General features: G+C 31.7%; 7 protein-coding genes and 1 long non-coding RNA gene across 13 annotated transcripts; 4 read left to right on the top strand and 4 right to left on the bottom strand.

The window, feature by feature from the left end:
- The first annotated feature begins 10,982 nt into the window (after positions 1-10,982).
- LOC111278973 (ABC transporter C family member 8-like) lies at positions 10,983-17,045 on the top strand. The gene is made up of 12 exons (XM_022865775.2): positions 10,983-11,151; positions 11,487-13,432; positions 13,528-13,848; positions 13,955-14,041; positions 14,133-14,753; positions 14,859-15,023; positions 15,107-15,401; positions 15,487-15,701; positions 15,842-16,147; positions 16,232-16,295; positions 16,427-16,666; positions 16,793-17,045. The coding sequence occupies exons 1-12, from the start codon at positions 11,127-11,129 to the stop codon at positions 16,918-16,920; spliced, it is 4,413 nt and encodes a 1,470-aa protein (XP_022721510.2). The 5' UTR covers positions 10,983-11,126; the 3' UTR covers positions 16,921-17,045.
- A 1,437-nt stretch (positions 17,046-18,482) lies between these two features.
- LOC111278974 (inorganic pyrophosphatase 1-like) lies at positions 18,483-20,236 on the bottom strand. Of its 2 annotated transcripts, none has more exons than XM_022865779.2 (4): positions 19,925-20,236; positions 19,700-19,821; positions 19,411-19,615; positions 18,483-19,016 (listed from the first exon to the last, which is right to left on the bottom strand). In XM_022865779.2, the coding sequence occupies exons 1-4, from the start codon at positions 20,063-20,065 to the stop codon at positions 18,654-18,656; spliced, it is 831 nt and encodes a 276-aa protein (XP_022721514.2). In that variant the 5' UTR covers positions 20,066-20,236; the 3' UTR covers positions 18,483-18,653. The 2 variants fall into 2 exon arrangements, with proteins under 2 accessions (XP_022721514.2, XP_022721515.2); XM_022865780.2 differs by having other exon boundaries at positions 19,700-19,826; positions 19,925-20,062.
- A 2,245-nt stretch (positions 20,237-22,481) lies between these two features.
- On the bottom strand, positions 22,482-24,223 carry LOC111278572 (inorganic pyrophosphatase 2-like). The gene is made up of 4 exons (XM_089764706.1): positions 23,853-24,223; positions 23,616-23,737; positions 23,313-23,511; positions 22,482-22,991 (listed from the first exon to the last, which is right to left on the bottom strand). The coding sequence occupies exons 1-4, from the start codon at positions 23,991-23,993 to the stop codon at positions 22,632-22,634; spliced, it is 822 nt and encodes a 273-aa protein (XP_089620832.1). The 5' UTR covers positions 23,994-24,223; the 3' UTR covers positions 22,482-22,631.
- Positions 24,224-32,291: 8,068 nt separating this feature from the next.
- On the top strand, positions 32,292-42,157 carry LOC111278972 (serine/threonine protein phosphatase 2A 55 kDa regulatory subunit B beta isoform). 3 transcript variants are annotated; one of them, XM_022865772.2, is made up of 14 exons: positions 32,292-32,895; positions 35,696-35,799; positions 35,891-35,989; positions 36,110-36,229; positions 36,598-36,804; positions 37,967-38,058; positions 39,129-39,247; positions 39,471-39,594; positions 39,741-39,864; positions 40,681-40,749; positions 40,839-40,930; positions 41,023-41,100; positions 41,198-41,265; positions 41,431-42,157. In XM_022865772.2, the coding sequence occupies exons 1-14, from the start codon at positions 32,784-32,786 to the stop codon at positions 41,565-41,567; spliced, it is 1,545 nt and encodes a 514-aa protein (XP_022721507.2). In that variant the 5' UTR covers positions 32,292-32,783; the 3' UTR covers positions 41,568-42,157. The 3 variants fall into 3 exon arrangements, with proteins under 3 accessions (XP_022721507.2, XP_022721506.2, XP_022721508.1); XM_022865771.2 differs by having other exon boundaries at positions 36,598-36,807; XM_022865773.2 differs by lacking the exon at positions 36,598-36,804 and having other exon boundaries at positions 32,294-32,895.
- A 2,184-nt stretch (positions 42,158-44,341) lies between these two features.
- Positions 44,342-46,522, bottom strand: LOC149517623 (uncharacterized). The gene is made up of 2 exons (XR_016344044.1): positions 45,534-46,522; positions 44,342-45,032 (listed from the first exon to the last, which is right to left on the bottom strand). It is a non-coding gene; the product is annotated as an uncharacterized LOC149517623 (long non-coding RNA).
- A 458-nt stretch (positions 46,523-46,980) lies between these two features.
- On the top strand, positions 46,981-48,688 carry LOC111278570 (uncharacterized). The gene is made up of 2 exons (XM_022865170.2): positions 46,981-47,088; positions 47,190-48,688. Exon 2 carries the CDS (start codon positions 47,826-47,828, stop codon positions 48,573-48,575), a length of 750 nt encoding a protein of 249 aa, XP_022720905.2. The 5' UTR covers positions 46,981-47,088; positions 47,190-47,825; the 3' UTR covers positions 48,576-48,688.
- Positions 48,689-51,540: 2,852 nt separating this feature from the next.
- Positions 51,541-58,263, bottom strand: LOC111278971 (ubiquitin carboxyl-terminal hydrolase 6-like). Its single transcript, XM_022865770.2, has 18 exons — positions 58,129-58,263; positions 57,165-57,310; positions 56,955-56,990; positions 56,745-56,852; positions 55,881-55,981; positions 55,649-55,775; positions 55,137-55,196; positions 54,976-55,043; positions 54,651-54,701; positions 54,017-54,125; positions 53,550-53,638; positions 53,221-53,290; positions 53,013-53,093; positions 52,832-52,927; positions 52,694-52,742; positions 52,186-52,305; positions 52,014-52,088; positions 51,541-51,791 (listed from the first exon to the last, which is right to left on the bottom strand). The coding sequence occupies exons 1-18, from the start codon at positions 58,136-58,138 to the stop codon at positions 51,736-51,738; spliced, it is 1,452 nt and encodes a 483-aa protein (XP_022721505.2). The 5' UTR covers positions 58,139-58,263; the 3' UTR covers positions 51,541-51,735.
- A 1,724-nt stretch (positions 58,264-59,987) lies between these two features.
- On the top strand, positions 59,988-69,889 carry LOC111278970 (uncharacterized). Of its 3 annotated transcripts, none has more exons than XM_022865765.2 (12): positions 59,988-60,554; positions 62,091-62,317; positions 63,707-63,774; positions 64,298-64,369; positions 64,545-64,897; positions 65,040-65,108; positions 65,189-65,277; positions 66,079-68,253; positions 68,365-68,442; positions 68,547-68,658; positions 69,296-69,346; positions 69,433-69,889. In XM_022865765.2, the coding sequence occupies exons 1-12, from the start codon at positions 60,198-60,200 to the stop codon at positions 69,481-69,483; spliced, it is 3,702 nt and encodes a 1,233-aa protein (XP_022721500.2). In that variant the 5' UTR covers positions 59,988-60,197; the 3' UTR covers positions 69,484-69,889. The 3 variants fall into 3 exon arrangements, with proteins under 3 accessions (XP_022721500.2, XP_022721499.2, XP_022721504.2); XM_022865764.2 differs by having other exon boundaries at positions 64,539-64,897; XM_022865769.2 differs by having other exon boundaries at positions 60,115-60,554; positions 64,496-64,897.
- The last annotated feature ends 322 nt before the right edge of the window (positions 69,890-70,211 follow it).

Genomic DNA, 70,211 nt, shown 5'->3' with positions numbered 1-70,211 from the left:
ACTGTACAATGCCCTAACAACAAGTATAAACTTACTTTGCTATTTGATAATACTTATCAAAACCAAAAATCATTAATTGAAAGGTGCGGGTTTTGAGGCCAAGCATAGAATGTTCTTGGATTCTTAAGGGCGCCAAATAATTTCGAGCACCTTCTAGAATAGATCTAGTAAGTATTGGAGTTTGAATCTACCTCCATATAATCTTTTTTTTTTGCGCCAATAAAAAACTATTCATCTATTTCTTTTTTTTAATAACTATTTATCTCTTTTTAAATCTTTTATCTTTTGGGCAAGGGTTAGGATCTCATTCACAAAATTTTTTGAATGATTCTGAAAATATAAAACCATCACACCATGATTATTCACTTTCCACCAAATAAGTGCTCTTCAAATTTTATTTTAAAGTTTTTTTAATTTTTTTAATTTCTTCCTTGCTTTACATTTTCTGGTTTTCATCTTAGATTTTTTCCTTCTCTCTTTCTCTCTCTACCTAATTTGCAATAGTATTGGTCTATATTCCATGGAGTCTCTCCATTTTATTTTTCCTTCTACTTTTTGCACCAGCCTTGCTACAAAATTTAATTCCAATTTCAGAGAGCTAAGGTTTCGAAGTATTGTCAATACAATGATATACTTTCACTAGGTTCCTTGCTAACAAAATTCGTAAACAAAAAAGTTTCTTTTAGACATTTCATTGAACACCCTTTAAATATCAATAGTATGTTTTTAGTGAATAACAATGCATGAATATTTTAATTCAAATGGAAAAAACATAAAGAGATGATGATCTAATAAAGGAAAAAAGAAGAGAAGAGGAGGATTTTTCAAGATATGTGTATTTTAGAATTTTTTAACTAAGTTAAAACTAATTAAATAATTTATCATTTATTTTATTTTTATATAATTTGTCATATATATCTGACGTGGATTCCAAGTGTACAAAGTATCTTATTTTAAGAATTAAGTTAAAAACTATTCTAATTTGATAAATAAGATTATAGGTTGTCTTATCATAAGAAAAAACTCAATCTTTAGGATTTTTTTAATTTCATGTTATAGATCTCAAATCTTGAGTTACTTTTTTTTTTTTTTTTTGACTAAAGGGTTACTTTAATTTAATTGACTTTGCATTAAGAATTAATTAGAAGATGTGTCGTGCATGTCCAAATTGTAAGATCACGACTTGTTCCACGTTTCCCAATATGTCTATTAAGGATTAATTTAGCATGTTGAAAAAAATTTGAGTTAAAAAATGTGTTTAAAAAGTATAATAAAATATATGATTAAAAATTTTAAATGTTTAATTTTATTATAAAAATACTATAAATAATTAAAATATTTTTAAAAAATATACATAAAATAATAAAATGTTAAATATATAAGGTAATATAATAAATTTTTTTTACTCAAAAAACTTTTTTACCATAAAATATAGTTTTTTATTTGAGTTACAAAATCATGCTTTTAAACTGAAAAGTCTTATTTTTTTATTATTTAGTTTTGAAGTTGGATCAAAAACAATTTTTTAACAAAAGAACTACTTTCACAACAATTGTTATATCCTAATCCTGTATCGGAATGTTCTAAAGAACTAATATGATATACAAGTAGAACTTAAATCCCTTACTTATAAGGTTGAGACAAAATTATAAGATTTTTAGATAAAATTAGGTATATGCCTACGCTTCACTATTGGAGACATAATAAAAATATAATTTACATGTACAAATACTTTGAAATAATAATAATGTTATGAATTTATAATGTTAAGAGTTTAGAAATTCAAACAAAAAATTTTTTGCTATTGATTAGTCATAAAGAGACCAACAATTAAGACCATATCATGGAAATAATCAATATATTTTTGCAAAACAATGACAAAAGTTATAGTCCTATCAAGCTAAAAAATGTGGAGAAAATTTAGAGATCAATACCCATAAAGGGTTCAATTGTATCCCTTATCACCAATAAAATGATATAAAGGCACAAATATAAAGATTACATATTAGTATAAGTTTTAATAATAAAAGCAAAAATCTCAAAGAGTAAAAAAAACTAAAGTTACCTTTACTCATTGACCTTTCCATTTTCATCTTCAGTAGCATGGGGTGCCACATTTGTCCTGGATTAGTTTCCTTGAGAATTTGACAGCATTTAACTAACTTTATTTTATTTCAAAATTACTTCAAACTAAATAAACAAATTCTCCTCAAGTATTCATAGCAAATTTCATTAATCATAAATTTATTAAACTCAAAACTAATACAATGTTAAATGATTAACAATTCAACATATATAAGTACAATTAAATGTAGCAAAGAAATAGTGGGTATTAGCTTTACAACATATACATGTACCTATTTATGGTTGAAACATGAATACCATTATCCATCATCATATAATTAAAAGTATCAAAATGGAAAAAAATTTTGCAATAGTTACCAAATAACCAACAATTCCATTCCTAAATCCCAACAATAACCTTCTTACATTAAGCACCCATGGAACCTTTTCAACAAATGAAAATTCAACATTAAGTAAGAAAAATCAATTGAGTCAATTATAGAAAATCGCAGGCCCTAATCAATTAAGATATGCAAGATGTAATCTTTTTGGCAAAGGAAAGGAGCACATGACATAAAAAAAAGTAGGCAAAGAATGAAATATAGAAGAGACCTTTGCAAATGCTATTGCAAGCCATCCCACAATGTAGAATAAGTTCAAAACCCATATAGTTTGATTCAAGACATTGAGAAATTAAACATGATTTTCTAACCCAAATTCAATAAATGGCTTAGAGGTTTTTAGTTTAGTAGTCATGTAGAAACTTACACATTTATAACCAAAAAGATCTATTGTTTTCCCATTTGCTAATGCACCTAGAATCGATCTAATATTTAACATTGAATCAAAAAGTGAATACTGCATAAAAAAAAAGAGTTGTTAGAAATTCAAAGTAGGTAAGAAAAACGAACCCATATAAGTAAGAAAAATGAACGATCTAGAACCTATGTACTTAGTATACGATTTTACCTTTCAAGAGAAAAACCTAAGTCCTTCATGGATTATAGACTGAGTGAAAAATAAATATCCCATTTGTGAAATAGTCATGAAAAGGACAAGAAAAAATGATTCAAGCAATCACTTCCATTTACAATATACACTCATTTCTATTTACATTTACTTTAAGCATGTTCTTTTAATAAGTATAAACATAATAGAATGAACTATTAAAAGAGAAAATTACCTTATCGACATATTACTCTCTTGTAACCAAACAAATAGTTTTCTTCTTAAATTCAGTTTCAAGAATCTTAAGAAACAAACAAAATGGAAAAGAAAAATGAATAAAATGAAACTAATGGATTTCGAAAGGGAAAAAAAAGAAATATAAAAACCTTACCCAAATAATCCTTTTTTCACCATTCTCCACCATTTTAAATAACCTTAAAATTTAGCAAGTTATTTTTTTCTTTATGCTCTTCCTTTCCATTAGTTTGAATTTTCACAAGCTCATTAGTTGCCATGAATGGCTACTGGTGCCACTGTCCAAACTGTTCAACCCACTGTTTATCCAATCTCATCTGTTGCAAAACTTCATCTTTTCTTCTCTCTAAAAAACTTAAAAGAATCATACTTGAAAAGCCTATTTTTCTTTCATTTTTGTCACTATTTCTTTGTATTATATTGTTATGATTGTGGTTTCCTTACTAACAGTAAGGAATGTGGTTGTTATTTTGTTATTTGTATTTTTTTATTTCAATTGTTATAAAAAAAAAAGTAAGAGATTTTTTTTATAATTTTTGGTTAGGGTTCTAATTCGAAGTTAGGGCTTCGATGGTGAATGATAAACGAGAAAGAGGTCGGGAAGGGATGCTGGGGTTGGTAGGAACAACAAATTGAAGGAGAAGTGGTGTTGATGGTTTTAGCTGTTTGAGCTAGTGACTAATAGTTCAAAATGGGTTTTCAATTGGGGGAGTAAGCTATGGTAGAGACGATCTGAGATGTTGGTGAGTGAAATGGAAGGACTGTTAGAGGTAGTGAGTATGGCAGTTAAAGGTGAAAAGATTAGGTATTGTGCAAAAGAAGAAAAAAAAGAAGTTATAGGTGAAAGTAATAAATTGTGTGAAGAAAAAAAAGAAAGATTAGTATCTAGGTGAAAGTAAGTTATGAATCTCACAAAATCTTCTTTTTTTTTTCTCAAGAACTTTTATTTATTTATTTATTTTTCTATTAACAACTTTTATTTCTACAAAAACTACTTTTTTTATGAAAGGAACATGATCTTTGTGCATTAAATCTTTTTTTGTTACTTTTTCAAAAATCTTTTTTTTACAACCATCATTTTTACAAAGACCCCATTTTTTATATAAGAAATGTGGTCTTTGTGGTTCAAACACAATGTTTCTAATATAAAAAATTTGGTCAAACAATTTTTATTTCTAACTTTTTTATTTATTATTAATCACATTTTAAAACCAAAAAATGTATATGCATGGATGGGTGGACTAAAATTAGAACTATGTTTTGTTGCGAGTATTTTTTATTTATTTTTAAATTATATTTTAAATATAAAAATAAAATTTTTATATCAAGTTTTAATAAATGATAATATATAAATAATAAATGTAATTATTTTTTAATAAAAATTATAAATAAATATAAGTTTTAAAAAATTGAGACAAAAATTTATATAAATATTTGTAAAATTTATATAACCTAAATGACACAAAAAATTTTAAAAAATGGACAGGTATATAGTTCACATACTCCTATCAACCTTATCCAAATAGTTTCATTTGTTGTTTTTCAATGTGCTTCCCTTATTTTCATAAGTATATGGACCTACTAACCTTAGCCCCTCCCTTCTATAAACTCATCATGTACAGTTAAAACTATTTTTATAATTTAAAAAACATATTATTTAGTGTTTGTCAACTAAACACTACATTTTTAATTTGAAAAATGTAATTTTTGATATATTTTTTAATTAATGACTACATTTATTCTTTTAGAACCGTAGCTTTTGTAAATATTTTTTTTTTTATAAAAATCAACTATAAAAAAAAATAATTACTGGGAGCTAGCAAAAAATCCCAAAAAGCACAAAAAAAAAGAAGAAAGAGCCATGTGGCATTCCCAATGAAAAATCTTGTTCTACATATATTTAAAAAATTTATCTTATAGATAAATTAAAAATGAGATAGAGTTAAAAAAAAAAAGTAAAGTGGGAAAAAGAGAAAAAGTGCTGGATTAAGTATTAGGTGAGATTAAAACAAAAAGTGATTGGACAATATCAAATTTCTCTCAATCTAAAATGTTTAAAGTATACATAACAAAAAAAAAAAAAAAAAAAAGGTGCCACGTAGACACCTATTGCTCTGAAAATCTTTTAAAATTAATAATACTAGAATCCAATTTACACTACACTGCAAGAAGAGAGTTTTTTGTTTTTCTTTTTACTAAAAATATTATGATCTAGAGTATTGATAATAGATTTATCAAATTCGATATATATATTAACTTGTTAAACTTTGAAAATGATTATTATAAACTATAAATAAATTTAAAAATTACAGAAAAAAACTTTATACTCAATTTATTTGATTTCAAGTAAAAGAGTTTCTTAATCAATGAATACATATACTTTAAAAATCCATGTTTTGATAAACTTGAAACTTAGTTAAAAGCATTTGCCATATATATACATAAGGCAACTGAATCTATAATAATTAATAATAAGTTTTTCTGTAATTTTAAATCATATAACATATTAATGATGTTTTCATTTCTCACCTATAGTTACGTAGCAAAAAGTTATTAAACCAATAACATTCATCATTCCTAGTGAAGTTTGTTAATATCATACCATATAACATTTTGATTTTTTTAAAAAATATGGTATATATTGGTACTAGTTGTTTTGACATATTATTTTGGATTTTGGTTTAATATAAATATATTTATAAACATATATTAACTTGTACTTTATAATATTATTAATAATCTACAAAATAAATATGCAATATATTCAAAAATCAAATAAATAAGTTTAAAAGTATAAGAAATAATATCATAAAATTTTCATAATATATTAAAATACTTAATTTGATAATATGATATTTAAATAAGTATTTTTCATATAACTATTAAGATAAAAATTAAGGGATGAAAAGAATTAATCAAGGCTTTGTGATTGTTAAACTTTATAAAATGAGTTTAATTGTTTTCTTGAAAAAAAATTGAAATACTTATAAACTTTGGTTTGAAAAATAAAGTACATAAAAAATTAAAATAAAAAAGAAAAAAACTCAACTTTTAAAGGTTATTTTGTCGATTAATTTTATTTTTATTAGGTTAAAAATAATTAAATAATAAAAAACAAGTTAAAAATTACAAAATATATTTCACATTTATGTATAAGTCGAAACATACTATTTTACCGAAATTCATCGAAACAGGCCAAAATTAATGAAAATAATTAGTATTACCTAATACTAAATTTGGTATGAAAAATTATTTTTGGGTATATTATATTTTGATACAACTGAAACGTACTGACCAGTATCGAAATGAAATTAACAACTATGCTCCTAATTCCACCATTTTTTTTTTGTTCTGATCTAATTGATAGTCTTTCGTTGAAGCAAAAGTTCTCACATTGACTATGACTTCCTATTAAATTGACCTACCAAAAAAGAAAAAAGTGAAAACGTGAAAGGTATAGGTAGATGCAATGTCATAATTAAATTTCTTGGTCAATTAAGATGGATAGAAAATAAACAAAATAGCTTATTAGCAATCCCATCATAATAGCCATGACACCAATCTTCAAACCTTGAAGAAGATATTCTAACTAAAATAAATTTGATTCTCATAATAAAGCATGATTCCTTTCTCAATGTTTTTCAACTACATAAATAAAAGCATACAATAATATCACTATTATTACTCATTACCAAAACTACTACAATTTTGCCACTATTATGAGCTATTAAATTATAAAATTGCACCAAAAATTATTTAAAGTAAAAAAAAAATGTTTACAATCTAAACACATTTCTTTTTTAAATGTGTTATATAAATAACAAAGGTGAAAAAAATAATATATATCAATGGAGCTATCGTAAGAACCTAAAAATATATTGTTGTCCTTTTTTTCTTATTTCTTAAAACTTGTAAAAGTTAGCAAATACTCATATGCTTTTTATAATCTATAAACAAAAATCAAATCTGAAGACCTTTACAATACACTTAACAAACATAAAAAAAGGATAAAAAGCTAACTCCAATTATGATAGTCAACCAATTTCACTGTAAAGTAATATTATATAAATTTAGTAACTAAAATGTAGTTACTAAATATTATGATAACATTGAAAATGATAGGAAATTCTTTGGAATGTAGTTTAGGACTCTTTTTTAAAAAAAGAGAATCAAAATATTTTTTTTTTTTGAAAATGCTGAGATGGAAGGTTGATTACTTTAAGGGTATTGCCCTATACATAATACATTACAAAAATAATATCTGGTTTCTTTTGTAAATATTTTTATGCCAAAGAAGCCTTAAGTTGTTGGATGACAAGTGTAACAGCAGCTCTAGCTATAAAACTAATAATTGAAGTAAGAATAAGAAGTTAATCAAGAAGTCTAGCCTTTTCTTTGTTTTTAAAAGTTAGTTTAGTGAATTATAGAAGAAATAAAGGAACCATACAAATATGAGTAAAACAAAGTTAATAGAACAAATATTATGGCAAGATATTATCAGACTTCCATGAGTAAAATACACAATGACCTAAGAAAATCAAGAATTACTTAAGTGATTTCAGTAAAAAAAAAAAAAAAGCTAAATCAATAGTTAGGAATTTTAAAAATAATTAGATAACAATCACATTTTTAAAAATAAACAGATAACAATCATAGAGTTAAAAATAGCTTAATAATTGTACAATTATTTTAGGGTTGAATGCAAAAACAAAAAATCAAAAGTTAGTAAGTAGTAAAAGAAAGATTCAAATTTACATAAAGCCTAAATAAAAAAAAAAAATCCTATCAAGAAAGTAAAAAGTACCAGAGAATAATTTTTAATGAAAAAAAAAAAGGTACCTTTAGTTGGCATTACTTAAGAAATATTTTGTGAACATCCAAGGAAATCTCTACTAAGTACCTCTAAACTTCTCCGAATATCAACCAACTTACCAAAAAAAGAACAATTTAAACAAAATTATCAAGTAAATCATGTTTAAAACTAAATAAGAAATTCTGATAGTATATTCAATATTTACATTCTTTCAAACATTTCGAACAAAACCTTAAAATGTCCATCTAAAACATTATAAATCCATAAAATTTGATTTTGTAATGGGAGTTTCATAAACTTACGAATTTGAAATTAAAAACCTAGTTATGGAGTCTAATAAAAAAAATACCAAAGAAAAAGAGAGAGCGAGTTGGTACTCGACTTATTCGTTGAACTGCAAATTGGAAGGCGTATGACAGTGATAATTCGTGACTCAATATTTTTTGTTATCTCACTTTCAGCAACTCAATGTAGTCACCAATTATTCGATAAATCACCTTTATTCATGGCTTAACCTTTTCTTTTTTTAGTCTTCATTTATCTCTTTTTTTCTTTGTGACCTACCATCAATGAAGGCTGAATTGATGATAAAGGTTAGATCATACTCTTCTTCTTTTTTTTTTCCTACTTTTTTCTTTTTCATTCTTTTTTTTCTCTTCTTTTCATGATTTTTGGACCATTTTTTTTTATTCTTTTTCATTTGCCTTTCTCAAGAATCTTCTACAACCTTTTATAAGATTTTTTTTTTGTTTTACAATGAAAATCCAATAATATCCTTAATAAAATGAAAATTTCTTTCTATGTCCTAAAATGAACAATTATTGCACAAAGATGAGCCTTGAGACAACAACTTTATAAGGTAATTAGATGTATATCTTTAAAATTGAGTGCAAGGCTCCACAACAATGCTTAACTAGACTTACGTGTAGTATCATCTTCTTTTAATGTCATAAACTAGTGTTCTTTCATCAACATAGGGTGGTTCTTTAGGCAATAAAAGATTATTTGGTTTTTTTAGGCAATAAAGGTCGGATTATCTAGTTTCTGACCATTAAATGTTGCTACTCCATTTTTTTCTCTTAAAAGCTATAAAGCTAAATCTAAGTGGATACTTAAGACAAATAGTATAAGGTTTTTCCCTACAGGGAATATAACTTAGGTGGCGTTTGGTTTGAAAAAATTCATAAATTTTTTTTTGAAATCTTGATGGTGAGTATTTGATTTTCATGTTTGGTTTAAGGCAATCCGATTATGAGAAAAAGTGACAAATTTTTAATAGTACCTAAAGTCTTGAAATAAGAAATCCACCTCTTCTTATAGTATTCTAAGATTTTGAGGGAGAGAAAAGTTGCCTTATTTTTAAATTTAACCTAAATAAAAAATTAAGAAATAATTGTTCTTTTTTTGAAAAGTATGTCTAAAAGTGACTGAAACTCAGTTATATGTTTTGTACAGTAAAAAAAATATATTTTTTATATTTAAGGAGTTTGACATGAAGAAACACCTTAAATAATCATTTTCTATAAATAAATTATTTAAGAGTTTTCGTATGAAAAATACTTTAATAATTTTTTTATTCTTTAAAACGATAAAAGGATTATTTAAAGTTTTTTTCGTACAAAAATGCCGTAAATAATCCTTTTATATTTTATGGTTTAGGGTTTATGGTTAATATTTTTATAAAAAGATTATTTAAAGCATTTTTGTATAGAAAATGTCTTAAATAATTTTTTTATATTTTTATAAAAAAACTATTTAAGGCGTTTTGTATAAAAAATACTCTAAATGATCCTTTTATATTTTATGGTTTATGGTTAATATTTTTATAAAAAGATTATTTAAGAGATTTTTATACAAAAAATACCTTAAATAATCTTTTTATATTTTTATAAATAGATTATTTAAGGTGTTTTTGTATAGAAAAAACTTTAAATAATCCTTTTATATTTTTATAAAATTATTATTTAAGGTATTTTTTTTATACAGAAACGTTTTAAATAATCATTTAATATTTTTATAAATAAATTATTTAATGCGTTTTTGTATAAAAAATATTTTAAATAATCTTTTTATATTTCAAGGTTTAAGATTAATATTTTTATAAAAAGATAAAATGATTATTTAAGGTATTTTTTATACAGAAATACCTTAAATAATCTTTTTATATTTTAAAAGATAATCATTAAATGATCCATAATATAAAAAAATAAAAGAATTATTTAAATAATTATTTTATATACACATAAAAAAATTATTTAAAGTGTTTTTTGTACAGAAATGACTTAAACGATTTTTTTATAAATAAATTAAAAGAACATTTTAAAATTTTTTATGATATAAAAAAATGAAAAATGCATTAATTAATTTTTTAAATAATTTTTTTAATCAAATTTTGTTACTAAAAAAAATACCAAATACTTTAATTGATGATATTTTATGAATAAAAATAACAATCAAATAAAAATATTTGTTTTCTTTTAGTTGCTAAAAGTGTAATTTATTATTTGGGTATTTATTATAAATAAAACAAAATAAAAAAATTATCATCATATATATAAAAAAATTTAATAATTATAAAAAAATTAATATATATAAATTTCTTTCAAATAAATTTAAATATAAAATATAAAAAATATAAAAAAAATACCGGACATTGTATTTTTTTTTTAAAAAACATCACATTTTTCTCTTAAATTTAACATTTCGCATACCAAATGTATTTTGAAATTTTGAGCAGGCAAAGTTTTTTTTTTTTTTGTCTTTCTTCTGTCATTGAATGAGGACGATGGCTGTCTAATCGCCAATAGTCCATGCCTGGATAAGTGTTATAGGATAAGGACTGATAAATTGATACAGTGTCACTAGCATTTGATATTTACATGTAAATAAAATATTTAAGCCCACTGCCTGGTAGTCTACTAAGAAAAAGCAGACAAAAACCAAAATAAATGTGATAAATCTGTTCACTGCAAGGGGTTCTTTGATGGTACTTTCAATGGAAAAGCTGAAGTGAGTGAAAGCACAGAAACTGGAATAATCTCCAACCATGGCTTCCTTGAGGAACTTACTTGGTACACCCCATTTGTTCTTTTTCAGTCATCTGTTTAGTACATTCTTTGACATTATAACTGCATGTGAACGACCTCTATATGTACATTCATCTGCTCTCTTTTCTGTACGTGAAGACAATATTTTTAGACTTTTGACATTGAAAGAGAAAAGACTAAGACCATTCTTATCTGTTGTAATGGAGAAAATATGTTAGTAATCTATAGCGAAATCTTCATGTAGCAAGTTCTCTTCCAAATGTCCATGTCCTGACCTTCTTAAGTTCTTTGTCCTTTTCTTTTTATTTCTTTTCCCATACAAAAATATGCTAATTCTAAATCTTCTGATGGTTATGCAGGGGGATTCTCTCTAATTTGTGAAGGGAAACTTGATTTTGGCTCTTTTTGCATTCAAAGAAGCATCATAGATGTCATAAATCTGCTATTCCTCTTTGTTTTCTATCTACTTTTGCTTGTAAGTTGTGTCAAAAAGCATCAACGCAGGGTTGTTGACAGAAGAAGCTGGATCTCCCTTCTTGTTTCTATCTGTTGTGCTCTTATTAGTATTCTGTATATTGGTGTTGGTTTGTGGAATCTAATAGCAAAAAATGATGGATTTAATAACTTGAGCTGGTTGGTTGAGCTTGTCAGAGGATTAATTTGGATATCATTAGCAGTTTCCGTGCTTGTTAAAAAATCACAATGGATGAAAATTCTCATCTCTGCTTGGTGGGTGTCGTTCTCTTTATTGGATTCAGCTCTGCATATTGAGATTCTGTTTAGAGCACACAGCATTGAAATTTTTGACATCTTTCCATGGCCTGTGAACATCTTGCTGCTCTTTTGTGCTTTTAGAAACTTCAATCATTTGGCTAGGAAACGTGCTGAAGATGAGAGTTTATCAGAGCCTCTATTAGAGGAAAAGGAAGAAAAAAACCAAAGAGAACTTTGTCAGGCCAGTTGTCTTAGCCAATTGTCATTTTCTTGGATTAATCCTTTGCTTTCATTGGGTTATTTGAGACCTTTAGCTCTTGAAGACATCCCTTCTATTAGTACAGAAGATGAATCCAATTTGGCCTACCAAAAGTTTGCTAATGCATGGGAATCCCTTGTGAGAGAGGAAAGCTCAAGTGATAGGAGAAACTTGGTTCTTTGGGCCATAACAAAGGTCTACTTCAAGGAAAATATTTTTATAGCAGTTTGTGCAGTTCTTAGGACGATTTCTGTAGTATCCCTTCCTTTATTGCTTTATGCTTTTGTAAATTATTCAAACCAGGAAGAGGAAAATCTACATGAAGGTTTTGTTTTACTAGGATGCCTCATTCTTTCCAAGGTTGTTGAGTCATTTTCGCAGAGGCATTGGTATTTTGCTTCAAGGAGGTCAGGGATGAGGATGAGATCAGCATTAATGGTGGCAGTATATCAGAAGCAGCTAAAGCTTTCAAGTTTAGGAAGGATAAGACATTCAACTGGAGAGATTGTAAATTACATAGCAGTAGATGCCTATAGAATGGGAGAATTTCCATGGTGGTTTCATTCGACTTGGAGTCTTGTATTGCAGCTTTTCATGTCTATTGCAGTACTATTCTCAGTTGTTGGTTTTGGTGCTATACCTGGTTTAGTTCCTCTCCTCATATGCGGATTCCTTAATGTGCCATTTGCGAAGATACTGCAAAAATTTCAATCCGAGTTTATGATAGCCCAAGATGAGAGACTAAGAACCACTTCTGAGATCTTAAATAGCATGAAGATCATCAAGTTGCAATCATGGGAGGAGAAATTCAAGAGCTTTATTGAATCCCAGCGTGGTAATGAGTTCAAATGGCTTGCTAAACAACAAAGTTTGAGGCCTTTTGGCACTGTCTTGTATTGGATGTCTCCAACCATAGTTTCTTCTGCTGTCTTTTTGGGATGTGCTCTTTTTGGGAGTGCCCCATTGAATGCTGGAACCATCTTTACAGTTCTTGCAACGTTAAGAAGTATGGCGGAACCTGTTAGAATGTTACCTGAGGCACTTTCAATTCTCATACAAGCCAAAGTTTCTTTTGATAGAATCAATAACTTTCTGCTTGACAATGAACTCAAGAATGATGAAGTGAGGAAAATTCCCCTGCAGAATTCTGACACAAGTGTCAAGGTGCAAACTGGCAATTTCAGTTGGGATCCAGAAATAAGTCTAACCCTTAGGGATGTGGACATGGAAATAAAAAGGGGGCAGAAAATAGCTGTTTGTGGACCAGTTGGTGCCGGAAAATCCTCAATCTTGTGTGCAATGCTGGGAGAGATACCAAAACTTTCAGGAACTGTGAGTTACAAAACAAATATACAACTAGTACGTTAGTAAGCAATATGTTTTGTTGTCACTGATTTTAGTTCTTTTCCCTTGATGCTTGCAAATAGGTTCATATGTTTGGATCTATTGCTTATGTCTCTCAAACTTCTTGGATCCAAAGTGGGACAATTCGTGACAACATAATCTATGGAAAGCCAATGGATGCTCACAAATATGAGAAAGCCATTAAAGTTTGTGCTTTGGATAAAGATATCAATAGTTTTGACCATGGTGATCTTACGGAAATAGGTCAGAGAGGGATTAACATGAGTGGAGGACAGAAGCAGAGGATTCAACTTGCTCGAGCTGTCTACAATGATGCTGATATCTATCTTCTTGATGACCCTTTCAGTGCTGTAGATGCGCATACAGCTGCTGTTTTGTTCAATGTGAGAAAAACAACTTCAAGCTTCTTCCTTGCGTATGAATCTGTGGTGTATAACTCAATTATATATGTTCTTTGTAGCATAATCAAGTTGACTTTTATGATTGCAGGATTGTGTCATGACTGCTCTAGAGAAGAAAACTGTCATCCTGGTGACTCATCAAGTAGAGTTTCTCTCAGAAGTTGATAGAATTCTGGTAAATGTGAAATTTGAATTAATGTTTTTATATTCTTTATGTATCTATGAGTTTTTCTAGTTTTAGAAAGGATGATCTGATTTTTGCTTAGGTTATAGAGGATGGAAAAATTGCTCAATCAGGAAGCTATGAAGAGCTATTAATGGCTGGGACAGCATTTGAGCAACTTGTGAATGCTCATAGAGATGCCATAACAGTATTTGGTTCTTCAAATAGTGAAAGTCGAGGAGAATCTCGAGGGCTAGCTTTAGTTGGACCAGAGATTTCTAATGTATCTTATTCAACTAAACAGAACAGTGAGGGGGAGATCTCGTTGAAGGGTCCGCCTGGAGTACAATTAACACAAGATGAAGAAAAGGAGATTGGCCATGTTGGATGGAAGCCATTCCTAGATTATGTTTCTGTCTCAAATGGATCTACTGATCTATCTTTAGGTGTATTAACTCAGTTTGCCTTTGTCATTCTTCAGGCTGCTTCTACCTATTGGCTGGCATTTGCCATTCAATTTCCTAACTTGACCAGCAGCATATTGATAGGAGTTTACACTGGAATTGCAACACTTAGTGCTGTTTTTGTATTTTTTAGAGATCATTTTGTTGCTCATCTAGGATTAAAAGCTTCTAAAGCCTTCTTCTCTGGTCTCACCGATGCGATTTTCAAAGCTCCAATGCTTTTCTTTGATTGTACTCCTGTTGGGAGGATTCTGACCCGAGTAAGATTACACTTATCAATGAGTATACAGAAAAACATAATGTTTCATGTACCCTCTAAGTCTTTTTCCAAGATACTAAATTTTGTTTTTTATAAACTCTTGCAGGCTTCATCAGATATGAGTATTCTCGATTTTAACATACCATTCGCCACTATCTTCTTGGTAGCCGGTGCTACTGAAGTCATAGCAACAATTGGAATCATGGCCTTTATTACATGGCAAGTTCTGATTGTGGCCATTCTTGCTATGATAGCAGTAAACTACATTCAGGTGGATGCATATTTTCACTTGATTTGCTCAATCTCTTTTGCTTATGAGGTGAAAGACCTAATATCGTTCTTCATGAACTGCAGGGGTATTATATGTCCTCAGCAAGGGAACTAATAAGAATTAATGGAACGACAAAAGCTCCTGTTATGAATTATGCAGCCGAGACATCACTTGGAGTGGTTACTATAAGAGCTTTTAACATGGTGGATAGGTTCTTTAAAAATTACCTAAAGCTTGTTGACACAGATGCCACACTTTTCTTTCTTTCTAACGCAGCAACGGAATGGCTAGTTCTAAGGATAGAGACACTTCAAAACCTGACTCTATTCACTACTGCATTTTTCCTTCTTCTGCTTCCTAAAAATCAAGTTACTCCAGGTAATATAATTTCTATTGAACAATCTTCATTATAAGTACACATTGTTAAAAGACATTGATCTGTTTCTAAAATTTTGATCTGCAGGGATTGTTGGACTCTCTCTTTCTTATGCTTTATCACTAACAGGAGCACAAATTTTTACATCTCGTTGGTATTGCAACTTATCGAATTACATAATTTCAGTTGAAAGAATAAAACAGTTCATGCACATATCTGCAGAACCTCCAGCAATTATAGAAGACAACAGACCACCATCTTCTTGGCCCTCTAAGGGTAGGATAGAATTGCAAGAACTGAAGGTAAGGAACCTAAAGTGGAAAATGGGTTAAAGGGTGCTCAAAGTCTGTGATGGATTTATTTTCTTTGAACCAATCAACAATTAAGCCATTGCTAAATCTGTCTTTTATGGTTTCACACTTACTAATTATGCTTAATTTAGATAAGATATCGTCTGAATGCTCCGTTAGTTCTCAAAGGAATCTGTTGCACTTTCCAAGAAGGGACCAGAGTAGGGGTTGTTGGACGGACTGGAAGTGGAAAAAGCACACTTATAAGCGCCTTGTTCCGCCTGGTAGAGCCTGCAAGTGGAAAAATTCTTATAGATGGACTTGATATATGCTCTATGGGACTGAAAGATCTGAGAATGAAGCTTAGCATCATTCCTCAAGAGCCAACTCTATTTAGGGGAAGCATTCGAACTAACTTAGACCCCCTAGGCCTCTACTCAGATGATGAAATATGGAAGGTGAACCAACTGATGACTGTAACATCAAAAGGTTTCAACAATGAGCTTTTTGAATCTTTTTATTTACCATATATTCTTGTGCAGGGTTTGGAGAAGTGCCAACTTAAGACAACAATAATTGGCCTGCCAAACAAGCTAGATTCATCTGGTGAGGAGCGCACAAATAAGAAGAGTTATTATTGATAAATTTCTTCTGATTATCGATTTATGATGTTCTACACATTTCCTGTTCCAGTTAAATCAAATGAAAATGATGTTATGTCGTTGTTGGATTGACAGTGAGTGATGAAGGTGAAAATTGGAGCGTGGGGCAGCGACAACTTTTTTGCCTTGGAAGAGTTCTTCTGAACAGAAATAGAATTCTGGTCCTAGATGAAGCCACTGCTTCGATAGACTCTGCAACAGATGCCATTTTGCAAAGAATTATCAGACAGGAGTTCTCAAATTGCACGGTGATAACAGTAGCTCATAGAGTTCCAACAGTTATAGACAGTGACATGGTCATGGTCCTCTCGGGTGGTGAGCTCTTTGTTTCTACTTCTGATGTCAATCAATGGACTGCCAGTTATAATCTCATTGTGTTATTCAATTGGCTTCTGATAAATTAACTAGTGATGCAAATATTGCTTGATTATATATCTGCAGGAAATTTGGTGGAGTATGATGAGCCCTCAAACCTTATGGAGAGAAACTCTTCCTTTTCTAAGCTAGTAGCTGAATATTGGTCAAGTTGCAGGAGAAGTCGCTATCAAAATTTTAGCAGTTATCAATGATCAGAAAAAAAAATTAGCCGTCGCACGACTAGTGACACCAAGAGCTAGCCTGTGGTGTGTAACAGTCATAATGCACTATTATTATCTTGAATAAAAAATTTTCTAAAATCTTCCATGAGCTGCTATCATTAATCTATGGAATATAATCCATGATCCTTTCAGTGCTGTAGATGCTCTAACAGATGCAGTTCTATTCAATGTGAGACAAACACCTCAGTTTTTAACTTAAACATTGAAAATAAAATATAGGCTTTTATTTTCCATAAAAACAATTTCTGCCCCCATAATCTTATTCAAATTTGTAAAATAAAACCTGTAATGACTTATATAAATTCCCTTTTTTAGCTGAGTATAAAAAACCTTTAAACAAAAATTAAATCTTTGTCTTAGTGCTTATCATTTTATTCCAATTAACTGAGTCTTTAAATATTTATTTTTATTCAATTAAGTTTTTAAATATTTATTTTTTGTTCAATTAAACTCTTGATTGGATGAAAGTAAGTGTTGGTAATTATTAATTTTCATTTAATAAAAATTTAATTGGTAAAAATAGATGTTTGATGATGGATTGTAATAATAAGAAGATAAGAATTTGAATGATTGTTTAATTTTAGTTGAGGAAATTTTGTATACTTGCCATTTTTTTTTAATTACAGTAGAGCTATGATTTAGCAAAAAACCTAAAACTAATTTAACATTTTGTGCATGAAAAGAACATCACAGCAAGATAAATAAAACATAAACATGGTTTAACAGGAACAATTTATTTTTTGCAAATATATTCTTGTAAAATTGGAGTTCGATTCTTGCTACTTATAATTATCTTTCTTTAATCCGTAAGCTTCGGTCTCCTTGTAAGAAAAAAAATTAAAATATTCTTTGAGTTCAATTAATTAGGCCATTGAAGTCTTTAGATGAGATGAGACTTAGTCATCATTTTTCTTTCTTTAAAGCATATTTTGCTTAAACCTTTTTGGACACATGGGATTGTTGAGTGTTGGGAGCTTTTTATTTTTAAACGAAAGGAGCTGTTTAATTACTTTAGAGATATTGTTGAATATTGTTGACAGCTATCTATGTTAAACTCCTGATCCAAAAACAAATCAATTAATGCTAACTAAGTGTCACCTTTTCCTCATTCTTTCCTTGTTTGATATATATGCTGTGGAACAATATGATAACCATTTCCTACCCACTTTGGCTTTTGATTAATGGTCATTAAAGTAGGTATATGTGTTTGCAGAAAAAATACTTGGCTGCACAAATCATAACTTATAGCTATAGTAATGAGTGAAAGACCAAATGACAGACATGAAGAAAAAGATTAGTCCATACTGGATGGAATTCATTTTCAGCATTTTCAACTTTGATCAACAACTCTGACCAAAAAAGAACGTTGATCAAGAACTGGTAAGTTAAGCCTGTAGCAGTTTTCAGTTTTTGATAATTTATATGCTTTTGATGTTGTCACTTGGCTATCAAACCAGAGCTGCCTTCAGCAAAAATGCAATGCTAGGGTAAAATTCCTTTTCAAACTACTTTATGCTATGTTTAGAAAGATGGAATTAAGAAAGTGAATTTGAAAACACTAATGCTCAATTAATTTGTCATCTTATTGTCAATTATAATCAATTAATTTGAATGCCCAAATGCGAGGGTAAAGTGGATTTCCAAAGCTAAAAGACATCACATTGTCAGAAATTAATTCGCCATTTCAACTTCAAGTTTAACTTCTAATAAGGAAGAGAAATGGCCTGGGAGATGGTTTCACGGGCAGCGCCTGGCACTGTTTGTAGCTTGCAATCAACTGAATATAGCTGAGCAGTATTGCCACTGTTGATGGAAATCCTGCTAATAAGGTGGAGCAACATATACTCAAACGCCTCTCCATTGCTCCATTCGCATACTTCTGCCTTCATTAGCCCCCTAATTTTGCAAATCAAGTCCCAAACTGGGAAATTCTTCCTTGGCATTACATAGTCCTCATCTCCAAGCTTCAAACTTGGGCAGAAATCACCAATCCCATCGCCAAGGTAGATTATTGTTTTCTTTTTCTCCATGGACAGAGAAGCTTGGATCCTTTCAATCACGATACCCTATTAAAAGGGAATTAAACCATAGTTAATTATATAATAAAAAAAATGATATCATTATATATATATATATATATCTTACAGCTAATGGTCATGCTTTGGATTGATTAATTAATTGCATGTACGTAAATTTTCCCAAAAATTATGTGATTTGTCATGATCCACTAAAGATTGTTCCTTCTGTTATTAAAACACAAATGTAGGGAAGCTATTTAAATAATGCATTTGATTATGTCAAAATCAGAGGCCTGTCTCAGATAAACATCATGGTCCTTTTAGGGGCAAGAAAGACAGCTTTAAAACCTTTAATTTGTTCGGGAAAGTAAGTTCAGTTTCCTAATCATGTTTGAAGCATGCATGATTCATAGTTATGATTTTTAAGTTAAAAAAAGCATACCTTGCACATGTTTGGAGGGCAGGGATGATGACATCCATGAGGAGATTTAGTGAAATCATGGTGAGGGAAGATTCTTAGCCTGCCTTCTTCATCGATGAAACTTGGGTTCGTATTGATCTCTGAAAAGCATTCCCTCAGCCCATGATGGTCCAAAATTGTCTCGATGAAGAACACATTCGCATCGCTTACAATCTTCAAATCACATCTGAAAATAATGCCATGGCCACCAAAACTTTCAGTATTTTTCTAGCTAGAAAACCAGAAAGAAAAAATGTGTACGTTACAATACCCTAAAGCATGAGCTGATTTAATGGCTTGGATGATTCGGGCATGTATTGGAGTTCTTTTTAGAACAGCCACAATGTCCTCAATTTTTATTCCTTGTGAATGAAGTTCTGTCATCATTCGATCCTGTACTATTTGTACATAAAAAAATGATTAAATCCTGTTTGGAAAGAAGGAAAAGAAAAGAAACAGCAACAACATGCAACGTGAAAAGAAACAGAGTAATTACCATAAGAGAGTTCCAAGGAATGGTGGGGAGTAGTTGATTGAATAACTCCGTTGCCCCCAACTCATCCAACACCCAATTGTCGCTATCGCAATCGATAATCGTCTTATCGAAATCGAAAATCACAACTATGCCTGAAGCCATTTTTGATGATGAATAAGGAAAGAAAAATCTATCACCACGTAAAGAGATGGAAGGATATTTGAGTGAGGTTTACTCTGTCTTTGGGAATGTCTAGAACAAACCAGGGTATTTATATAGAGGAAAGATGGGCGTGAATTTGAAATTGACGGCTATGATTTTTGGAAATATTTAATTAATGTTTGTTACCCAAGTCTTTCTTTTTCTGGTAGCCACGAAAGTTCGTAAGCATGGGTTTCATTTTTATTTTTTTTTGAGATATTGGCCCTTTGATGAAATCATGAAAGATCAAATAATTGCAAATAAATAATGTTCTGGTTTTATTTAGGTTAAAATAATAAAAAATTTATGAATTTTATCACTTTCTAAATATAAATTTTTATTTTTTTATTGCATTTTATTATGTTTTTAACTTTTAATTAATATAATTGACAAAAAAAATTTTAATTTACATTAATTTGCATTTCAATAAAATCTTAAATTTTAATTTATACCTAAATAAGTTTTTAATATAAATAAATCTTTTATTTAAAGTAAGGAGTTATATGAATACAAATAAAAAAAAAATTATTTAATTAAATTTAAATAGTTTAATAACTTTTTTAGTATTTTAACTTTTTGTTTATTACTAAATGCTTTTATGGCAAAAAGGCGAGAATATTGAGAATATGCCAATTGAAATACCCACCGAAAAAGTATAAATATAATATTTTATTTTCATTAATCTAATCACTGGTTTGAAAATATTAATAATTTAGTTTTTTTTTAATTGACAAATTTACTTTTTAAAACTTCCAAAAAAATTTACGTATGTTTAGATTTTGGCTTATACTTTTTGATAAAATAATTAAGAATTTTTTAAATTTTGTTTGTATTTAAATTTTTAAACGATTTTAGAAATATGTTTTTTTTAATTATTTTAATGTATTTAAGATTTTACTTTGATTTTAAAAATACATCTTCTTCTAAAATTATATTGATGTATTTAAAATGTTGTTTTAGAAACACTCTCTAGAATGATCATGCCTAGGTTTACCTAAAAAAAAACCCTTTATTTTAACATGAAAATCATTTTTTATTTTATGAAGACTTAGACCCACCTATCAAGATATAATATATTTTAATTCAAAAATTTTATGATTTTATTTTTTAAAAAGACATCTCACAAATATGAATTCAAGTTTTTACATACATATATATATATATATATCATAATAATTTTTTATAAATTTTTTAACGTGAGATTAAGACCATTATAATTCTTGAATATTCTCGTCAAATCAAATAGATTATACACAGAATCAAGATTATAGAGTTGACTCATATTCTACAGTATTTAACTCATACACTTTCTAATTATGTTTGATATGATATTTATTGTAAAGACTTTAACTAAATCTATGAAATATTATTTTTATGAACTCAAATTAAAAGTCTCAATATTTTTATCTTATAAAAATGCATCGTAACTATGCTCAAATATAAATATATATATCATAATAAATTTTTTATGCGAGATGAAAGATATTACATATTTAAAATATTTAAATTTAATATATCTTAAAATTGAAATCTTAAATTCTTTTTAAGTAAATTCATAATATATTTGAATTTATAGTTAATCTTATTCTTCTAAAACAATCAATTTATTAATTTAGAATAATAATTGCTAATATATATATTTTTTCATATATCTGCAATTATTTTTCTATAAAAATGAGAAAAATTCTCATCAAAGAGAATTAGAATCATTTGACGAAGCATGTGCGACGAATATCGAACATTATTTTTTTCTATGAAAAGTCAATCTCATAATCTTGTTACATGTCCAATCATTCCATATCTATTCAATTCTTGCCGGGTGTATAAATAAATAAAGGAAATTATTACATTTGTTGATAGTAAAATTTTTAAATTTATTATCAAAATTAACAGAATAACAAACATTCCTTAAAATATAGAATTTAAAAACAAAATTGTCCAAATTTTAAAGAGCGGACATACGCTAGTCGAAGTGATTATTCACGTATTGAAAATTTGCCTGGTGCGAACTGCAAGCGAAGTAGAGCATTTCTATGACTTTAAAAGCTGTAATAGTGTATGATAGGTAGCAGCAACACAGGATCAGATTTAGAGGCAGTCCAATCCTCGATGATGGCCTGTAGAAGAAGTTCAGTCTTGGACTTGGGGGGCAGCTAAATAAATTAAACTTTACACCAAATGACCAAAGCATTTCCATGGTAGACACTATTTATTCAACAACATTGTGTGAAAGCCACGACTCGTGTTGAAAAACACGACAACTGGATGTTGATTTTTTTCCATATAGGGACAGTTTCTCAATTATCAGTCACCTATAATTATAAATTATGTTTATGCTATATTTATATATATATATATAATCCTTTTTCAAACACACTTATTTTCTTTAGCAAAGTTTATTTTCAATTATTTCAAACACACTTGATTAGAGAAAATTAAGGCCATAATTAAGGCCTAACAATCAAAATCCTTTGAGCAACTCTGCATTAGATGAGTATTGGCATCGATCTGTCCAACAAATATTACTCTATCGAGGAACTGACAGGGCATGAGGCATGGTATGGCTAGATGCTGAAATCATTTGCAGTTTGCAATCAACAGAGATCAATTGGACAGAGCTGTTGTTGTCTTCTTCGGCGAAAATCATTTTGATTATTTGCAACAAAACGTGCTCCAGCTCTTCACCATCACTCCATTCATGAATCTCAGCTTTGATGAGCATAGGATTCCTACAAATTAAATCCCACACTGGAAAATTCTTCCTTGGCATCACATAGTCTGACTCTTCAAGCCTCAGGCTTGGGCAGTAATCCCCACTACCATCTCCGAGGTAGATGATTTTTTTCTTCCCCTCTAAAGAAGCTTGAATCGTCTTGATGATCATTCCCTGTTTCACAAAGCAGAAGCCAAAAATTTTAAATTGTTGACATCATATTTCATGATTGTAGATTCATATGATTTTAAAAATTGTTGACCCATGTCAAGATCATGGATCTTATTTATGTCTTTATATGAACCATTACTTTAATAGATTAAGTGGGGTCAAGAAAGAAGTTGACATATCTAAATCCAACCTAGTGGGATGAAATTGACTATACATGAACATGTGGAATACCAGCAAATTCAAGCCCCAAAAATGTTTTCAAATAATTTAAATTTGTCATATGAATGAAATTAAATCATGTTGTTGATGAAAAAAAAATGATACCTTGCACATATTTGGGGGACAGAGGTTGCAGCCATGGGAACACTTGGTGAAATCATGGTAAGGGAAGATGCTTAGCCTCCCTTCTTCAACAAAGCTGGGGTTGGTGTTGATCTCTGAGAAATATTCCCTCACTCCAAGATGCTCCAGAATTGTCTCAATGAAGAACGTGTTCGCATCACTTACAATCCTGAGTTCACACCTGGAAAAAAAAAAATCAAACCAATTTGATCACCACCCTATATTTCTATTGCTCCAAACTCCGGTTTTGTAGTCAAAGATCAAACACTAAGAAGAAAAGAGCACCCTAAAGCATGAGCTGATTTAATAGCTGGGATGATCCTAGGATGGATAGGAACTCGTTTCAAAACCTCAGCAATGTCATCAATGGTTTTTCCATGGGCATGAAGTTCCTTCATCATCCTGTCCTGTAATTTTATACCACCAAAAAAAAAAAAACATTTAAAGTTTAAACATTGAGTTTCATATTTTCTTTTAAAAGGCAAAACAACAGAAAGACTCAAGGGACTTGTTATGGCTTACCATTAGAGAATTCCAAGGCATGGTATGGAGAAGCTGGTTGAACAAGTCGGTAAAACCCATGTCATCAACAGCCCAGATATCACTATCGCAATCAATGATAGTTTTGTCAAAATAAAAAATCACAACAATTCTTCCAGCCATCTCTCCGAATGAAAATCAAACAGAAGATTTGAAAAACTAAAGAACTCTTTGAATGTTTTCTTGGTACAAGAGTCTCGTAACAGAGGAGGGTTATTTAAAAGGTACTTGTGGGTTAATTATGATAGGGGTATTTAAAAGCGAATATTCTAGGGGAATTCAATTTTGTGTATGGTTAAGTCGGTTGATTCTTGAGCTTTACTTTATTTGTTAACAAAAGTTTAGCCGTTCCAGAGTTTAGGGAGATTGTTAATAGAGGAAACGAAAATTTAGATTTTATAAATAAAATATTTTATCTTTATATATATATCATCCTTTTGACAAATATACATATCAGCCAATCCCTTGCTGTGTTTTGATTCTTGTTCTTCATTTAGCCAACTAATTTGGGACTTCTTTTTCTTTCCATTGATTTTTTTTTTTGTTACCTTATAATCTATGGTTAAAACAATAAAAAAAATTCTTAATTTTATCACTTTACTTAGATAAGTTTATATATTTTATGAGTTTATTTTTTATGTATTATTAGTTTATAAATTCTATATACTGTTAATGAATTATATGATGTTACTTTATCAATGAAATATTTTTAAAAAAAAATTAATTTTTTGTGTATTTATTTTTAGAGTTTGTAAAATTTTATATTTATTTATTAGTGACATCATATAGTTCATTAACAATATAATATATATATATATATATTAATAGTGTATTAAATATAAACTCTACTTAATTTTAAAAAATATATATAAACTCTATTTTTAATGTGTAAAAATAAGTTTGTAACCTTTAATTTATACCTAAATAAGCACTCAATATTTAATTTGCACCTAAATTGGTTTTTTACATAAATTAATCTTCTATTTGAAATAAAGATTTATTGGGATAAAAATTAAATAATAAGAGTTTATTTAGGACAATAAAGTATATGAACTCACTTTTAAAAAAATATAATAATTTATGGATTTTTTTAATAATTTAATCATAATCTACCAATAATGAAATGAGAGGAAACAAAAATGATTTAAAAAAAACTTAAAATTTAATTCAATTGATTCGTATAATTATTTTAAAAAAGATGATATTCAGTAAATTTAAATTTTAACTCATATAATTCTTTCTTATCTTAAACTGTGAGCAAAGAAGAAATCAAATATAAGAGAAAGGGAGAATCATATAGTAAATTCAATAAGAGATGAGGGTTAAATAATAAGTTTCATGAAAAAAAAAATACTATATATATATATATATAAATATGTTAAATGTTTTTTGGAAGACTATGTCTAAGTGCCTGTGTCACAGGTCGAGACATAAGCTCCGAATCCGCGAGGCTCCGGGATCTTGGCATCCACTCATCCAGCATCCCAGATCAGCCTAATCATCACGGTTCACATCCTTGTGAAGTATTATCCGCTCTAGCCCCCTTGGCACACCCTTGTGAAGTATTGTCCGCTCTAGCCTCCTTGGCCTCACGGTTTTGTCCTACAAAAGGTGCCTCACAAGAAAGATGTGGTGTGAACCCTTTTATACCCCAATGACCCTTCTATTATGTTCGATGTGTGATTTAAGACTCTTCCTTAGGTCCGTAACATTCTCCCTTACCCAATCTCGTGACGCCCTCGTCACGGAGTCTCATCACGGAGGCTAGTCACCCTGCTTACCTCCCTCGAGACGCTTGGCGTGGATCGAACGATTTAGGGCTGGCTCTGATACCACTTGTCACAGGTCGAGACTTTAGCTCCAAACCCGCGCTGCTTCGGGACCCGGGTATCCACTCATCCGACATCTCAGATCAGCCTAACCGCCACGATTCACACCCTTGTGAGGTATTATCCGCTCTAGCCCCCTTAACTTCACGATTTTATCCTACAAAAGGTGTCTCACAAGGAAAAGATGGTGTGAACTCGTTTATACTCCAGTGACCCTTCTATTGTATTCGATGTGAGATTCAAGACTCTTCCTTAGGTCCGTGACACCTACCCCTTGTTACGTCAATTACTGTGAGGTATTATGCAAAAAAAAAATTTTTTTTTGAGGGAAGTTTTCTCTGTCTTAATTAATAGTTTACTAGCTCTAATTATCATATTGAAGATGATGACCAAATTTAATATACTTAGGCTGTTGAGTAAGACTTTAACATTGATTTTATGATATCATAAATTCATAATGCTTAGCGATCGACAATATTAGATTTTATGCATGCATGATGCATCCAACCTTTTAGGCAATATTACAGCCATTTCATATATGATACCCTAGCTAGCCTAGGACATGTTCCTTAGAGCCTGCTTCATCCATCCAGCTCTATACTTCAATAATTTAATATATTATTGATGATTAATATCTTTTTCTCTCTATCTTTAATACCCTAGTCATGGCTAATTGTTACTCAGCTATGGTAGCCCAATTCCATTTTTTTAGAACCTAATGGCTTATAATTAAGATATGGGTGATAGAAATGGCATGCTGAGGCGAATTCCAATGGTGTAATAGACACCTTAAATTTTTGGAAAATAATTTTTTTTTTCTTTGAACACTTTTAAATTTTTTAAAAATATTTTTTATCAATAAAATTAATAAATTTATTGATAAATTTTTAAATAAGTGAATATAAAAAAAATTGAATTGACATGTAATCTTGTCACTGTCCAATCTAAAAACTATCCAAAACTAAGAGTAAGGATTAATTTTATGATTGTCAGAAACTTGTGAATTGCCCAAAGGCTGAAAGTTGTCTTTTTCTTCTCTTTTTTTATTTCTCTTTGAACTTCAAGCAGTTGCTGGCTACACTCAATCTACCTCCAACTCTTGGGCCCTGAAAGCAATTTTGAAACCAGCTGGAAGTTTGGTTCACATGGAAGACGACCCTTTGGTTTAACCTTAATATCGTCAATGGCAAACAATATCAATGGAGGCTTACTCTGCATTTCTTTTAAAGAAAATTGTATTTCTACAAGGTGTCATTCTTCTTATATAAATTTAATGCTCTCATGTGCTTAAGAGATTTGAAATCTTTGTTTAGATATTGGGATTTTAATTGTTTTTGTTAATAAAAAAGAAAAAGAAAAAAAGAAAAAGAAAAAAGAAAAAAAATCAAGAGATTGAATTTGTGTGAAACTTGATTGTTTAGATTGAAGAGTTTGAGTTGGACTAAAGAGTTTGAATTTGACTTAAAATTTAAAGTTAAAATTTAAAAGAAATTAAAACTTTTTTTGGTTTAGGGTTATCTAAATTTAAACTATATAAATACAGACCCACATAAAATAGTAAAACATAAATTATCGAGGCAGAAAAACTACATGAAAGGTAGCCAAATAGTACGAAATTTTTTTTGAGGACTTTTTGGTTTCAAAAAACAAATTTTTGAAATTTTTTTGGAAATCCCAATTTTTGGTGAAATTTTCTAGCAACCTATGAAGATTCTAGTGACTTTCTGGCAACAATTCCAGTTTTCAATGATATTCCTAGTTTTTTGCGTTAGTTTTTTAGAAATCGATAAATTTTTAATGACTCAATCCAGATTCTAGCAAAAATTTTCAAAATTCAGTTAAGATTTAATTGGTGTTTTTGGTTTAGAGAGAAAATGAAAGAAAATAGAAGAGGAAAGAGAGAAGAAGAAGAGAAATTTGAAGGAAAAAAAAAAAGAAATTTAGCCTTTTTATATTTAAGCTTAAATGGCAGCATTTTGGAGGTTAAGCAAGTCTTAAGATCTGTGCATTTTTCAGTGGGTGACCCGACCTGTAGCACCGTGACTTACTTCTAACAACTGAAACCCAAAGTCGAGCTTAGCCACATCAAGTTGCGTCTCTAAAGTTGCTATTTATGTCTCCAGTCGAGCCATTTAGCTGCTAGAGCTGAGTTGATTACTTAGTGTTTTATTTATTTATTTATTTATTTTTTTGTATTTGTTTTTAAAGTATTTTCATATGATTAAATTTAGGAAAACTTAGAAAAAATTAAAAAAAATATAAAACAAAATAATTTTTATTTGAAAATAAATACTAATTATCCAACTATTGAATTTTTAGAAATTGTAAAAAGTTAATTTCTATAAAATTTTTAGGTGAGAAATTTTTTAAAATTTGTCACAAATGGTAGAATAATTTAGATAAAATTTTAATAATAATAATCAATATTTATTTTTAATTTTAAAAAATAAAAAAATTACTAAAATTTTGGAATTAAATACTAACTACCCAATGATGAGGATTTTAGAAATTTTAAATGACAAGTTTCCTAAGAAATCTCTAACTTCAAGAAATAAAATTTCAAGAAAAATTTCTAAATAAACTTAAACGGTGAAAAATTTAGAAATAAAAATAAAAAATAAAAAATAAAAATAAATTTCAAAGATAAAATTTTTAGTAATCACAAATGAATGATTATCTAAAAAATTTTTAGATAAGAAGATATTTTTAATTCAGCCCAAATGGTGGAATAATAAGATATATTTTCAATAAAAAAAATTAAATAAAAATAATGATTAAATTTTTTTTCTGACGACGAAGCCTCTTCAAGAAAACAAATGAGATTCTTGAATACTCTTGAGGTAAGAAAATATTTTTAAGAATTCTACCAGATTTATGGAGAATCTTAAAAGTTATTTCCAATATTCAACATTAAAATTTAAGATCATTTGAATCAGGACCTTATAATAATTTAAAATAAAATAATACCATCCTTTGGATGGGTATATGGGGGTACTATAATCTTCCCCATATATAACCGAACTCTTAAACTCTATTCTGATTAGTATATCAGAACTTATTCTTTAGGTATCCTTAGTTAAGCTTGTGAGCTTCTTAAAAGGATAGATTCATTAGGTGATCAATCACACTTAAATAAAAAATTGGTAAAAATTTCTCTTGTTAAGTCTAGTTATAGATTTACGAATTTATATATTATGACATGTATTAATGAATTAAAAGGCATATATTCTCTTTATGTTTAGTATATTTATTTCATGCATTCCAACTATGATAAGAATTTTTTATTTTTTTTCCCATTGTTTTGGTGGAAATCAACGTGGAGTCTGAAGTCTAAGGTTTAAACTTTTTTTTTTTTTGGGATTAATATTATAAATGACTCATAAATTATTATAAAATGTTCAATGTAATATTTGAATTTTAAAAATTTTTAATGTGATACTAAATTATAAATTTGTTAACTAATGATTAATGTAATACTTAAAGAGTTATTTGTACATCATATGTCATCATTTGAAACTAATAATGTTAGTGATGAATATCATATTAGTTAATAAAGTCATAGTTCATATACAACATTAGAGATTTTTAAAATTCAGATATCATATTAAATATTTCACTATAATTTAAGGATTATGCATGATATTAACTCTTTTTTTTTTTAATTTAAGATTTATATGATAGTTTTAAATTGGCTAAAAATTTATGCTTCTGTAATTTCATGTATGTTAACTCAATTAGTTCATACAACCGTTTTTAAGAGGTAAAATCTAGTAAGTTTGAATTTCAATACCTTTAACCTATTCTTCTATTCTCTAATTGTGATCTTTTTTTAATCAAAAAAAATTTATCATGTTCATCTAAGTATGAAAAACTTTTATTTAATAACTAGAGATGAGAACCTCCATTTTTACATTGTTACCATTTCTTTTGCTTCATCATCTTAAAGTGTATAACTTATTATTATTATGTTTCAATTAACAGTTTAAAGTTTTAATCTTAAGTTTCCAACTCGAAAATTTTGTAACAATTTCAACTTATCCTAACAATTATCAAGCCTCATTTTAAAACATCAAGATCTAAGATTCAAATTTTTTTAAATCACATTCACCTCAAATAGTAAGTGCATATATCTTACGCTCCAAAAACAGGGTTTTGATTCTCTTTCTCTTAAATCAAAAGAAAATTCTTTAAATATAGGAATTTCACCATTATAGCTTGAAACTAAGCCCAATATCGAGCATTAGTCTTTTTTTTTTTTTGTATAGTGGATGAAAATTACTCATGGTGAAGGAGAAGAAGCCTCGAAGCCAAAATCTCTATATTCTTTTAAAAACTCCTTAATGATTAGGTCAAGAAGATGATAATAGCTTCCACTTTGATAACCAAATGGGTGGAGTTAAATGTAATTTAGGTGGGGCAATCAGCTATGGCCTGTGGCATCGGAGATAATTGCCTAGGAAAGTTGAATTGGGTCACATACAAATGAGATGGGGCCTGGGAAGCAAACCTTTGCAGCCTCTAAGCCAACCAACAAAACCCAATGATGAAATAGCTCACTCAAACCCCGGCCCTGAAGGGCAGGTGTGAGACTCAAAATCAGGTGATCATAATTGAGGTTGGCCTTTTTTGTGGTAGAACCCAATATGTTGGAAAGGCCCAAAACATGAAAAAATTGTATTGTGATGCTGACAGGAATTGTGGGGTTGTAAATTTGCCTTTACTTGCTACACGTTAATTGGCATGGAAAAAAAAACTAATGCCACAGAAATGCAATTGCCAACCTTGATATAGACGTTTTGGATGGGAAAATAAAATGAGAAATTGCTATCTTTTCTTTATGTTATCTGACCAACATGTGTAAGATCAGAGAAAAAGAAAAAAAGAAAAAGGAAAATCAAAGGACTAAACCTGGGCTAATCTCTTTGCAAATTGGACATGTGACAAGTTGATCATTTTGGCCCTAAGCAGCCTCTCTCATCAGAGTTTAGCTTTACTGGAATGTTCTTGGAAAGGTAGCTTGCTTGGGGGCCCCATGCAGTTGTGGAAAGTCTCAAGAGTTGCAGAAGGGTCCTTATCCAGAAGCAAATTTCACCTCCGACTCTGAAGACTTTTTGTTGTGACAACATGAATGTTCACTGTGTTCGATTTGATGGTTGATGTAATCTTTTGGTACATGTTCCTTTTATACTTTTTTTCCCCATAGCACAGTATTCTAGTGGCATGATTATGGTTTTATTTGGCACATTATTCTATTTTTTTACGATGAACAATAATATTATTAATCTATTTATATGTTCATATTTTGAAAAACTCATTATTAATATTTAAATTTTATTTTTTATATACTGATAATAAAATTTTTTAATTTTATAAACAAAATTAAGAGATTGCATGCATATGATAATCCTGTATTCATATTTGTTTTTTGGTAATAAATTATTCATATTGAACTAAGAAAGCATAATTTTAAATTCAAAAACCTATGAGCATAGGGTAGATCAAAAGTTTCACTCATTCCTTAAATTATTATTTTTGTCTAAATGTGCCACTAAAAAACATAAATGTAATAAAAAAAATCCATTAGTGAATTTCCTATCCAATAATTGATACCCACATCGACTAAAAATACCCTAACCATATATAATATCTCTACCTTATAAATATTTAAAAAACTCCACTTGTAAAAATAGCTTAAAAGTGCTTTTCCCATGTTTAATTATATAAAATTTTGGAATTACTGGTTACCGACATTACTGTTGTAGACATATCCCACAAAATTATCAAAAAAAGTTTTGTCCATGTTATGTCACTAAAACTGTTTATAATTGGTCATTGTCTTTTTTTCTTTTTTCTTTTTTTTTTTTTTTTACAAATTCATTTTCAACAAAACCTCAGAAGTCAAACCATCAAATAAATTTAATTACATTTTATCAAAACATTTAACAACAAATAAAAGATAAAAAAAAATTTCTCGTATAAATTTTTGGGCATGCAATCTCCATCAAACCTCCTAACAAAGAAAAGAAATACATTAAAAAAAAAAAAGTTTACCCAACCTCTCCCTTCATCTCTTCACTGTCCGATTAAATCGAACGATCCCGAAACTCACCATCGGATATAAGATCAGTGACAATAATATTAGATCACACCACTTAATGTTAAAAATAAGGTGATATGATTTAAAAATAATATAAAAAATATAAAATGATATATTTAAAATTTTGATAAAAATAAAAATATAATTTTTTATTTTATGTATAAATATAAATGTAACATTATAATTTTATATTTATTTTTTTAAGATCTTTTAATATTCGAGAAATTATTTTAAATTTTGATTGATATGAAATTAAATTGAATCGAATTTAATAAAATTTAAAATTAAAATTTTATTTTAAAAAATTAAATTTTTTATCACTCAAATTAATATATATTGATAATTTTATATTTTATATTTTATATTTTATATAAAACAAAATAAATACGATACAATCGCACCAAATGAATTATCGTACCACGCGTTTGCTCCCAGGCGCTTCTCCAACGAATCACCAATTAAAACCAACAGTCAAGATTGAAAAAGACCTGTAATCTTATCATACAAACAAAAATTATGAAATAGAAAAAAAAAAAAAAAAAAACTTACTTTATGGATAGAGAAGTAGACATTAGAGCAAGAGGGAGTGTAATTGTTTTTTGTACTCAGTCATTTTAATACTTTAAGAAATCTAAAAATCCCAAATTTCTCGTCCCGAGGGAGAGAGAGAAAAAGAAAGCAAAAGTTTTTATTTTTTATTTTTATATAATTTTTTTAAGAAGAGGGAGAAATTTTGGGTCTCCCGTCTCTGTTTGTTTTTCTTTGGGCTATCATCAATGGTTGAATTTTAGTTATCTAAACAAAATTTTATTTTTTCCCCCTTTCGAACCTAAAAAGGAAAAGAAAAAAGAAGGAAAAACTCAAGATGCGATCTTTGATTTGATTCTGGGAGTGTGGTGAAATCTAGGCCGTTGGATTTTCCGTTGTTTCGATTGATTATCCGGCAGTGAAAAATACAGAGAGAGACACCTAGAAAAAAAGAAAGAAATGAACGGAGGCGATGAGGTGGTCGCAGCTTCGACGGGCTCGCCACAGCCGTTGGATTGGAAATTCTCTCAGGTATTTGGTGAACGAACCGCTGGAGAAGAAGTTCAAGAAGGTAATTTTTTATATCCAATCTGTAATTTGTTGGTTCTATTTGAATTCGGGTTTATTTTGGTGTTGTGGATCTATTTGGGATCATGGCTTATTGGGTAATTGTTGTTTAGGTTAATGGATATGAGAAAAAATTGTGATTTTTTTTTGTTTGGCTTTGATTTGGGAAATATAGTAGCTTTGTATCCAAATAATGCTTTGAAAAATTTCTGGGTAGTGGTTTTGTGAGAAAGAAAGGTAGTGTGGAAGTGAACTTGGTGAAGTTAGTGATGGTGCCTGCACAAAAAAGTTGTGTCTTTTTTTCTTTTTCTTTAGTATTAAATTAATGGCCGTGGTTTGGATCTTAATAATCTTTTGCACCATTTTGTGGTTGTGGGGTATTTAGTGCATGGCATTTGATTAATAGTATTAAGAATTGAACTGAAATTTGAATCTGGGAATTATCACTCTATTAGGATGGAGATAGACTGTGTTTTAGGAGTTTCTGTCGCTTTAAGTCTTAACCCACGGGTGGATGACAACATTGTTGTGGCATGAGTTTAGTATTTGTATGGTGGGGTTAAAGACAGTTACTTTTTACAGATTTCTGGATCTAGTTGGCAGTGGTTTATTTCTAATACAAATGAGTTATATTAGGGCAACTTTTCTAGCAAATGGGACAGACAGAAAGCGGGTTAGATTATGAGTTGAATGATATTAGAGTGTATGGTGGTTCTATGAAAGATATAGTTCAGTGATTGACTGATTGGTAGATATTTGCCCTTTTAGATACTGAATTTAAATTCATATTGTTCATTTCATTAATTCAATAGTGAAACTTGGCTTAACAAGTTGAGTTCAATCCTGTATAAGGTAGGTAAAAATCAAAGTAAATAATTTCTGCTGAAACTTATGAACAGAGACCTTTCACTCTGATGAACAAGTGATAGAACTAGCTTGATGATGCTCAGTTTGGTGACACTATAGGAACTAGCTAGTATGATAAGAATGGAAAGTTAGAAACTGCAGATGATAGCTGGTTGGCTACATTGATAACATCCTAAGGAGCCAATGATTAAGAAAAGTGACGAATTTGTGAAAGATTGAAATAGAAGTATGGAGAACAATACCTTAGGAAATTGTCTAAGAACCAAGATGGCTCATTTACGTATGATAAAAAAGACCAATAACGTGCAAGTGTCACGGACCTAAGGAAGAGTTCTGAATCCCACATCGAACATAATAGGAGGGTCCCTGGGGTATAAAAGGGTTCACACCACCTCCGCCTTGTGAGGTGCCTTTTGTAGGACAAAACCGTGAGGCCAAGGGGGGACCAGAGCGGACAATACCTCACAAGGGTGTGAACCGTGGCGGTCAGGCTGATTCGGGACACCGGAAGGGTGAATGCCCGGGTCCCGGAGCCGCACGGGTTTGGAGCTTGAGTCTCGACCCGTGACAAGTGGTATCAGAGCCAACCCTATACCGTTCGATCCACGCCGAGCACCTCAAAGGGAGGTAGGCAGGGTGGCCGGCTTCCGTGACGAGGGCGTCACGAGGTTGGGTGCGGGAGAATGTCACAGACTTAAGGAAGAGTCCTGAATCCCATATCGAACATAATAGGAGGGTCCCTGGGGTATAAAAGGGTTCACACCACCTCCGCCTTGTGAGGCGCCTTTTGTAGGACAAAACCGTGAGGCCAAGGGGGGACCAGAGCGGACAATACCTCACAAGGGTGTGAACCGTGGCGGTCAGGCTGATTCGGGACGCCGGAAGGGTGAATGCCCGGGTCCCGGAGCCGCACGGGTTCGGAGCTTGAGTCTCGACCCGTGACACAAGGACATAATGTTGCAAGGAGCAATGAATGAAGGGGACGCCCACAGTGAATTCTCAGTGATACCAAAGGTGACAGTTCCTGATTTGTTGCAGGAAGTAGCCATAATAAACTGTTTATTGTCTATAAGACTAATCAGTTAAGATTAAAAGTCCTTTCAAGTTAATTCTTGAAAAGTAACCCAAAAAGTGTGGCTGTGATTAGCTGGCTTAAATCATGGATTTTTGGACAGAGAGTAGGTGGAGAATTTGATGGCTGGCATGGATGTCTTTTTGCTTCTAGAAAAGCTAGGTAGGTCAGATCTTGCAGCCTCTATGAATATTTCTACTAAGAATTTGTCTTTGAAGCAGTTTGCACATACGAATAGCAATATGAAAAGGTCATGCATGGCAAGAAGTTCAGGTTGTATTCTGTGAGAGATGGATTGCTTTCAGAAACATTGTTGTTGATTATGGTGGAATTGTTACTTTTTTTCTGTCAACAATAACTCATAGTTTAGCTAAACATTGCCAAATTCTATTTTTAGTCCTGGAAAAGCAATGAATGATAGAGTCTCTGGCAAGAATGTTTCTCGGAAATGAACTATTTTGGACTTTGTGATACTCACTTTCACTCACCTTTTAGTAGTTGTCTCCTTATTCTTATTGCCACTCCAAATTAAGCATATCATTGCCACAATTACTTTCTTCTTAAGCTTATCAAATAACAGTGATGCAAGGACTATCAGAATGTGCATTACAATGGCTGTGGATTTTTTTTGTAGTGCAGAATTAATTGATATTTTATCAAATTGTAACCTTTTTGTCTTCTCAGGGAGAGAGATGTAGTGTAGAAAAAAAAGGGTATGTCAAGAGAGTGAGAGTTGTGATTTATTGAGAGGCTTCTTCACAAGTGATGCAGTTTCAATATAGAAAGACAAACTTGACAAATTTTACTGTTACTATTACTGGCAGTACAATTGTATTTTCTTAAGCATTTTTGTTTCCTCCTGCAGTTGATATCATTTCAGCAATTGAATTTGATAAAACTGGGGATCATCTTGCCACTGGTGACCGTGGGGGCCGGGTGGTTCTTTTTGAGAGGACAGATACAAAGGATGTGGGTTCTGCTACCTCTGCTTATGTTAATATATTACCTTTAGTTATTTTCTATTGCAACTTTATAGTAACTTCTTATACTACAATTGTAGCACGGTGTATCAAGAAGGGATCTGGAGAGAATGGATTATCCAATTAGTCGGCACCCTGAGTTTCGTTACAAGACGGAGTTCCAGAGCCATGAGCCTGAGGTGCTTTCTCATCAATTTTTGAAGCAATGATACATGCACATGCTCATATGCACAGACACACTTATTTCCCTCTGGGCTTGATTTTTGTGCTCTATCTTTGATTTTTTTTTTCCTTTTCAGTTTGACTACCTCAAGAGCTTGGAAATAGAGGAAAAAATCAACAAAATCAGGTGGTGGCAAACAGCCAATGGTGCCCTGTTTGTCCTTTCCACCAATGATAAAACCATCAAGTTTTGGAAGGTAGGGAGGAAATTTCTGCTGTAACTCTGTCTTAACTATATGTCTCTCAGTTTGCTTGTAGATTGCCCATCTGATCCCTTTGTTTGCAATAAGTAGTGGTGGTGTTTTAGTATGTTATGCATATATAATGGAATATGTTCTGTAAAAGCACTGCACTGCTCATAGTGCATGGATAGAATGGTCTATAAAATACTTCCTATGAAATCATTAGGCAAGAGTAAAAAACACTTGGTAATTTGTCTCCTTTTAGTTTATCTATTCTTCTAACGTTTGGTGTTAAGCATACTTAACGACTGATATTATGATTTGTGGATAGCTCTTTCCTTGCCATTATAGCCACTTATTTGTCTGCTGTCTGAGGGTAACAGGTACAAGAAACGAAGGTCAAGAAAATTTCTGACATGAATTTGGACCCCTCAAAAGCTGTAGGAAATGGAAGCATTGCATGTTCAAGTAATTCAAGTAACCCAAAACCATGTCTTGCAAATGGATGCTCCCCTGACAGATCCTACAACTATTTGGGCAATGACTTTTCTTTCCCACCAGGAGGCCTTTCATCTTTACATTTACCTGTGGTAGTTGTACTCTACACAATCATTTTATTTACTCACTGTGATTAAGTTTTAGGCAAAAAAATAAAATACCGTTTGATCTATATGAGTTTTAGTATGACCAAGGCTAGGGAGGATATTAAAAACTTATTTAAAGCTTATTGAAGTGCAAGGTAAGGTGATGAACTTCTTTGTAAGACCAGATGTTTGTATAGGACTTATTCTCTAATGTCTAACTGAATTAGGGACAATGCCCATGATTCTCTATCTCTTATTTTTTGGTGGTGGCGGCTAATGAGAATTAGGGATGTTAATGGATAGTAAATAAATGAATATCTGTTATTATCTGATTCATTTATATCGGATTCAGATAGTTATAAACGAATAATTAACGAATTCGGATAAATGATTTAATATTTGTAATGGATTCAGAGCAGATACGGATATCTCCTGAATGTCCAATATCCGAATTTATTACCCATTTACATATGTAAAATATATAACATTTTATACTTGTAGAGGGTTTTGGATCTTAAAAAATAACTTTTATTTATTATTACTTAAGAGTGAACTTGAATTTTAAATCAAATTCTTGTTTATTTTGTATTTTGACAAAGAATTTAAATAAACGAATATTTTAATGGATTTGGATATTTAAACAGATAATATTTATTAAAACGGATTTGGATTTGGATAGTGATATTAAATTTAAACGGATTCAGATATTATATATATTAAACAGATTTGGATACGAACACGGATATTTAAAAAATGACGGATATTCGTTCCATTGACATTCCTAGCTGAGTTTGAGTATCCCAAAAATGACAGATATTTGCTTGTTGACATTACTAGATGAGATTGAGTATTCAGCATTTTATATTATATTTTTGCATCATTTCTTTTAATTTTGCACCTCTAGGCATTTATGTAGAATATACTGTTAGATTTTAGGTTCTGTCCAGTTATATATTATCATCTAGAATCTGCCACTTTCGTCTCTGCATCTTTTTGGATGACTGGGGCCTTGAGAACCATATCCTTGGAAGACCACTAGGTTGTTCTGTCTCTTTTTCTTTTTCTTTTTTTTTTAATGCTTTGGGGGTTAGTGAAGGGTGTTAGGATTTTGTTGGTGAATAATCATGAACCTTTTTGTTGTCTGACCTTTAAGTTTTATTATATCTAGGTAACAAGTCAGGAGACCAACCTAGTGGCTAGATGTCGAAGGGTATATGCCCATGCTCATGATTATCACATCAATTCTATTTCAAATAACAGGTATCTATTTTCTTCTATTTTTATTACAATTTTATTGTGCTTTGACTTTATATATTTGGATTTATTTGACAACCTATGAAGAGGAAGCACACTTTTTTTTCCCTGGATAATATGTAGTAGAAACCATGCATCTTACTTTTTTCTTCTCTGATGGAAGAAAATCCATCATTGTCTTGGACGCTTGAATGCTGTTATAAAGAGTTTCAGTCTGATAATTGCTTAACCTCTATGTATTATATTTTGTTGATTTTTTGTCCTTCCCAGTATCATGCTGAGGTATCTCCTGAGAAAGTGATGTGGTCTAGTTCTAAGTTCTAGATTGGAGATGAAAGTTAAAACTGGCATGGATTAGGCTTTTTTTCTTTTTTCTTTTTTTCCCTATTCAAACTTTGTGTTTTGGTCAAGGCATGGGATTTCACTAGTTATAATGATCATGTATGATTTTTTAACGCAGTAATGGTATAGTGAATCCTGCTTTCCTAAGCAACAAGTTCTGTTGCTGAACTTCTTGTGTTGTCATGTCCAAGCAAGAAGCTGTAATTGTGAAATGTCTCTGAGGATACTGTTCATGCATTAGAATGAAAGGCTGATTAATAATCTTGAGAACACTGGAGAACTTCTAAACCATACGATGTAAATGCTATGAATGGAGCTTTCTTTAGGATTTGTCTCTTTTTTAGGCCTCTGAGCCATCACAGTCTCATTTTGCATTAGAATATGATAATTTGGCTGTATCAACTGGACATGCTATAAGCCATGCAACCCTTGGAAGTATGTTAGATTTTTAGCTCATACTAAAACATTTGCATCTAGAAGGATTTATCTTTTATCACATAATTTTCTAGTTCTTGCCTGAAGTTGGATTGTATGCACTTCATGTTTTCCGTGATGTTGTTATTCTTATTCATGTAATTTGTTTCGAAATCCTTATGGTAATATTTAAGCTTCTTGCATTCAGGCTTGTCTGCTGTTTATATTTTATTTATAATAGTTTTCATCATTAGCTTGATTTACCAAGATCTACTGATACTCTCTCTCTCTCTCTCTCTCTCTCTCTCTCTCTCCCCTAGTGATGGCGAAACTTTTATATCAGCTGATGATCTGCGAATAAATCTTTGGAACTTGGAAATTAGTAATCAAAGTTTCAATATTGTTGATGTAAAGCCTGCAAACATGGAGGATCTAACTGGTAATTCTCTTAGCATACTGGTAGTTTCCTCTGCTGCTTTCACTTCTAAAAGTATTTGCAACTTCAGTGCTGTTTGATAAATTATTGGAAGTATTTCCATTACAAGCCACTATCAACGACCCTTTACATTGATTGTTTGTTCAGAGGTTGTTTTATGTTCCCAAGTTTTGTTCAAACATAATTTTTGTTGAGGTCTGAACTATTGTTATGTCTATCTTTTCAGAGGTTATAACATCGGCCGAGTTTCACCCTACCCACTGTAATATGTTAGCATATAGTAGTTCAAAGGGCTCAATTCGCCTCATTGATTTGCGGCAGTCAGCTTTGTGCGATTCTCACGCTAAATTGTAAGTGTTTTGCCCTTTTCTTTTCTTTTGCTGAATTTACCAACATTCCTCCTAAAAGACTCTGCTATAGATACTGATATGTGATAGCATATTTGCTATTTGCTTTCAGTATCCTTTCTGAATAATGAGTACCATGCTGCCAACAGGTTTGAAGAACTTGAAGCACCTGGTTCTAGATCATTTTTTACAGAGATAATTGCCTCAATCTCAGATATTAAATTTGCAAAGGATGGAAGATATATACTTAGCCGTGATTACATGACTCTCAAGGTTTTGGTTTTGTTTCTTTTTGTTTTTGTTTTGCTTGTTTTATTTTTTCTTGTTTTTCCTACTGATCAATATATAATTATACTCTTGCATTGAATGAGTATCACATTATTTATGCAATTCTTCTTAAGTATGCTGCAAGGACTTTATGTTTCATTTAATCCCTGACTTCATTATCTGTCAGCTTATTCCATAAGACATTGCAAGGATTTGTTTGCAATTGGTATGACATAATATGCAGAAAGCATGAAGCTCTAATGACCTGCTGCAAATATCTTTCTGATAAAGATTTTAGTTTGTAAACATTTAACACAAAGTGATTAAAATGGAAAGAGCAATTTGGTTCATTGCCATTTTGGTTAGGACTCAGATAGGCAAACAATTTGTTTATCTTGTAGGGAGCATATCATGAAGACATGAAAAAAGGTGGGGATGAGGGTAAATGTATGATAGCTTCTTCTATTCAGTATTTGAGCATGAATATACATGTTCAATGATTTTAAAGTAAATTGCTGTTTGTTATTCCCTTCCTCATTCTCTATTTGAATCAATCACATGCCATTTTGTTTCAGTTTTTATCTTTGAACATACTTCAATTGAATCTTTCTTAATATTGTTATATTTAAAACATTATCAACTTTGTTTTGTTAAAATTTTCACCACAGGTCCCACTTCCTTTCAGCTGTAGAACATCTGATGGTGGTTTTAAACTTGATTATTGATTGTGTTCTTATCATGTACATTTGATGTTTGCATACTTGTTTAATGGGGATCTTAGGACTTGTCATCTAACTTGATTACATATCACTTGTTTGTCAGTTGTGGGACATCAATATGGATTCAGGTCCAGTTGCAACGTTCCAGGTTCATGAATATTTAAGACCTAAGGTATGATTTCTATATTCTAAAAGAGATTATATTAATCATATTTCTGTTGTGTTGTGTCAGCTGATTATGGCATTCTTTAATTGTTTCAGCTGTGTGATTTGTATGAAAATGATTCAATCTTTGACAAATTTGAGTGTTGCCTAAGTGGTGATGGATTGCGAGTGGCTACAGGTTCCTACAGGTTCGTTCTCAAGAATAAGTCTGTCATCTTTTGTTGTTGTTGTTATCTTCTTCCATGTATCATAATATATATATTTCCCCCTGTGATCTCAGCAATCTATTCCGTGTATTTGGTTGTTACCCTGGAAGCACCGAAGCAACAACTTTGGAAGCCAGCAAAAATCCAATGAGGTAAATTTTTCACTCAAGCAGAGTCAAAGATAAAGAGTGTTGTGAAATATGATTTCTGTAATAATGTTAGTAGTTATAAACATCTATGCCTTTTCAGGAGACAAGTTCAGACTCCGTCAAGGCCTTCCAGATCCCTAAGCAGTATAACACGTGTTGTCAGACGAGGTAGAGATCTGGTTTTCATTTGTTCCTTTTTACTACCTGTTAACTTTTGATTTATTTTTTCTTTCTTGCTTGACTCCTTGGGGTGCAGGGAGGGAAGTTAAATTAATTCTTTCAGTTCTTGATTTGTTCTCAAATGCTTTTATTTTGGTAAATCTGTCATAACAGGAGCAGAAACCCCTGGAGTTGATGCAAATGGAAATTCTTTTGATTTCACAACAAAGTTGCTGCACCTAGCATGGCACCCAACTGAACACTCAATTGCTTGTGCTGCTGCAAATAGCTTGTACATGTACTATGCATAAAGATGGTCCAAGAAGAAATGTATTTGCTTGGTTAACTTTTTTGGGTTGCTGATGGCGAAAGTTCCTTTCACTTCCCCGCCAACCAGTGAGTTAAAAGCTACATTGATTCTCACACTTCGCTGTGCCCCTAAACTCCGTAGCACATCCTATATTATCAAGGTCAAGAAATAGCTGTCACGGATCCATGAGGAAGCAACCTGTCATTCTTCCCGGGTGGGCAGCTTGATTCTCTTTTTCCCTTCCCCCTCTCCCCCCAAACCCCAAAAATTCCTTTCGCCTTTTCTTCTCTTCTTTTTACTCCCTCCCTTATCTTCTTATAAAGTAGAAGATGGAGTAATGTTTCTAGATTCGTGTTGGGTTGAAGTTAGAAGAAATGTGATTGTAGCTCTCCTACAACAAAACTAAAGGATGTTCAATATTTTGCCACTAGATTTTAAGGTCAATGTAGTTTTTTTTTAACTCAAAATCTTTGGTGGGAAGGAGCTGTTGAAACTTGCAGTGCATCATTTTTTTATTGATTCTTTTGTCATGTTTGGAACCTCATCCTCTGGTTTAGATAAATGTATCTTTTTGGTTTTTTTTTTTCTCAATTGATTTTTGCTACCAGGTTTGCCATTTGCCGAGTCACTTTTGAGTTCTGATTCCAGCTACCAAAACTTAAAGATTTGGTGAAAAGCATATTCTGTATTTGCAACTAGGTTGCTGTTTCTGTTCTTTTTCCCGTCAGTCCCCCTTTATTTATTTATTTTGTCCTCATTGACATTCAATTATAAACCCGCTTTAAATTTGATTAGAACTAATCATTATATATATACTAACAACTAAAGTTTCGAAGAAAATTTTATCTTTTCCTCCCAAGTATGTTAAAACCAATTTGTAAATCACGTAAGTTTCCATTTTCTGTCAGTTTAAGATCGACAAACGGACGTTTCCAAGTCCCAATGCACTTGCCTGATGATGTTTTCAAGGAAGCCAACAAAGAAATTGGGAAGTCCCAAATGTGAAATATCCAAAGCCTTGAGTATGTATGTATATGGTATCTGAAAAAATGACTTAATAACCATTTGCATTTGAATACTTCAAAAACAAGTCAAAGGTAAACAACGAACTTTCCGCTTGTTTCTTGGCTTCATATTAGTGAAAGTCACTCTTTCAAAATTCACAAGGTTGAGAGAGTTCACATCTGCTCCTAAAACTTGAAAAGAAAAAGAAACAAGTCTTTTTACTTGAAAGGTAATTTGCTTACATTCATCTATGTTCTTCCTTTGTCTTTTTTTTTTTTTTTTAATTTCTATAGAAATGCCTACTTTCTGATTAATGCATTGCATTTTGTTTGGCACCTAAGAAACGTAAGGGATGGGAAATAAATAAATAAATAAATAAAAAGAAAAAGAAAGGAAAGAAATAGTTTTCTATGAAAGTGCTAAATAAACACTATATAAATTATTTATTTTGAAACTTTAATGGTCACTTTTTCAGTATTACTTAGGAGATTGGGATTAAGGAAATGAGTTATAAATATTAATATTTAAATCTCAAATCAATCGGATATTATTTTTTGAAATGATTGTATGAATCAATTAAATTAAATTACTTATTGGGTTTGTTTTAATTTGTGAGGGAACAAGAGAGCTGAATCTAATGTAACCAAAGAAGTCAAACAATTTTTTTTTTATACTTTCAACCTTAAGGTTGTAGTTTTCATTCAATTAACTTCTTTTATGCAGTATTTTTATAGTATGCATAAAACAATTGCACTTATTGAGATTAAAAGGCTAGTTTGTGTTGGCTTCTCTTAGAGTAGTAGGCATTTTGGCGGATTCCTAATATTCTACTGCATTTTCTTGATCCAATATTCTGATTTCGTTTTAGGAAATGGCATGGCGTCGAAGTTCCAACAGCTGCAAAAAAAGGCTGCTCAAAATGGAGGTTCTTACTACAAGGAGTTGATGGAGAAAACCAAGCGATATATCCAGGAACCATCTAGCATAGAGACATGCTAATTATTAGCAAATCAATTGTTTTATACTCGAATTGCCAGGTACCTTTGGATTAAAATGTTATTTTTTACCAGATTAAGTGTTAATTTTGATCCATTGGTCAAAAAAAGTGTTGGTATTGGATAAATTTGTAGCAGTGACATCCTATGTTGGTATTTGATAAATTCCAGGATCCCTTGAACTTCTGGTCATTTAAGAGAAACAGGAGCAACAATGATATTTATTGGTAACTTGGTATTCAATTATAAATACTAGGTCTTGAAACAGAGATCGGTTCTGTGTTTTAGATTGCTGATAAGAATTAAGGTCTTTAATCCTTTCTTGTTAATTGCCTCTCTTTTTTTTTTTTTTTCTAGTAAACCAAATCTGTAGATCCAAGGCATAATTCGACTATGTATGATTTCCAGGTTTAAAATCCATTGTGTTTTCTTCAAAACAACTTGTTTAAAGTAAGATCATATGTTATGATTTTCAGCATCCAACTCTTAGAAATATTATTGCCTATTGACTAATAAATGGTCTGATTTCCTTCAGTTTGACTGGATACCACCAATTGGTGATGATCCTGTATCACCAATTGGTGATGATCCTGTACTGTAAGTTAGCGAGTGTGGGAGAGTTCAACAAAATTTCTATTAGGTTCCAATGGAACAAATGCTAGGTAACAATAACCTTTGTAGTTGCAGATAGGACAGGTTTCATCTCTTTTGGGTGCAGAAGGTGAAAATGAAGCTCGATCAGTTTGCTTGGAAAGGCCTAAAAACTTGTTAAAATGGTGCAAAATGAGGCTTTGTTCCTTAACAAAGTCTTATTATCCTTTACTTATTTATGACTGTAAGTGCCAAGTTCCATTTGTGACAGTAAATTTGGATAAACAATCCAACGGTCGTTCGCTCACCTCTTTGATGTTCTACATGATGTCTATGCAGTATTCCTAGACGACACGAGGCATCCTGGAAAGAGCTTGACTCCCTCAAACAATTTTTAAAGACCAAGGAAGCATGGTATGGAGCATTGAAAATTCTACCACGGCTGCTCTGATTGGAGTTGAATGCTTTGCCAGGTTTTTCGGTGGGGAGATCATTACTGGCACAATAAGATTATTTCTGTTAACGTTTTCGCCGCCATCGTAGGTGACGGAGCCAACCCTCGCTCCTCCGGCGGCTGTCATAACTTTATCTTACTGATGTATGAGATATTTTTATTTTTAAAAATAAATAAATAAATAACAAAATAAAACCCTAATAAACAAGCAATCAATCCGGACGATAGATTTCAGGGACTAGGACGCCATTCGAAGCCGTGTTACATTCAGGAAAGACACGGACAGGACCTCTTGGGCCCCACCATCATGCCTACTGGGCCCTACTTCCCATCATGCTCTCTCGTGCCACAGTCCCTTTCTCCAATCATTTTCTACACTCACCTACTCGATGCAATCCTATCCGTCCACGTCTCCATTCGCCTAATCATAGCCGTTCAATATTAATATTTTGAGATGGGCCCTAGTACCAATAATCTTTCCATTTTCTTAAGAGTCCATATTTTCGGTTTGAATAAAAATGACTTGAAAATTGATGTTTTTTTTTTGGTGTATATGAATATATATTATTGTTAAAAATGTCAAAGAAAATGTTTTTAATGAAATTGAGTAGAAATTTTATTTTTTTAATAAATTATAAGTTTAACATATTATTGTTAATTGTAAATAAACAAAATTATGACATAAATAGAAAAAAAATTATTACATGTTAATATCACTAAAAAATGGATGGAATAATTAATAAATTTATATCATATTTATTTTATATTAGATATATATAAAATACAAAAATTTTCATAATATAATTTATATTAATATATAATATATAATATATTTTTTTAATTTTTATCAAATTCATATAATATTTTTCATATAATGTGATTTTTTTTAACAGTGAAGAATTAAATTTGAGATTGTGAATACCTTGTCTTTTTAACCTTAACCCACGTGACTACAACATTTCACTTTGCCACTCAGTAAAAAGGGACTTTTACCAATGTCGGTGCAGGACTCGTTGGCAACACTGACAGACCGATAAAGTACGGATTAAATGAGCCCAACTCGCACGCTTCAAAATTCCCTTCTCCGGATTTAGCTGTTACCGTAACACCTCACCGCCCCACGCAGCCCCGAAGTGCTCGCAATCGGTCGTGGGGTGCCGCCACGTGTTGCCGGTGACGTTTGCAACTGCACGGGGTGACGGCACCTTAACGCTAAAATGCCTACATTCACGACTCTGCTACATACATGGGACATAATAAACGGCCCTCACAGGTAGAACTTGCTTTATATGAACGCAGGCTTCGGAGAGTTGGCTTTTCTCTTTTTTTTTTGTTTTGGCTTGGCTTGGCTTAGTTGGCTCACTTGATAAATTATTGCTAATTTACTTTACATCTATTGTTGAACATCGTGCTTTAAACTTGTGCTCTTACAATACTATTACATATTTTTTTTTATTTTTTAAAATATATCAATAACAGGTCGTGACCAATTTTTAATTTTATTGATAAAATTTTAAAAAAAATTTAAATGAAGATTTTATTTAAAGTAAAAAGAAAAAAACTACATAAAAAATAAAAAATAAACTACAACAATTTTAAAATTCACTAATAAAGCATTAGATAATTTCTCAAATATGATAATTAAATTTATGAATAAATCAAATATCTAAAAAAATGTATTATTTTCCCTATTTATTTAAAGAGTTGGATTATACATATCGCTCACTTTCCTTCATTTAATTGGCATTTAATTAGGCTTTCTCAAATTTATTTCTTTGTTTTCTTATTTCATTTTCATTATTATTTGGGTATTAAAAACATCTTTTTTAATTAGATAGCGTATTAAATGTGCCATTTTGTTGCTCTTAGATTAAAAATTATCGTAATTTAAATCTTAATTATTAAAATTAAAATTTTAATGTTTTATCAATAAATCGGTGATTGATTAAGTTGTTTACTCCATAATTTTATATAGCTTGAGATGTTTATATGTTTTTTTTGGAATATTTATAATAAATATTGATTAATTATTTGATTGGTAAATATTTGTCTTTTGCTTTTTACTGTTTTAAATTTCTAATTTAAGTGCATACTTTGATAAATCTCTATGTAAAGAGAAAAATAAACAATTCTTTTTTTTACTATACAATTTCATTATCAAATTAATCATACGGTCAAAGTTAATGAAAATGAACTCAACACTTAATTCGAATAAATCATGCAATTATTTTTAAAAATTTATATTTAATATATCTAAAATTTAATTATAAATATTTATAATTTTTTTATTTTGAAATTATGACTTTTTTAATAGAAAAAAATGAATGAAGGCAAAATCATTCTGGTTGACATTTCTTCCTCTCTCCAACCCATAAAATTTTTGTAAAAAGAATAGAAAAATCAGTCCAAGATCACCCATGTAAAACAAGATCACTAGCAACATTTCCAAAGGGATCTTGCCATAACAATATTCAAGGGTACTGTTCTCGAACATTTTTCGATAAAGAGCTTTGGGATTACTTTTAATTAATTAATAGATTAATTGATTTTTTTTTTTTCTTTTGTGGGGTCTGTCCAGAAAGAAAAGAAAACAAGCTTCGCTTGCTTGAGCCAATCTCAAATCCCAGCGAGAGAGAGAGAGCGGTGTCTGGTCTGTCTTTCTATTTGAAGGCAAGTGATTATTTTCACGCGGAGAGACACAAGGATTTCTTCTTTTCACATCGATCTTTCAAACTTTGAATTCCTTATGTTATGTAAACAAGACCAACTTTGACAAATACAGGTGGTGTTTTTCCTCCTTTCTCCTATAGGTTTCCTTGATTCAAAGCTGGTCAGAGTTCAAATCTAACGTAGTCGTTTCTTCTGGCTTTGGCTTTGGTTTCTGGTTTTCAGCTTTTGATGGAGGTTGAATGTTTTTGCTTTTGGTAAAAGAGTTCATGTGTTTGAATATCTCCTAAAACAAAAATATCGTTCCTTTTTGTCTTGTTTTTAGTTTCACCACCTTGGCCTTCTTCGATTCCTTGAAACGAAAACACCGCTTTCAGATCCCCAAGGCTCAAACCGAATCCAATTTTCTCCAAAGAAACAAAAGTTTATCATTAAATTCAATCAAAAAAGTGATGCTTTTGAGCTTAAAAGCTATGTCCTTTTGATCCTCCAAAATCCAAAAAGGTAATCCTTTGTACTCGTTTCGAGGTCACAAGAATTAATCGAAATGCAAGACCCGACGGGTTTTCAACAAATGAAAAGACCGGCTTTTCCAGAGCAAGAGCAGCTAAAATGCCCGCGATGTGACTCAACCGACACTAAATTCTGTTACTACAACAACTACAACTTGTCTCAGCCCCGCCATTTCTGCAAGAACTGCCGACGTTACTGGACCAAAGGCGGCGCCCTTCGTAACATCCCCGTTGGTGGCGGTACCCGCAAGAACACCAAACGCTCTTCCTCGTCCTTCTCCTCCACCAACAATTCCAAACGCCAGCCCAACCCCTCTCCTGAGCCAACCCCAAAGCAAAAACTTCCTGATCCCTCTCCACCGTCGGCGGCAACACCATCGACGATTCCCCTGCAGTTTATTTTGAACTCAGGGATTCAGAATTCGTGTTCAGAACTCAGGGGTTCTGAGGCCGAACAGAACCGGATGCCTGTCTCGTCGGTTGATCATCAAGATAGGAAAATGTTGGACACCGGTGGGAGCTTTAGCTCGCTGTTGGGGTCGAATGGGCAGTTTTGGAACCTTCTAGAAGGGTTGAATCAAAATGGGTCGGGTTTGAGAACGGTACAAACGGGTGATTTTGGAGGGAATTTGGATTCGGATCGTGAAATGGATAAGGGTTCGGTTCGGGATCCGGGATTAGGAGAGAGCAATAATAACGGGGAGCGTGATTTGGGTGGTGGTGGCGGTAGCAATGGATGGCCTGATCTTGCTATGTACACTCCAGGTTCTTCAAGTTTTCAGTAGAGAAATCTAGAGATAGAAAATATATTTTTTCCCTCTTTTTTTTTTTTTTTTTAATCTACCTTTTGTATAATTGTGCTTATCATGGTAAATAAAATCTGAAGTTGTGAAGATAATTGCATGATTTTGTAGTACTTAATGATGCTGTTAGGTAGCATTCGATCATTGGAATATAAAATAAGTATATTTTATATTTAATTCGATGATAAGTATATGTATTTTTAAATTAAAAAAATTGAGTTTGAATTATAAAAAAAAATGTTGGGGATGCCAATGCTATAAATTATAGCATTCAATTTATACGGAGTTTTTTTCTTCCTTGTTGTGTGGTTGTAAATGTTTAACGAATTATAATAGAAGAAAAAAGGTTTTTTTTTTTTTTTAATTACAAGTATTATAAAAATTATAATTATTTAAATAAGAAATTATTAAATTAAATTATTTAAATTAATAAATTAATAAATTAATATATAATTAAATAATTTTACTATAAAATTAAGTTAAATTCACGTATAATAAAATTTGAACTCAAATTTTTTAAATTTTTTTAACTATTAAACCAAGGCTTTATTGATTTTTTTTTCCATTTTTGAAGTGTTGTGTGGAGGAATTTGACTATATATAGTTTTTTTTTTTGTGTGTGTATTTTAAATATTTGTGTTTGTTAGTATGCCATTGATGAGGAAAAGATTTGACACATTTTAGCTGTTTATGAATATGGTGGAGTGGGGGAAGATATGGGAAGTCCAATGTCCATAGTTCAAGGCTTCAAGCCCTATATGTTTTATTTTACTTTATATATATATATATATATATATATATTTTCTTTCCAGCGCTAGACAAAATTGAACTCTCACCTTCACTAGGATATTATTTGTTATTTCAATGTCCCCTTTTCTTTTTGCAACTTGTCAAGATTCAATATTTATTTTGAGAGCACATTGTTTTTTGCTTTTTAAAGTTTTCTTGTAGTGTTTGACCACATATCTTAGATTTCAACTGGAGCATGCAATGGACATTTATCTTGCAAGGTAAACAATTAAATTGGATGTATCATTTACTTAAAAGACTTTGTTTGTTAATATTTTTGTTATTATATTTTATTATTTTTTAAAAAATAAATAAATAATAAAATATAACATTTGAATATCACATTAAAATATTATAAGAATCTATTATATTATATATATAAATTTATATTTATACTTATAACGTACTTTTATTAAAAATAAAATCTTAAAATATTTAATTAAAACAAATAATATTTTCAAAGCGAATCTCCGCACAAAAATAAAATAAACGATGAAGGCATCAACTATGAATCTTAAATTAGTGATATCGGTTGAGACTAAGTTGACTTTAAGATTTTTGGGAGAGACATTTTAACATTTTGAAATTAACATCATATCAAACTTTAATAACATGCCCTTTTTTTTTTTTTTTAGACTTTAAAAAAGTTACAGTGGTGCCAATGAAACTTATTAATCATTGGTGCATTTCACGCATTTATAAAGCTTTACTATTCACGAGAGCAACGCCTTTGATACTAAAAAATTGTTGCTTTAAGAAAAAAAATTTACATTTGATATATTATTTTCATCAAATTAAAGAAGAGATATAATACATTAATTACATAAACAATCATGAAAAAACCAATTACAAAAGGAGAAATGATGCTAAAGTATTTGATGGTATAATATTTATATAGGCTAAATATTTATAAATTTGTTATATTTAACATTTTTTTAGTAATCTAATTATCCGACCGTCAAATAAAGGGATTATTCATTTTACTCAAAAAAATAAAAAAAATAAATATTTTAGCTAGAAAGTTAAATCACATATGAGGTGTAGAAAACCACAATATGCTTTCCTTTCATGCTAGTCGCATGTTGTTTTTATAGTAGTAAATGTCGAACTTATAAGTTAATTTAATTAAGTTTATATAATTATTTTTAAAATTAATATTTAATAAATATAAAATTTCAAATCAAAATATTTAAATTTTTTTTATTTTCTAACTACGATATCTTTTATATATAAAAAAAAAAAAAAACATAAATGTCAAAATAGTTCATAGCACTAGGTTATTTTTGATAAGGCGCCTATTCACACACACGAAGGGACGTTCAAATTTCAACCCAATTTGGTATAGCCTATTTATCTCTAGCTAGCCAGCTAGGATCCTAATTTGGCAAGGACGGCTACTAGCTATAACCAAAGAAAGAAATGGAAGATTTAGAGGAATCAATCTAATGTGAGTAATTGATGTGATGGTTTTTCAACCAAAGGAGTTGAATTGAATCATCAAATGCTGCTCTTTCTATTTGTTGCCCTTATGGGCCACCCACTATGACGCGTTGAGAAATATTTTTTGGACCACCCTCTTGGTTTAACATTTGTCATATGCAACCAAGGCACATATTTCAGGGCAACCCCTAATCCTTTTGACAAAAATGGAGAAATTAGGCCCCCAAGAAAAATCTTCTTGCATTATATGTAGTCGAGGAGGTGGACCCAAATGGGAAAAAAATCAATGCCTGAAAATCAACTTTCTAACAAAAATGGAGGGTTTTTGAGAAATTGCATTATCCCCATTGGAGGCAAGAAAAGAATGATGTTTGGTGCTGGTCCACATACATTGTTGTTGCAATTGTCAACTTTGCAATTGTCAACTTGGAATCCTACTTGATGCCCTTGAGTTCAAGTTTCTTTTAGGACCATGCCAGATCAAATGAAAAAAAAAAATGAAAGTACTGACAACCAAACAACCGGTAAAATACTTGAACTCTTAATTTCAATCTTTGGAATTTAAATTCTAATAATCTCAAATATTAAATAAAAACATATGGGGAGAAATCAAGCCAGGGCCCAAGATAACCCACCAACATTTTAGGCAAACTGCCTACTCTCCATCTATTCTTCCACCTCCCCCACCTTCATTTTGACACCCTTGATCAAAATCATATAAAAAGAAATACCATTATGTTATTTCAAATTCAATCAATTTAAAACACACCCTTAAAACTAAATGTATGTGACAATGTATAGAAGTAGACAATTCTGTAAAATCTATTTGGCCATTTCACGGTTCTCAAAATACTAAGAAGGTTCCTGTTCAATGCGAAACAAAATCAAAAGTACATTTCATAACAAAACAAGTTTACATTAAAACGGTACGAGCCTTGTAAATGCAGATGTATGCCATGTGCCAATCACCTAAAACCCAAAAAAAATTACTGGTTAAAAGATGAAAATCGTAGAAAATAATAGTCTACCAATGTGCATGTTAATTATAAACAGTAAACCAATGATACGAATTGCCAATTCGAAACATTAGTGTTTGCTTGTATAGAGTATAAACCGGCTTATGAGCAAGAGCAAGTGAACAACAGAGCTAGAAGGGTTAAGAGTTTATATAAAAAGTCAGGTTTAGATTACCTCCTCCAGACAGTTTAACAATGTCTTCCTCCCGCTGTGGGATAGGGTTATCATCATCAAACTCAATCCATTTCCCTATGATCAGTGTCAATTATTTATTAGTACAACAATAAATACATAAGCTAAATATCAGAGAAACACAGTCCCAAACAAACTATTTCACGGAACTTACCACTTTCTTGCTTCACCCAAGCAACATAATGCCCTGAATCAGCACTTCGACCTTTGTGGGTCAGCACAGCAACCAAATCATAAATCCCAGTTAAACGTGTTTCCTTGTCAGAAGGAACCCCTGGAAAACGAAGTGAGAGATTAATCTGTCAAAGTGTCTGAATATTTCATTCATTACTTGAGAAATACAACTATATATTCACAGAGAACACAAATGGTGTAAAATTTGACTTTAATTATGACCTTCAAGAGCCTCCCTACAAGGAATTAGAAAATTGTTAAACATAGCAGCTTGATAACAATATGATGCTAGGAAATTTATCCCTGTAAAATGGGCTTTAAAAACTTCAAAATTTTATTCATCAGAATTCAGATATTCAATTATATAAAAGAGGAAAACTGCAATTGTTGCAACCAATTGATAATATATATCTGGATAATAAACTGCAAACATGTACTCGTGTAACCAGTTTAGGGCAACAAATGATCAGGTCATAGAGGGTTTTTACCTTCTTGAGATATAGTCACAGATGATTCTCCACTTGCATTTGATGAACCCTGCATGCATAACATAGAAAAACAGTATCAAGCACAACTACTCAGGATTGCTATTCATGTCTGCACTTACAGCTAAATCATCTAGTCACCTCGGCATCAGTCATCTTGACATCATCATCTTTTGAGCCAGAGCTCTTCTCATTAGCTTTCAAACCAAGCCTTTTACCTTCCTCATCCCTCAGAACCTAAAAGTTGCATGTCACGAAAAAGTTGGTCAACTATTGCAAACTAAAATTTAGTTATTTATCAAAACAAGGCAGAAATGGTTACCTGGCGAGGACCTTCCAATTGCTTACGAAGTTCATCCGAGCATAGATCATAAACATCCAACTCTAGTGGATAATCCACTTTCTGAAAGGGGAAATGCAAATCATGTAATGCGATCAAATTGGTAGCTCAACACATAGATACAGAATTGTTCAATAAATATTTGTTTATGAAAACATGTATGCCAAGTCAGAGAATAAAATTTACATACCCGCAATATCTTGGCCTTTTGATTTGACTCCCTCTTCCAGAAAAAACGTACGAATTGAATAGTCAAGTACCTTCACAATTCACCCAAAAATAAAAAAAGAGTTAACAGAACATTCTTTCCTTCAAAAGGATGGATGAAAGCATGGATGGCATGAAGCATCAAAATAGCAAATGGAATCTACATCGATGAAGTGACATCAGAAAGAAAATGTCACATGATATTTTAGCAGACTACAGTAAAACATATATACATATATATATACATATATATATATATATATATATATAGAGAGAGAGAGAGAGAAAGGACAATAAGAAGCCATTAGTTACCTTGGCAAGCCATTAATTCGGGACTCTTTCAAGTAAACTGCACTGCGCCCCAAGGCAGGAGAAGCCTTTTCCAATTCTGATTTCAAGCCCTACATATAGAAACCTTATTAATCATGTTCACTATCAATGGATTAAGAACAAGATTCTTCATTCGATTACTGATGAAACTACAAAAGGGTGAATAATAATAGAGTAGGATAAACTCCTCATTGGAGAATGCTAGGTTAAAATAATTTCGATATCTTAAATTTGTTATTCAAATTTTTATTTAAAAAAAAAAAGTAAAGCGTATTACAAGTCCAATCAGCAGCAAGAGGGCACTGAACACATTAACTGCCCCAAACTAATCTTTTTCATTCAGCCACAAAGTTAACAAGTAGGACTCTCAAAAGAAAAGCATTGCACACAGGAAAGAATATACATAATACATATATAGAATAGGAAAGAAGATAGCTGATATAACTTACATGCTTTAGACCTTCATGCAAATGGTTCACCTCATGTGAAATGTGGCATTTTAATGAATAAACCGATTCTGTCTCAGAGCTCTCTTCACCACTCTCTTGGCAATGAATCCTAGCAATCAAACACAGGTTAGATAATACAAGAAGGGTAAATTATCAAGAACTCTTCAGATAAAAAAGAAGCAGAAAAATATGAAAGGCAGCAAATTGTACAATGCATTGCAGGTTAATACATAAACTTGGGGCGGGGCATATGGACAAATCAGCCGAATATTGGGTCAATAATTATCTTAAAAGTAACGTAAACGAAATAAAGAACACAAAAATCTTAATGTCCCTTGAACATAGACACTTCATTACCTACTTCAATGTAGGCATGAAAATACAAGGGATGTTCTGGTTTTGCTTGTTTAGAGCCTAGTCTAGTTGAAAATTGACATTCTTTATCTTTTCCCCAGTTAGTATAATGATAGTTACTTTTATCTGTATTTCTTACATGAACAGCACCAGTGGTATTTGAATAGCAGCAACAATTATCCAACAGTTATAGAACATGACATTGGCTTATATAAACCGTCTAACTTGATACTGTCATCATTAAATAAAAATACAGACCATCAAATCTGTAGATATTTACCTGCTTGCAAGTTCAATACCAAAAAGGTCCTTTACAGTATCAAGATTTTCACTGTACAAAGATAAAAAGGAGAGCGATTAGTATTGGTCAGTAAAATAAGAAGATACAAGCTATTTAAGCACTATGGTACCCAAAGAACTATGCAAGAAAACACTGCTCCAAATAAAAAAACCCCGTAATTTTACTGAAAAAGTTTGATAAAACAGAAGTGACAGGCTTCCGTGAAACTGTGTAATTATCACAAGCACCATGGACTTGCTCAAACTTATGCCAGTAAAGCATAATTAATGTTAGTGATATAAATGACAAAGAACAAGAAAACTACCTGGAACCTGGTGACCGAAGAGATTGAGAGAGGGTGTATAAAAGTTGTGTCCAACATTCTTCAGCATCCTATAGAAAATTCCAAATTACATATTGGCATATAAACAAATCTAAGACAGGAAGAATATTATGTACAGTAGATTATAAATAGAAAGAAAAAACCTGCTGCATGAAGGCACCATTATGCAACTGGCCAAATTGAGGAAACTTTTTACGCAATACCTGCAACAAAGATACATAAAAATAATAAGTTCTCTATACTTTTCAGCAAACTAAGTGCCATACAGCAACAAACAACGTAAATAAGAGAAAAGCTTTTAATGAACTTTGAAGAACAGTGCAACAACTCTGTTGACAACAGCACAAAATATTTGCATTAAGCTCTGGCAATAAATGATAAAAAAATGATTAAATCACTAAGGAAAGAGAGTTCGTTGGAATCAGCAAAAAATGTTGGACAATGCACCGAATTACACTGTTTCCAAGAACTTTACCTTATGTAAATATCAAAACATAGCCAAGTACACCTACAACATGTTGCATGTTATATGCCAGGATTTGACCTAATTTCTAACAGGTATGTTTCTTCCATCTAGTGATATCCTATGAGCTTCACAGATAAGAGAGAACATGGAGATTCAAATTACGTGTGACAAGGAAAAAGAGGAACAAACCATCCAAAATTGCATCGGTGCAACTGGTTTGACACTTTTATCAAGTTCACCAAATAAATCACGAGTTGCAACTGTCAACATATGAGAAGTCTGATCCAAATCATTGCTTCTTCCAGAATGTGAATACCTGATCACAATTAAGACAGTGTACCTTACATCTGAATCATACAAAAACATGCAAATATAATGCCAAAATTCTCACACAATGCATTCTTAGGAAAAGAAAACTTACTTTACTAAAGCAGACTTCAACTCCGGAACAGAGTGCAGGCATTGTACCGTGGAATTCATGTAGCAGGTATTTCCTAGATTAAATAGTCCAGCACTATGACCCTGAAAGTACAAATCAAATAGGGGAAGAGGAACAAATTATAAAGACTACGAGTGAACCCGCTACATAGTTACAACTTCAGTTGATTGTAAATTGTACTAACAAGAGATGAAGGAAAAATAATATTAAACAAAAACATAGTCAAGTTATTGCAACTGATCCCTAACACCCGAAAAGGACCAACAAATTGCTCTCAATAAACTTCAGGTCAAACAACTGAAACTCAAGCCAGCCTAATTTGATGATAATAATAATAATAATAATAATAATAATAGTTAGAGAATCTGCAATCATATGTTAATACAAGAACAGGCAAATCCATCAATATTCTTTTGATATGAGGAAGAGTTATTTTGTTGCCATATTTTCTAGGAGGGTAAGCATTGTAAAGCTAATAACAATGTGGAGAATAATTTCATCTAAGTCTCATGGTACATCTTGAATAGGGTCCATAATTAACTTCAATTCTTTAAAAAGTATGTGTCAACTAACCACGTCAGTGGATTTCAGCATGTCTTCAAGTTCAATGAGATCAATGGAAAGATACCAAACACTTGAATCATGCATAAATCACAAGTAAACTATTTGATACAAGCAGGACATAAAATGAAATCAAACAGCATCCATAACACCAAGGCAATACTACAATAATGCTATATTATATTCTTTATATAATCACAATGCAGGAACATATTTTTCATTAAAAAAGAACAAGAAGAACATGAAAAATGATAGAGGAAAACAGGGAGTTAAATTGGCACTTACCAAAGATACCACTTGTTCTTCTTCTGGAAGATCTTCCATAAAAACAGGGCCCTTTTCTGGGGCCTTAACAACCTCATCAGCAGTTCCCATCATCATCAATTTTTGACCCTGGCAAAATCATTATGGCACAAGGAAAGCATGCTCGTTAGAAAACTGTGCAAAAGCATGAGATTAAGGAAAAAAAAAGTAAATTTTATCAAGATTGTTCACCTGTTTCACTCCAACTGTTGACCAATCTGCATCATCCTACATTGTCATAAGAACATGCTTTAGAAATTCGTGAATTACACTCAAAATAGGCATGTTAGAAAACCATGACTTAATAAATAAAGAGTAAATATGTCTAATTTTCGCACTAAACAGTCAAAGCACTTCATCAAGCAATTTTGCTAGCTATTTTATACAAAGTCAACCAAGTACCTTCAGTAAACCACCTTTAACCATAATCTTCTGTCTTTCAGGAGGTACTCCGGTCAGATCATACAACTGGCACTTGAAAACATATGGAGGCTGACTGGTGTCAATTTCCACAGCCTTAAAGACTTCCTTTTGCCATTTCACAATAACTACAACATTCAAAGAAGATTCTTAAGAGTCCAAAATCATTATAATATCAAATACAAAAGCATTAATTATCCGGGTAAAAAAAAGGGCACCATGGAACAGATAAAACCTCAACAGTGATAGCTAATTCATTCCCTAACTAACCACCAATGAAACCCGTTGCAAAAATTTGCAACATAAAGCTTTGAAGTTTGAATTTAGTTCAAAGTTTCACCTTTTCTCAAAATGCATAATGTCTATCTGAATTTCCCCAAACATTTTATAACTCAAACTATTTCTACAGTTAAAAACTTAGTCCTATGAGCAAAACTTGGTTCATAGAGTTAAAAAATTGGATATTCTCAAATGTTAGATGGATCCGCGAAATTCAAGTACATAAAGTTTAATTTTTTTAATGCAATATAGACACCTTAATCAATTGCTTTAATTGAATATCCCAATACTCAATAATTTACTTCCATTATGCACATTGAACTGTAAAAACAAAAATGGTGATTAGACCCCTCAAAATAAAACGCTGAGACAACGGAAACCCACATTAGCTTCGTTCATAACAGCTAGTATAATCCAAATACACCAAAAAAAGAACCCAAAAATCACATAAAGGAACAAACATGGAACAATAGAATCGAATCCCAAAAAAAACCCAGATAAAAAACCGAAAAACCAAGAAAACCCATTTCACAAAATCCAAAATGAGCTCCATAAAAAACAGTTGTCGCAGTTCCATTAATCAACAACAACACTAAACAATATCTAAATGAGGCATTAAAGATGAATGACAGTGTAAAAAATCATTAAAGAGCTTAGAGTAGAGAACCTGTCAGCATGATTGGATTACTGTTGGGGATCGACCGAGAAAGAATACGAGACTTCGGGTTCGGGGTTTTGTAGTGCGTGTTCTTTTTTTGTTCTTTTGGCTTGAAGAAGAGGAAAAGTAATTTATTTTTGCGATAATTATTTCGATATTTGTTTTTTGTTTTTATAGAGGAAAAACGTTCCGAATCCGGTTCTTGTTGGTTCGGTTTGTCTCTGGTAGACATGGATACGGGTCGGTGGTTTTCTGTCAACGGATCAAGGTATAAATTTTTTTTTAACAATATTAACTAATAAATATTATGAATAACTTTTTTTTTATAGCAAAAATGTAGCAAAGAAAAAAACCTTAAATTTTGAATTTTAAAATTGGCTTGTCCATGATATATATATTGTCCTAAAATCAAATCAACAGTGATTTGTTGATAAAATATTAATTTTTTAATTTTAAAATTTTAATAATTTTAAATATAAAAAATAATGATTGAATCATATAAAAAAATAAAATAAATAATAATTTTATGAATTTATCACACTCAATAATTTATATCACATAATTTCAAATATATATATATATATACACATCTCTTTTCAAATATGTATGATGTAATGCCTCTTGATCGTTCATTTTACATCATAAATTTTTTAAAAAATAAATATTATTTTTTTAAGATAAAAATTACATATTTTTAGATAATAAAGTATTTGTATCATAATGAAAAGAGGTTTTTTACACAAAATTTCAACACTATATAATGTGTTCTTTTTTTATATATTTTAAGAAAATTTTGTATAAAATATTTTTTTATTTAATGAGATATTCATATTTTTTTGGTTTGGGATTCTTCGATGTTTGATAACCATTTTGAACTTTGATTAATTTAAAGTCAAATAAGATCGGATGTCATAAGCAAAATAAATTCTTTCAAATATGTTTTTTTCATCTACAATATTCAAAACCGATATCTTATTTAAAAAAAATCAAACTCTTTATTACTCGGACTAATAAATGTTGATGATATTCATATTAACTTTTTAAAAATCTCAACAAAATTATAAATTAGTACTTGACATCTAAAATCTTTTGAAATATTTTTTATGTAGTTTTCTCATATTAAATAAATTAATGTTTGTGTGTGATATATTTTATGTCATTCCAAATAATCATTGGTAAGCACACATTTAATGATGTTTTTCTTCCAATTAAATAAACATTTGTAACATTAAAATATGCACAAAAAAGTAATTTAAAATTTGATGATATATTCAATTTTTTAATTTAAATTCAAAGAAAAAAAGTTTCAATTTAAAAAAGACATAATTAGTACTAATAAATTAAGATATAACAGTTAATACTATTTACTTTATAATAATGATAATTGTAATTTTACAATAATAGTTTTTAGGCTAAAATAATAAAAAGTATCTAAATTTTATTATTTTATTAAATAAATTTTTGAATTTTTATTACACTCAAATAAACCATTAATATTTACTTTACACTCAAATAAAATTTTAAATTTTAATTTGTTGTCAAATAAATTTTTATCATTTAATTTATATCTAAATAAATTCTTTATATGAATTAATATTTTATTTGAAATAAAAATATACTAAATACAAATTAAAAATTAAAAATTTATTTGAGTATAATAAAAATATAATAACTTATTTAAGTAAATTAATAAATTTAAGGGACTCTTTTAGTATTTTAACCAATTTTTCATAATCAATTAATGATACAATAAGGGTTTAATTAGAATATACGAAAAATTGGATGGGAAATTTTGTAAATTTGAACATTTTAAAGACTTCCATTAAAATAATGTTACAAATAGAAAAAAAAAAAAATACAAACCCCCTACGCTCCTCTCTCGAAGCACGCTTCTCTGCCCCCAGCTCTCTCGCTTTTCTATTTCTTCCGCCAATAGAAACGGCCACGCGCCGCCATTTTTTCTATTTATTTTCTTAAAAATACGCACACGAATACGTGTAAATATACGTACACCAATGAAATTGCTATGTCTTAATAACGCAACGAAGCAAATCTAGTAAACCCCTCCCGCAAAACCAATGTACGGAGGTTCCTCGAAGCTCGGCCGCGGAGGAGGCGGCGGCCGTGGGGGAGGAGGTCCTCGGAATCGCTCTTCATTCCCTCCGCCACCACTGCACCGTCCTTCTTCTGCCGCCCCATCTGGCAGGCTCTCCCTTGGATCCGCCCCTCGCAACCGCCCCGGTATGGGGAGAGGTTTGGGGCCCGGACCGGCTGTGGAAGAGAGTTTTTCGCTTGTTTCTGGAAACAATCCATTGGCTTTTGCTATGATTATAAGGTTGGCGCCAGATTTGGTGGAGGAGATCAGGCGGCTTGAGGCTCAAGGAGGGACGGCCAGGATTAAATTTGATTCAATTCCTACTAATCCTACTGGGAATGTGAGTTTTTTAGGAGAATTCAGCTAGGTTTTGCTCAATTTTACTGCTATTTATTTCAAATTGTAATTCCTTTTGCTCGAATTTTGATGGCTTTTAGAGATAAAACTAGTGTGAAAAGATGCTGCTTGAATGGAATTCATCTGGCTTTTATTTTTTTTACACTGTACTTTTCGTTTTGCTGGTCAATGGGAATAGAATTAGTAGGAAAGAATGTTGGTTGATCGGAATTCATCTGGTTTAGCAAAAATTTGTTTTCTTTTTAAAAGTTTTATAGTGATTATTTGAATTATTGTGCAATTTAGTTATTTTCTATTGGCTATCTTTTGGTTTCCTGGACTTTGGTTTGGATGCAATTGTGTCAAGGTTGTGTTCATGTTTGTGACTTTGTTTACTTCTTATTTCACAACTGGTTATGGAACTGTAAGTTGCGTGATAGGGTTTTTCAACCTGGTTTGTTTACTTCTTAGTTCACAACTGATTGTGGAACTGTTAGTTGCGTGATAGGGTTTTTCAACCTGGTTTAGCTTTAAATTTGGTGACTATGTGGGGGTAGATTGTGGATTTTGTTCTGTTGGTGCTTACGTTTGAGCATTTCATGGGTGATTGTGGATTGCATTCTGTTATTTTATTTAGATTTTGGTAGGTTATTGGGAGATGTTTGGGTAAATGTTCTGGGTTTAATTGTTCTTTTATTTCAACTAGCTTGTAATTTTTCTTGATTCTAGTAAGGGATGAGGTAGTTTGGTCTATTTGGTGTCTATTTGGTTTCTATTTGGTTCGTGCAATCCCTAGCATGTCTTGAGTTGGGTGTGGGCTAGTACTTTTTTCCACCTGAAATGTTTACATTGTGCTCCAATTATGTTCAATCTGTATAGCCTTTCATTGTTGAGTTTTATGATAGAATGAGTTAGCCTTTATTTCTGAATTTTGGTGACTTATGCTTTGCATATGATATTGGCTTTTAAGTCATTGTATAAAATTTGTACTAGGGGGCTATTAATGTTAGTATTTCTTTCTTACAAACAAAAGGTTGTATAATTTGCATGGTCTGTTTGTTGGTAAAATTTGATGGTAAATAGATCCTTCAAATCATTGGCACAAGAATTTTGGTGCAGGATGGGTTAAGTTTTCTCTTGATTGCAATATATTTTCTGGGTCTCCTTTGTCCATTGATAGGTATTATGGACTGCATCAGTGGCTTTCTACTTGCTTTTGGGTGGACATAGAATTATGCAGGTCATTCTCATGATTGATGAATAGCCTTTTCAGTCTGACAGGTTCTAGCATGGAATACAGGAAAACTGGTTACGGACTGAGTTGTTTTAGCTTCTTTTTGAGATGTTGCTGCAACAAAAATCTTGCTTCAATGTTCTATTCTTATTTTCAATTGATGATTGTTCCCATCATTTGTTAGGACTTTTGGAGACAGAAGTTGCAATTGAATTCTCTTCAGCTTTTTTTTTAAAACTTATTTACATCTATGTGGCCTGTCAATTATCAATAAATGTGTGTTTAAATTTATCGTCCCTACTGTAGGTCATTGATGTTGGTGGCAAGGAGTTTAGATTTACATGGTCACGGGAATTTGGTGATCTATGTGATATATATGAAGAATGCCAAAGTGGTGAAGATGGAAATGGCTTGCTTGTTGAATCTGGGTGTGCATGGCGCAAGTTGAACGTTCAACGCGTCTTGGATGAGTCAACAACGAACCATGTTAAGATGCGGTCAGAGGAAGCTGAACGCAAGCATAAGTCACGCAAGTATGTTATCTAGAATGGTTTTCTCATAGTCATTATTTGCCTAAGCATGCATATTTTTTTTTCTCTTCTCTTTAACTTTATGTTGCTTATGTCCAGTTTACATGATTCAGAACTAGATATATATTCCACTATGGTTAATTATCAAAATATAGATGTTTTACTGCATGTAACATTTTAGTAATATACAACGTGTGAAGAGATACATGTTGACGTTTCTTAAGCTGGTTAATGCATCACATTAATTGGTATTGTTCTTGTTTAAGATTATCTAGCTGTTTTCTGTTTTTTGCATCTGGAGTTTCAATATGAAGACAATCCTTTTCGTGGACACCTCCAAAGGTAGTATAAAACTCTACACAATAATTAGGTAGAGATTCTTTTTCTCTGTACCCATATTTGCCAGTACCTTTATCAAAATTTGGCTGAAATTTCATAGTCTCCTGAACAAGCCTTTTAGCATTGCAAGATCTCTCCCCTCAAATACTGATAGCATTTTGAGAATCTGAAGCGGTAACAAGGTTAATGCTATGCAGAAGTGCAATCTCTGGTCCTTTTTTATTTCTTATAATTAATATGGTGGAACAGTTTTAGGCAAGCAAATTTGTGGAAAAGCAAGCACTGCATCACCTCCAGGATTCTTCAGAACACCTCTGTAACCTCATCTGTTCTCAGATAGAGACCTATCACCATTGTTTAATTCATTATAACCTCTGGGAGCTTCTTCCATTATGGGGGCCCTTTCTCATGTTGAAGCTTGCCTCCCATGTTCCAGTTATAAAATTAATATTCTTGATCAACCACATCGTAACTCAATCAAACAATCCCAAGCCAATATCAAAAATAATTTGCTACACAACAGCCATCTGATCTCTGAAATCACCTTATAAAATATTGCATTTCTCATACCAGATTCTATTTATAATAGCAGTTTATATAATTCTTCTCAGTTTGGTTATTCCATTATCAACATAAAAAAGTTCTCCACAAGATCTTTTGCAGTATCTCTGATGTTGCAGTACTTCCTTATGAATTCAGAATGGACACTTGCTGAGTAAGAACTTTTAGCAAGGAGATGTGCATAACTCTCCACATTACCATTGTAGAGACAACAACTCTAATAATCTCTGAAATCTTTCTGGTTAAGAAGCTCTTTAGTCTGGATTTTAGTTGATTTTTATCATTTCCTGATCTGCATTAAAAAATTGGATTCTTCTACCTGATTATGTCTCATGGAGAAACTCTGGCCTTTCATTTTATCATTTCTGGTTATTCATTTGTTGTAAATATTTTATGTTGCTACACTCTTATGTCGTTGTTACTTTTGGAAATAGGGTTAAGTTAAATTAACATTATTGTTTTCATCCTTTCTTCTTTTGATATTGATGACAGAGCCATTATATTAGACCATGGAAACCCTTCTATGAAGAATCAAATCAAGCAACTAGCTGCTGCTGAGGGTAAGTTTTTCTTTGTGATATTGTGTTTGCGGGTTGCAACATAGCTAGTAACCAGTATATTTTTGCCTTTATTGACATACAGAAAGGTACCAATGTAATAATTATCACAATGAGTGTATGCTAGGACTTTGGTCTATTTGAGATCTTTTCCCTTGTGTATTTTCTTAGGATGCTTTATATATGCATTTGATTTTCTTATTGAGGTCCTACTTGTATGGTGCTTATTAAATTGCTTTGATGCCCATGCCAATCAAGATGATATCTTCAAGTTACTCTTTTCATTCATGCAATCCCTCAGTAATGAGGATGATTCTTCTACTATGTATTTTTTAGCCTTGGGCTTCACTCTCGTTAGGGAAAAAGAACTTGCATGCACAATACATACTAAAAGGCAGTGGAAGAACAAACCCATTGAAAATGTTGTTCACTGAAAGTAATTGCTGGTAGAGAACATTTAAGATCAAAAGAGATCACTATTTAAAGCATAAATGTTTACTGTCTTATATGTCTCTTGCATTTGCAGCTAGTCCATGGAAGTCGCACTTTAAAAAAAAGGAGCCTGCTTTTAAGAAGCGAAAAGTTGAGACACCTCAAGGTAAATCATGTGAATTTTGTTTAATTACCATCTTATATTTTGCTTGGTCTCTTTGCAAGTAACAATCTTTATGAGGTATTGAGATTTAACTTTTAGATGGTTGTGGTTCCTTTCTCTTCTGTTTAGGTTTCTTAATAAGTGTATTTGAAATGTATGTCTCATGCATCAGCTGCAGTTGGAGGCCCTCCAAGATCTGGCTATAAATCTGGATTAATTTCAACTGCTAGTGCAAAAGTAAGACGCTCATCTTCGCCTTTACCATCTCCACCTGAGCGCTCTGGTGCTGCAGCATCTCCTATTGGAATTGGAAATATCACCAAGAGTCATGCAAGCATTGAGGATGTTATGCCTCCCTTGGTGAAGAGCAAAGAAAATGCGTTCAGCTCTGAGAAAGAAATACCAACCAGGGCTACTAGTGCAGTGCGTGAGATACCAGGGTGCAGAGGAAACTTTGGACCTAAGCCAATGGACTTGCAGAGTCTGCTGATCAGTCTACTGAAAGAGAATCCCAAGGGAATGAGCTTAAAGGCAAGGGCTAGGACTGAGTGAAAGTTTTAAATTAGTTGTCCCTCCATTCCTGCTAGTGCTTGTTGTTGACTACTTTATTTTGGGATCATTTATCTCTTACTCTCTCTCTGTCTCTCTCTCTATCTCTCTGAAATAAGTACAGGCCTTGGAGAAAGCTGTTGGGGATACAATTCCAAACTCTGAACGAAAGATTGAGCCCATTGTAAAAAAAGTAAGTGATGGAAATCCTTGATGCAACTATTTTTAATAAGACTATGTGGTCTTATGCCTTCCTTTAATTTTTATTATCAGATTGCAACTTTCCAAGCTCCAGGAAGATATTGGTTGAAACCAGGAGTGGAGTTGGAATGCTTGAAGAACCCTTTGTCTGAAAGTGGAAGGTACCTGCCATCTTCATTCCAATGGGGTTGATTTGATCAATCTTATAATGAAATTGAATTCTCTTGTCTTTCTTTTTCCATCTTTATAGTTAATGTTATTCTTATTTATGGGTAAGACTGAGCACTAAGGTGAAGTTCCTTAGGTTCCTCAATGAAATCACTACACGTCTTAAAATTGTTCACTTAGCATGGAGAGTTAATGTTAAAAGTTTGAGGTGAGGTCAATGCTGAGTCTGCAATTTTTAGTCGGTACATAATTTCGATGGGGAAAGAACTTTAACTAAGTTTTGCCCTATATAGAGATTGATTAGCTTTGATCTACTAGAAAGGTACAATGAATTTTCTCTTATGACATAGTACTGCTATTTCAATTAATGAAATTTAAAATGAGATTTGTTTTATAAAATTATTCAAGATTCTTTTTCTATTTAGCCTGTATGTTTTAGGGATATTATTGTTTTGATGGCTTTAAATTTAACAGTTTTTGGAATCTCATGCCATAAATCTTTTTCTTGATTTTCTGGAATTAAATGTTGGTATGATTATTGTGTATCTTGTCAATTTCTGTTTAATGATCATTTGACATAGTTATCAATGAAAATGGTTACGTTCAAAATTGGTTGGTGCCACTTCTTCTAAGTATCAAAGAACCCTAAGAACCTCATTCTTGGTTTAGTCTTTTGCTTAGATGAAGGCATATCTGTTTGTGTGTGTGTGTGTGTGTATATATATAGAAGTATACATGTTTATCTGTGCGGCACATGCAGTTTGCTATAATGCTGTTTGTCTTTATTATTTTAGTTCACCTGAAGATAACCATCACCAGACTCCAGCTTCCGAAGAAAACCATGATCTGGCACCTGCTTCAGTACCAAGCTTGGTGGAGAAAGTTACTCACGGTGAAATGGAGGAACAGACTCATTTAGATGCTAAACTTGGGGTAGAACCAAATGTGTTAGAACAAATTGACATCCAACAACATTCACCTAATTTTGGTGGTGAGAGAAAAGCTCCTGACAATAGTGAGGGGCCAGCAAATAGTGCTAGTGACAGTGGCAGTGATAGTGATAGTGACAGTGACAGCAGTGATAGTGGAAGTGACAGTGGAAGCCACAGCAGGAGTGGAAGCCCGGCAGCAAGTGGGAGCGGTGGTAGCAGTGATAGTGAGAGTGATGCTTCTTCTTCCAACAGCAAGGAAGGGTCTGATGAGGATGTGGATATAATGACAAGTGATGATGACAAAGAGACCAAGCAGGATTTACAGACCTTTGAACCAGGACTGTTGACATCACCTATACCATCACAAACTGAACATGGCAGGCCCCTGCAGAATGGGATGGATGAAAATCAGGATGGTGATGGATCTGATGCAGTTGATATTGAAGGCAATGGATCAGATGCTGTTGACAGTGAGAAAGACTTGCCTGAAGATGAACAGGAAATTGGAATGGCTGTCGATACTAACAAAGGCGAGAAACCGGAGGAAGGAACAAAACCCTCTTCATCTGATCATGATGAACTCCAAGAGCATCAAAATTTCATAGGAAATCTGTTTGATGATATGGAAAATATTAAGCATAGCATCAGCCATGAACAATCTGATAACTCTGAGAAGTTACACAAAGATAAATCTAAAAGAGTATCTGATCTGAAGCACTTTGATGAGAAGTCTGAACGTTCTAAAAGATTGAAGTCTGAAAGCATGTCTCAACCTCCTGTTTCTGGGAGTAGAGATTCAGATTTCTTTCACAATTTTTCTCCTGGTAGACCCATAGATGAGCCTTACCAAAGCTCTTCTGTTCAAATGATGAATAAAGGTGACAGAGAAGAAATTGCTGATTTTGGCTCTCAAAAGGGATACAATCAGGTGTTTCCCAGAAAAACGAGTTCAGATTTTCATCAATTTGGTCGTAGGCCATCTGATCAAGGTACTACGGCAAAAGCTAGTAATACAGCAGAAAGGCCTATAAAACATACCAAGAGCTCTGGACATGGTAGTAAGTTCTCTGAGAAGAATGTGCATGAAGGTTATTTAATCCAAAAGGATAACCCTTCTAGGGACATTCAAAATGAGGATGGCTTAATTAAGGAAAAAAAGTTAGTGAGAAATCCCAGGGAAGGTGGTGCTGGAGGTAAAACTGCTGTGCCCTCTGATTTCCATCACAGGAAACATGCTGAGATTGTTGGAAAGATCAAGGACACTGAACAAATTTCTAGCTCATATATTAATTCTTCCCCAAAGGATAACAGCAGGATCACTGCAGATAGATATCCTGCTAATGGGAAAAGCAGTGTTCTCCAAAGAGAGCTTTCACACTTGGAGTTAGGTGAGATCCGTGAGCAGGTTGAGGAAACTTCAATAAAGAAGCAATTTGAGAGAAAAAGTTCCTTTAAACAGTCAGGTAGTAGACCAGGCACCTCAGAGAACTTTAATCCAGATATAAGCAGGGGCAAACCCGTCGGGAAGACAAAATGGGATTCAGGAAAGTCATCTCCACCCCACCTAAGCGAGCTTAAAAGAACCCCAGAGCATCATGTTGAAGATTTAACAAGATCGCATCAGAGGTTTGTGCAGTCTCAGCAGCAACATCTCTCAAGAGTAGACCATCCAGAAGTTGGGTCCCAGTGTAACAAATTGGCAGATACGAGTGGTAAAACCAGACAAACTGAAATTGGTGCAAAACTGGGAGTTGGCCCGGAGAGTTATGGTGAAAGCCATAAGAAAGCACCAGCCAGTGCCCCACAACAGCAGGAATCTAAAAGGGGATCAGTTTCCCATTTCATGAAGGAAAGTAAAATGCCAACATCTAATAAAATGGTGGATGTGACTGATATGCGTAAGGATACAATTTTGACAGAGGGCAATATAAATGGTCGAAAGAAAAGGGGGTCTTTTCCTGATGAAGACTGTTCCCCTTATTCTAAGTATGAAAAGGATGAGCCAGAGCACAGGGGTCCAATCAAGGATTCATCTCAGTAAGTAGTTATATTTGTTGATGTGTCTGTTTCTTTTAAAAATGTGGTGGCAGTGTTGAATTTTAGAATACTGTGGCATCTAACTGAAACGAACTATTTTTTTTATGTTAGGTATGAAGAATATATGAATGAGTTTCGTGAAAAATATGAATCTTACAAAGACTTGGACAAGATCCTACAGACCTACAGGTATTATTTAGAATTCTTTTCCTCATCTATGAGGTGTTGCTGCCTTTGTATTTGTATTTTGACTTGCTTGATGAACTTCTATTTGGAATAACCTTTCCATATAGGAATGACTTCGAAAAGCTGGGTAAAGACCTCGAATATTCGAAAGATAGGGACAAGGAGAAATATTATAAGACCTTGGAGCAAATGCAGGAGTCTTATCACCAGTGTGGAATGGTAGATATTTCTCTTTAGTTTCTTTGCTATTCTCTTTTTCTTGTCGATGGTAGAAATGTTTAAGACATGGAACCCTCTGATTGTCTTGCCACTCTATCTGCCTGATTAAATGAATTTCAGTTTATCATCAAGTTTAGATCTTCGTGCCAATTTGGAAATAGGTTCTGCCTACATGACCCTGACTTTTGTATCATGATCTAATGTGGTAAGTAAATGATAAATAGTGAAGGCAGCTTTTCTTATTTTAAGGAGTACGTTCAGATGATGAGCTGAATAACATTGATGGATAAGATCATTTACTAGCAGCAAAATTAGTTCATTATGTGATTGTCTAGAAGTTTGCATATAATGATAATTTGATAACAAACAGAAACTAATGTGGTGGCAGTCTTAACGAACCCCAGGTCTCCAATAGTATCTGGTGCTTTGATCTTGTCTGAAAATTTCAGTAGTTTCTATTATTGAGAAATGCTTGGGTGTTGAAACTTTTGTATCGGTTATATGCCTTATTGCCTACTTTCTAAATGTTCCTAGTATTTACTTCTGAGTGGTGTGTATTGTTCTTTTTTTTCTTTTTAAAATTGAAAATTTTCCTGTAGGATTTGTCTTCTGACTCAAGTACTGTTTTGATTTGTAGAGACATAAAAAACTCAAGAAAATATTTGTTGTGCTCCACTTTGAACTGAAGGTGATTTGTGGTACTATCTTTTCATCTCTTTATTTTCTCTTCTATTTCCTTTTGATTAATAATTCAGAGGATTTTCCTTATTGCAGAACCTTAAGCAGAGGCTTGTAGAGTACGCTCAGTCATTTTCAATGGATTGATAGTGAATTATTCCAAACTTCTTATCCAACAGTCTGGATCGTCTTTGCTCATACCTAAGCTGCAATCAGCGAAACCTATTTCACCATTGCCTTGCAGGGCAGTCATTCTTGCAACAGTGATGTGTTGCTTAGCTAAATTCAGATTGGAGTTCTTGCAAATGGTTATAAAGGTGATAAGATCGTGTCACATTCTGATCCATGGTACAAAAGGGATTGAAGGTGCAATGTGTAATAGGCTCTACCCAAACTGGGTGTGTATAAGGTGTAGAATTTTGGCTTTTGGCCCCCAATTTTGTTCTAGATTCTTTTGACAGCTTGGTTTAATCTTGCTTGCAACCAACAATTTACTTCAATGTGTATACAAATGGTTGGAAAAATAAAAAGAAAAAAAAAAGTTGTTCACCCATTGTCTAGACTAGAGAAAATATTTAGTACAATGCAATTTTGCCCCTGCAACAAAATGGTTTAATAATGCCAGAAACGCATTTATGGCTGCAACCTGCCAATCCGCCACTTTTCTTGTTGAGTGAATGGGTATTAAGGTATAGCATGTCAAAAGCAAATATGCAAACTTGGGCATTTATGTCATACACAGCCATAGTTTTGCTCCTTCGAGTACAAAAAATCTGGAAGGGAAGAATTTCTTGTTTGTCACGGTCATAAGCAACAATTTCACAGTCCGAAACAAGTGTTTTGGTAAGGACTTCTTCAATTTTGTTACAGCAATA

Source organism: Durio zibethinus, chromosome 8 (assembly GCF_047325235.1).
Source record: "Durio zibethinus cultivar Kanyao isolate XHJ-2024 chromosome 8, ASM4732523v1, whole genome shotgun sequence".
NCBI classification, from domain to species: Eukaryota; Viridiplantae; Streptophyta; class Magnoliopsida; order Malvales; family Malvaceae; genus Durio; species Durio zibethinus.
This window is presented reverse-complemented; position numbering and strand designations above follow the sequence as displayed.

Excerpts from the sequence above, each read along its gene's own strand:
- LOC111278973 (XM_022865775.2), top strand. The coding sequence starts at position 11,127 with ATGGCTTCCTTGAGGAACTTACTTG. Across the intron at positions 11,152-11,486 it reads TTCCTTGAGGAACTTACTTG|GGGGATTCTCTCTAATTTGT; the intron begins GTACACCCCATT and ends ATGGTTATGCAG. Across the intron at positions 16,148-16,231 it reads CAGATGATGAAATATGGAAG|GGTTTGGAGAAGTGCCAACT; the intron begins GTGAACCAACTG and ends ATTCTTGTGCAG.
- LOC111278974 (XM_022865779.2), bottom strand. The coding sequence starts at position 20,065 with ATGGCTTCAGGCATAGTTGTGATTTTCGATTTCGATAAGACGATTATC. Across the intron at positions 19,822-19,924 it reads TTCCTTGGAACTCTCTTATG|GATCGAATGATGACAGAACT; the intron begins GTAATTACTCTG and ends CAAATAGTACAG. Across the intron at positions 19,616-19,699 it reads AAATCAGCTCATGCTTTAGG|ATGTGATTTGAAGATTGTAA; the intron begins GTATTGTAACGT and ends CATTATTTTCAG.
- LOC111278572 (XM_089764706.1), bottom strand. The coding sequence starts at position 23,993 with ATGGCTGGAAGAATTGTTGTGATTTTTTATTTTGACAAAACTATCATT. Across the intron at positions 23,512-23,615 it reads AAATCAGCTCATGCTTTAGG|GTGTGAACTCAGGATTGTAA; the intron begins GTGCTCTTTTCT and ends TTTTTTTTCCAG. Across the intron at positions 22,992-23,312 it reads GTCCCCCAAATATGTGCAAG|GGAATGATCATCAAGACGAT; the intron begins GTATCATTTTTT and ends TTTGTGAAACAG.
- LOC111278972 (XM_022865771.2), top strand. The coding sequence starts at position 32,784 with ATGAACGGAGGCGATGAGGTGGTCGCAGCTTCGACGGGCTCGCCACAG. Across the intron at positions 35,800-35,890 it reads AGAGGACAGATACAAAGGAT|CACGGTGTATCAAGAAGGGA; the intron begins GTGGGTTCTGCT and ends CTACAATTGTAG. Across the intron at positions 39,248-39,470 it reads AAACATGGAGGATCTAACTG|AGGTTATAACATCGGCCGAG; the intron begins GTAATTCTCTTA and ends CTATCTTTTCAG.
- LOC111278570 (XM_022865170.2), top strand. The coding sequence starts at position 47,826 with ATGCAAGACCCGACGGGTTTTCAACAAATGAAAAGACCGGCTTTTCCA.
- LOC111278971 (XM_022865770.2), bottom strand. Across the intron at positions 52,928-53,012 it reads AATTGGAAGGTCCTCGCCAG|GTTCTGAGGGATGAGGAAGG; the intron begins GTAACCATTTCT and ends TGCAACTTTTAG. Across the intron at positions 52,306-52,693 it reads TGTGACTATATCTCAAGAAG|GGGTTCCTTCTGACAAGGAA; the intron begins GTAAAAACCCTC and ends TTCGTTTTCCAG.
- LOC111278970 (XM_022865764.2), top strand. The coding sequence starts at position 60,198 with ATGTACGGAGGTTCCTCGAAGCTCGGCCGCGGAGGAGGCGGCGGCCGT. Across the intron at positions 65,109-65,188 it reads TTGAGCCCATTGTAAAAAAA|ATTGCAACTTTCCAAGCTCC; the intron begins GTAAGTGATGGA and ends TTTTATTATCAG. Across the intron at positions 65,278-66,078 it reads CCTTTGTCTGAAAGTGGAAG|TTCACCTGAAGATAACCATC; the intron begins GTACCTGCCATC and ends TTATTATTTTAG.